We start from the raw sequence: 70,410 nt of genomic DNA, 5'->3' as shown, positions 1-70,410 counted from the left end.
TAAATAAAATAATTTTAAACTGTTTAGACTATTTTTTATTATTGTTGAACCATTATTATCCATCATCCTCTATCAAAAATATCAATGTCATTGCATTACTTATTAGTATCCTTATAAGCTACGTGCCATAATCTAATTTTGACAAACTCCCCTCATCTACATAGTAGATATATTGACACATACGTAGCTATAATCCTTCGTATATTATTCTTATATATTTTAAATTAATATATCAGAACTACTAACTATCCCTCATTCACTTTGATTTTGCAAAAATATATTTACAAATTCGACTCATGTGAAAATATATAAAATTGCTATATATTTATATATTTTTAAATAACATAAGTTATCATTAGAATAGTTAAATATTTTATAGTAAAATAATTAAATCTGATAAAACCTTTTATTAAATATCTGATATATATTCTTCTTAAATGATTAATTAATACAGATATGTTAACATCTTTGAGGTCTATTCGTACCTTACCAAATTCACATGCCTTGGACATTACTTGTGTTGTTCGGATTGGTGTAAAATATAATGGTATGATATAGCAACGAATCATCACATGCTCTGAAATTTGATGGCTGCTTGATATGACTTCGTTCCTTCTAGCATGCCCATAATTGCGCCAATCGCCTACAGTAACTCTTAATACTGTTCCCCGATAATAACTAACCAGATTTGTTAACTACTATATATATGGCACTAACTATAAATTAATTTCTTTATTTATCATCTCACATGATTTTTTTTTTCACTATCCATCATTGACAAATTAACATCCGATTAGTTATCATTTCTATTTGAGTCCAAACTAATAGTCTAAAAATTTCACAAGATCTATTTTTTAAGATTAGTATTTCTTTGGTGAAGTGTGAAAAGTGAAGATCGTAACTATTTTTTTGTAAAGAAGTGTGCATTTTGGCAGAAACTCACCTGCAGTAGACTTCATATGAAGTTATTTTTGGATGGATGACATGTATTACTATTTGGTTTAAAAAAAAAACTGATTTATTTTATATAAATGATTTAATTAAAAAATCAATTGATATAATTATAATGTTAGATTTTTTACCGTATTTTATTTTAAAAATAAATTGACTAATTTAAATTAAAAAATTGTAGTTAATTGTTTACTATATAATTTTTTAACCAAAATTATAATTAAAAATCATTAAAAAAATAAAATTATCTAATATATTGGACTAACTCAAAAAAAATTATGTTAAATTTTAAACAATAACATGATTTTTTTTTTAGAATTACATTTTTTTATATTTTATAATAGAAATAAAAAATCTGATTAACATTGAGCTGGTCCAATATATTAGATAATTTTATTTTTTAATAATTTTTAATTATAATTTTGGTTATAAAAATTATATAATAAATAATTAACTACAATTTCTCAATTTAAATTAGTTAATTTGTTTTTAAAATAAAATACAGTAAAAAATTTAACATTATAGCTGTATCAATTAATTTTTTAATTAAATCATTTGTATAAAATAAACTGATTTTTTTAAACTAAATAATAACCCATGTCATTCATTTAAAAACAACTTCATATAAAATCTACTGCAAATAAGTTTGCACTTATTTTTTCCTCTATTGTAAAAAGAGTAATAGTCCCTCTTCATCCAACCATCTATTGCATTACCTAAGTAACAACCGCTCCATGGCCTTCTGAAGTTAGACGAACTTCCTCAAGATAGTTAATAGCTTGGGTTCTCCTATAAATATCCCCCTAAGTAAATTTTTCATTCTAAGCAATGCTTACCTTACTAAAATACATACTGATTTTGGCATGGGAGTCATTTGCAAGTACAGTATCTCCAATAACTGTCCAAGAAGCACTTCAAGAATTTTGAACCACTTTTGTACTTGGCTCAATCGCTCTTAACAATTTGGGTAATTTGTTTCGAAACATTATCATATTCAACGATAGATGATTCAATTGTCACTACAATAAAAATGTTAAATACTGTCAAATTTTTTGTCTAACGTCATCTATTAGTAGCAGTTTTACTGTTGAATTTATCGACAGTTGAAGCAATAAATTTGTTAGCACAAAGATTTATCGTTAGATTTCTATAAATTTGTTGGTAACAATTGAAGAAAATAAAGAAAAAGGTGTAAAAATTAGGGTGAAATTTACCAACGGATTAATCCGAATTAATGAAATGCTGCGTTTTAATAACCACCAATTCATTACCATCAGATTTATCATCCGGTAAATCTGACGATAATGTTGCCATATATTCAAAATGTGCAGTCTTTTCCCCTCACTTTTTGAAACCTATCCTCTCTCCACCCCTTTCTTTTCTCTTTCTCTTCCCCCTGCAACCACCTCTAGAAGCCCTTCCAACCAACCTTTCCCAGTGCCGGCCATGACCAATCTCTTCCAACGACTGCGCGGGCTCGGCTGAAACCCCTTTTGTCGCGTGAAACATAGCCTCTTCCAACGTTGCCGTCGTTGGTATCTCTGCCGCCACTGCTCCCTTTGTTGACGAAGCTGCCTATCTCCCTCCTCCGGTAGGTTGTCGTCCTCCCTCTCCCTATTCCATCCCCTTTTTTGTTTAAAAAAAATTCTAAACTCCCTTTCTAAAGTAGCCCTGACGTTTGGTCACGACTGTCGACATTGTGTTGTCCGATCTATCACCATGCCAAAAAAGTCCTCTGCACCATCATTGTTTTCAGGTAAGTGAGTAAGAGTAATTACATTTCTACTAATTTATCTCATTTTCATACTTATAATTTACACTCATTAAAATTTTTATTGTATCTTTTTTATTATAAAATTGTGAGATAGGTTAAATTTAGAGTAATTAGTTTTGTAAGTTTAGAATAATTACGTAATTTTTATTTTTAATTAAGACATAAAATGTTAATTCTCATTTATAAACTATATGTTGTAAAATTGTGATATATGATTAATTAGCTTTGTTTAAAGTAATTAAGATTTAACTTGAATTAGGTCAAGTTGGTTAATTGAGTTAGCTTAATAAATTAGGAAAATTAGTCAGATAAGTTTGTTTAAAGTTTAATTTAGAGTTGAAGTTAGAGTAATTTAGACTTGAATTTAGGTAAACTAAGTTAATAGTATTAATTAGGATTTTGGAATTAGATTAATTAATTTTACAAATGTTATTAATTTTTTATTATTAATTTTTACACTTCATTAATTTATTTCTATTTTAGGATTTTTTTTTGTTTGAATGTCGTGTAGTTTTAATTATGAGTTGTTTGTGCTGATATATATGTGGGATGTTCATGCAATACCGAGGTTGATTTTTATTACTAAAGATGTTAAATTGTTTAAGTTTTATGTTGAACTTATTTTTTTTTAGGATAGAATTTTAGGACGGAAGTGAGAGAAGGTTGCCTAGTAAAACCTTCTCAAAACCCTTATTTACTGAAAAATCGCAGAGTAATAAGGAAATACGCACTAGAATGACTAAAATTTAATGTTTGCTTGAATGTGTGTATGTTTTAATTTATGTTTGTAATTGTTTCCTCTATGAAAATTTTTAAACTTTGTTGGTGGAGGTCTCTGAATTAAGAAAAAACTCTGTCCAATTTTTGTTAAAACTGTTTAAAGACATGTTTGTTCTGTGAAAAACTAAAATTAAAATTACATTTGGTAAAGGATTCTAATTATAAACGAAACTCTACCAAAATTTCTAAAAAGGTTAATAAGTTGTGTTGTTGGTTGAATTATAGGTTGTTTATTACAAAATGATTTCAAGTCATCGTTTTGTCCACCTCACCCACCAGCTTTGCAGATCCCAAGAACATCGATTTGTAGGAGTAGGTTCACAGCCTCACTCAGAACCTTCAGGACCGTACCAGAGTCACCAGTTGTATTTGGATGAGAAGAAGTATAATAAGCTCCTCTCACGCATGGCAGAAAAGAATGCTCGTGAATCGCGATGCAGAGACAAAATCCCTAAGGCAGGAGCTCAGGAAGGGCTGGAGAAGATCTAGTAGATGCGACACCAAATGACGGTGTACTATGACCAGATGTGCATTGGTGACAGCGCCACTGTTGGAGGGGACTCCTTGTCCTCTACATAGTACCAGGATAGGCACCGATAACACCACGATCAGGAAGATGATGACGAGGATGATTATCAGGACCTGTAATGATTACGGTTTTGTTTTACTTTATTTGATAGTACTAGTAGTTTATCTCTTTGACTTTTTCTTCTATACACCTATTATTTTAGATTATAGTTGACTATTTTTATTAAAAATACTACTTGATTTTCACTAATTGGGATTTGACTATTAATTCTTGACATATTGATGATGGTATATCAGGTTTTAATAAGTATTCTGTATAGCCATTCAAAAAAAACTAAAATTTAAGTTTACCGTTGAATTTACTGTCGGGTGAATCTTCAGGTATGTTTTAATTTAATTAATATAAAATAATATATTATCGTCAAATTTATCGGAGGATAAATTCGACTTTAATAAGGCGCGAAACTTGAATTCATGGCACCAATGTTATTGTCGGAAAAATTTCCGACGATAACCACCATAATTTCGCCAATCAAAATTTTAAATCCGTTGCTAATTTTGCCGGAAAGTACCATCGGATTAAAAAAAATCCTCCAATAACTTGTTACTGGCGAGAATTTTATTGTCTGAGTCTATCCATCATTAAATCTGGCGATAATAAATTTATCGATAGATTTTTTTGGTACTTCTGCCAATAAAATCGACGGTAGTTAATAAATTTTTTGTAGTGCGTAAACAAAAAAAGTACTATTCACAATTCAATAATTTATTTATATGCTTTTACTTAATAACTAAAATTTGTAGAAGAAATAATTTTTTATGTTTTATAATTACAAAAGCTTCATGATGACCAGACGACGACAGAAGCTTCGAACTGTAAGGGTGACAACCGTTGGTGGTTACTGTCGACATCGATTGTGGTAGGGATGGTGGAGTTCCTTCTGAAATTCTGATCGTTGGAGGAAAACTTAAAACTAGGGTTGGAAGGGAGAGGGCTGAGGGAGGCATTCGTGAGTAAGGGGGACATTGTTAAAGTAAGGGGACTGGGTTAGGTTAGTGTTTTTTTTTCTAACATCAAAACAACACCGTTTTTAGGGCATATCACAAAATCAAGCCTTTAAAAAATCCAACCGAGTTAATTTTTTGCAAGATAATTTTGAAATCAATCGAACCGACTAAATGATCGATTTTCGATTAACCTAGTCAAACCGACTAGTCCGATCCAATTTTCAAACTTTGGTATTATGTTAATAGAAATGTGTAAGTCTCAAATTGCTTTTTTTTTTCTTAAAATATATTTTATTGATATAATAATTGTCTATAAAAGTTGTTGGTTTAACATTTAAAACTAATGGGCCTATGGTAAGTCTTAATATAATATTATACTATCAACAAAAATCGAAAGAGGCTTGTTGTTAAATATAATAATGCATAATGCCTATTTGCCTTTGGTATGTTACTAAAGCTGCGTTTGTTTTCGGGGATGGAACATTAAAACATGTCAAGGTAAAAAGAAATAAGATTACCTCAACGGATGCCGTCAACTCTAAATATTAACAAACCATCTCGAAACAGCAGATAGAAGTCTAACTATTCGGATGTAATTGAGACGGCGCCACATCACATCGGTTGAGCATCGTCATTTGAAAGGGAGAGAAGGGGATGCAAACTCCCAAGTGGGTGAACATTGCCTTGTACATCCAGATCCAATCGGGGACCCAGGGAGAGTGTAGGTTTAGGTGGAATATCCATTCCTGGCTGGCAGGAACAAAAACCTCATAGTTAGGCTCTTCGAAGCCTCCCCCGTAGAGATAGTCGGCTTATCAAAACTCCGTAAGTTCCTCTAAAGACATCTGGTTGGGGGTGTCCTTCACGTTCGAGGTCACCCAAGCATATCGATCGTAGGGCGCTCTCGCAACGGGAACCCTTGCGACGGGACGTTGGGCCATACCTACAGTGGGGGCACCACCCAGAGTCAGTCTATGAGGTCGGGAGACCAGAACTAAAACCAGAAACTACAATTTGCCTATACAGTATCTACAGTCAAGCAAGGGCTGAATCTATAATCAAAATGAAGCCTAAAACCCAGAAACCTGGAATGGCAACCCCTCTAGCATCTACTTAATGTTGTTACGACTCAAACTTGCAAACCCAACGCTTAAACCAAACAAACAGGAACAGAGGAAAGCATGTAAGCAGCATAAGCACGCAACAAAGTTAAGGAGCAGAAAAGAAAGAAAGGACTTACTAGAATGATGATGATCGAAAGAAACTGGGGAGTTCCGCAAAGATGTGGACGGATCAGGGGCGATTGAGAATGAAGAACTTCAGAGAATGTGGAAAGGAAAGGAAGGGTGCGTAACGGCAATTTGAGAGTGAGAAACTGAAATGCTAAGGCAAAGAAAGGAAAAACAAAGCAAAGAGTAACTGCTCTGGAGAAGTGCGAAAGATAGGGGTAAAACAGACTTTTTTCCACGCTTTCAAATCACCCATAAATGGACTTAATGGCAAGCGCGAAGAACGAGGCGACAAACGGCGCATCTCCAAAACGACGAAGCTGGCTCGCGCATAAGAGACACACACCAATTACAAGCGACCGACCCTACGACGAAACAAAAGGATTAGAACGCGCCAACAGCGGCGCTCCCAGCCCAGTTGGCACAATGCCCCAACCCGGGCAGCCGACCGGCCTAACCAAGACGGCTAACCCGAACCGAAAAACCGACTCGGACACCTATTTCCCTAATGGGACCACCGCATGACAGCTGGGGGAAGGAAGTTTCCAGGAAGGTGGGTTTGTCTTTGTGGGACCCACCTCACTAAAAAAGGTATATATGGGGAGGGCCCTACCCCTCCCCCACGGTACGTCACTATCCCTACCATTACTGCCATCTGTGAAAAACTGACTTGGGCGTCGGAGTGTCATTGCAAGTGGCTCCCCCCTCACATCACAATAGCTCGGGAGGTCGTCTACCCTCACATCTCGCTCACTAGACCCAGATCAAAGCCGATTCCCACCATTACACCCAGAGAACTCTTCCGACCCGTCCGGCACACGAAGTACCGAACATGACACAAAATCGTATTTAATAGATGAGATATTAATAAAAATATTGTGTTTAAAAATATTAAATTAATGTATTTTATATCTATCCTGACAGAAAAGATATACAAACATTAATAAAAGACACAACTTATATTTTATTTTTTTCATTATTATTGTTAATTTTTTATAATAATATTTTTTATTATTATATTTTTCTTCTCAAATTTTTGAATTAAAAAAATAAAAATAAATTAAATTTTTATAATTTATTATTTATCATTACCAAATAAAATAAAAAAATACTAAATTTTGTATCTCTTTTTTTTATGTCTTATTTTTAATGTGTTATCGTGTCCTATCTTCAAAAACAAACACAACTTAACTTACTATATTTAGCATGGAATTAAAAATGAAGAGTTTGTTCACGTGATTAGTGACATTATTGTTGAATATGAATGTGTTGATTAGGAAAATGTAAAACCATTTGCTCTCAACTTTCATGTGATGCCATCGCGAAACAAAGGCAGGTTTTGTCTTCAATGGTTGAGGGAATTATATTTTGCCAAAGAAGATTAAAATTTTATTTTGGTACATATTTAACATCTTCTTTTCTTTTTTATTTTCTATTTTTTTTTTCAAAAAAATTAACAAAAGAAGCTAAGATATCAAATATATATCATTATATACCAGCAAAGGTATCAGTGTCAGTTTAATTAAAAAGTTAGGAGATATATATTGTATAGTATTCTGGTTACGCAAACATGCATTATGAGGCGGGAAACGAGTTGCTTTCGTTATAAGCATTTTTTTTAAATAAAAAGAATTATTTTTTTTGGGGATATGAGCATATATCGTCAAATGTATATTAACTTACCATAGAATCCTAATTTGGATATTCCAAATTTATTTGCAGCGATCAATATCAATCTTCCTTGCTTTATAATAACGAAAAAAAAAAAAGAAAACTTAAGGTTAAAGATGATGTTTTCAGTCTCTTTTTGTACATGATGCATTAAGACTGGTCCAATTGTGTAAAAATATGATAAACATGATATTTATTCAATAATTTATTTGTATAGGTAATGTAGGCAAAAATAATCTCAAAAGATATCACAAGCTATATCTTTACTAAAACTATTTAGAAAGGACTAGTTCCACTACGGGTGGAGTTATTCGTTCGGTTTGTTTTGACTGGCAGGATCAGTACAAAAGAGATATGAGTCGGTTTGGGGCTATTAACCAACAAGATACTTTGTATCTTTTATATAACAAAAGTGTTGAGTTTGGTCACCACTTGTTTTTTAGCTGTAGTTTTTTTGGCAGGTACATGACTATCGTATGTTAGTAGACAATGGTCTTATCCGAATACGTTGAAGGAGTATTTCTTAAGTTGGACAGAGATATCACAAAAGAAGGCCGAGTGCAAGAAATAGATGGTGTGCTTTTATGCGATTACCTGGAACTTATGGCCGAAAAGAAACAAGAGAATCTTCCAGAATAATGGAAAAAGAGTTGAGGAGATTATCAATATATTCTTTCTGAACTACAAGAAGTGGTTATGTGTGGATCTCTTTTGTTATTGATGGCAATATCGAAAATAACAAAAGAATATATGCTACCATTTATTGCTGGATTTGTCTTTTTGTCTCGACTATCTTACCGATGTATGTTCTCTGTGTTCCAGTTTATGTATTGAACTTCTCTTTTTAAAAAACATATTATTTTTTTAATTATTATTAATAATAATTTAATTTATACATAATGTAAAAATATCAAGAACAAGAATTGGATTTAGTAAAGGAATTAAAATTAAAAATGATTATATATATATATAAATCAATTACCAAATTAGCTATTTATGTATAAAATTTATCTTTGAACATGTATAACAAACATAAATGGGTATAAAAATATCTGATGTTATGGTATGAATTGAATGAAGAAAACAGGTATGTTTGTAGCAATAGAAGATAGTGCTGCAGAAATTGCGCCACGAAGCAAAGTCCACAGATTAAAGAAAGAAAAAAAAGAAGAAAGAAAACAAAACTAGACGGCGTCTAGAGCGGCCTCCTTTGTTGCTATTGCGCCAAATGTGATTCTCTGTCTTAAAATCAAAAGAGAATACTTTTCAAGTTTATTGTTATTATTTTCAAAAAGATTAATTTATTTGTTTTTAAAAAATTTATAAATAATAAAATACATACACTAAGTTATTAGCCAATAACCAACTATTAATAAAGTTTTAATTTACAATAAATTAATCCTCAAAATTAAAAAATACCGGAAAAACATATTTATCATGCGTCACAAAATTATTAATTGTTCAATAATATATTTATCATGTTATTCTTTCAACCATCATTTTTATATCTTCAAACGTTTAATTTTAATACATTCTCGGCGTTTTTTTACACAAACACATTATTATATCAATTAAAGTAATTATTTGTCGTCAAATAATTATTTAAAAAAACTTAGATAATTGATTAATAGTATAAAAAAATTTTAATTTTGTATTGTGAATAGTATTAAAATTAAATTTTATTTTTAATTTCTATAAATTTTTTGCATTTGATTTTAATTGGTTAAATTACTCTATCAATTTTTATAGTTTCACCAAATTTATAATTAAGTTTCTATAATTTAAAAGTTTTTAACGTTTTAAATTTTGTAATAGATAATTTTTTTACCAAAAAAATAAGAGTTAAGAGAATATTTTTCCTAAAGATACCCACATTTAAGGATTAGTTTCCTAAATTTAAACATCATCTCATTTTTAGAATATTCGGTTAATTTTGATATTTTTTGCAAAGAAAAAAAAGAATTTAATTGTAAAAATAAAAACGGTAAATAAATTCAATTAAAAACTTTTAAATTATAAAAATTTAATTAAATTATAAGAATCGATAAAAGTAATTAATTTACAAAATTTTTGCTCTAATTTTATTTTCTCCCTCTTTTGTTTTGCATCCAATCCTTTTAAACTTTGATTCTTAAAAATATTTTTAAATGTGTTTAACGGGAATTTTTTTCTTTGCAATTATAAGTATAACTACTTTCTAAATCTACTTTGATATACTTAACAGGAATTTAACCAAGTTAAAACATTTATTAATATTGAATAAAAAGAAGAAAAGTCAAAATCAAATAAATTATAGAAAAAATTATTCTAAAGAACTTTAGAAAGATTTAATTATTAAAAGAAATTTATTTTTATAAAAAAATATTAAGAAATATTAATTAATAAAATATTTAAAAAAACTAATTTTTTAATTAAAAAAATAAATATATTTTTAGATTATTTTTATATTTATTTCTCTTTTAAAGACATGTTTTTTCTTTAATTAATTTTTTTTTATTTTTTTCTTTCTTCTTTCTTTTCTAACAATGTTTTTATTTATGATGCATGGATACTGATATTTATATGGGATACATGATACGAGATATGTAAATATACGAATTTAAAATTTTTATAATACATAGAGACATGACATATAAGTAAAATATAAAGTATTTTTTAGATAAATTATAATGATATTTTAGTAATATTAAAATATAAATTACTTTTTTAATTATTTTTAATATTTTTTAATTATATAAAATATTTAAAATTTTTTTGGTTTAATAATTAATAATATATAATATTTTTAAATTTATTTTAAGAATACTTAATAAAGCTGGACAGGCTGACACATAATAGTACTTAGGTGTATCTAAGTTGTTGGGAAAAGATTTTTTTTATTTTTTATTAAAACACAGTTGGACACAAGAGACACACGTATCGAACGAATATAAGTGAATGTTGTTTCGAGGGTTATCTGAAATGGTGATTTGGGCCTGAACGTGAGGTTCAAACTCCTTCTGAGGCAGCGTCCGACTTGTTCTGGTGTCAAGGTGCTGTCGTCTGAATTTCTTGTGAGGAGGTAGGGATGGTACCTGCAAGAGATTTCGATACTTAAGTTAGCAAGAATTTTAAGCAGATTTTTAGTAGATTATGACGTGAATATACCTGAGGTTGTTACTTGTTAGTGTATTTATAGTAGGAGAAAATACTTGTAGTGATTTGTATGCAGCAATTCATTGGCCGGCGACAAATCCTTAAATGGAATGCAACGAATTAGCTTTTGACCTATGAAATTAGAAAATACTTTTAGTGATTTGAAAGTAAAAATGATAGAATAAAAAAAAGATAATAATATAAAAAAATATTTTTAAAAGGAAAATTTTTTAAATTTTGAGAAAACTAATATAAAATGAAATAAAATATTTGTAATAAAAATTTTACATATTAGAAACAAAATTAAGATTTAACCTAAATGTAAAGACCTATATCAATACTTTATTTTTAAATTAAATTTAGAAATATACATAGATTTAAAAAATAGTTAAAATTTAATTCGCATTACAAATAAATTATGAAAATTTTAAAAGAATATTATTTTTTCAGTTGAATATATAAATGTTACGGTGGGTAACCAGAGATTAGTGGGCCGGATGACGTTGGTTGGCCCAAACGCGTGAGGGAGGTGGCTATCGAGTGAACCTGAAACTCGGTGTTCCTCCGTCCGACTTGTGCGTGTGGAAGAATGGGGGGTGGTACCTGCAAAGACACTCCAATGCCTAAGTTAGCAAGAGTGTGAGCAAGTTGAGAATGTATTGGGACTTAGTGATACCTGAGGGATGTCAGGGTATTTATAGTGGTGAACCAATAACCACCGCTGAAGTAGTGCCACCTTTTTAGGTGGATAACCGTTCCCATATCTTAGGGAGGTTAAGATATGGCTCTATGAAGTGGTTAGAGAGTTTCTAGGGGCAGTTACTCATTCGAATGAGTGTTATCTGCCAGCTAACCCTCGTATCCGACTTCTTTGGAGCAGGTCGTGTTCAGTACCGACTTCTGGGGATGAAGGCTGGTACTGGGGGAGGGCCAACCCCTTTGGGTTGGGCTTCTTTGCTTGGATCCTGGGCCCTATTTATTGGGCCAGGGTATGAACAGTGCCCCTACTCGAGCCCAATTTATTTTTAAGATTTGGGTTCGAGTATTCAACTCGGGGTCATAGCCGATTTGTAAGAGGACCGACGTGATGGTTTGAAAACCGACGTGATTTTTCGTGACCTTTTGGTTCTGACAGTTACGTCCAATCAAGCGTCGTGTCTGTTAGGGGTGTGCGTAGGGATTTAATAGCCTTGGTAACGGTGCATCTTCATTAATGATTGCCCCGATTTTACCATTATGCCCCTAACGTTCTTATAAATATTTTCCCTCTCTTTCGTTGTTTCGTTTCTGCGATCTTTCAAATTTTCCTTGTATTCGTTCGTGCTGCGTTCTTGCGTCTTCGAAGGCCTTTGCTTCCAACCCTTATTTCCGGATAAAGGTTAGTTCTTTAATGTGCCTTTGTAGATAAATTTGATTTGTAGACTTTAGTTTCGCATCCTCCTCCCTTTAGAGACCGTGTTGGTGATTTTTCTTTTCCCCTTGTAGGTTTTGTTACCCCCTTTTTTTTATAAAAAGAAATGGCTTCTGTAGATGCTCTCTCTCACTGGGTTGATGTTACGGTCTTAGGGGAGGAGCCCTCAGTCGATTCTGAGTTCATTACCAACCTTCGCACTCATCACAGAATTTGTACTTCTGAGGATGACGAACCAAAATATGAATTGGTAGTCCCGGGTCCTGAAGACCGGGTTTGTTTTGGAAGAGTCGATGAGGCGGCCCCTCATTTTTTCTTTATGTATGAATGCATGATCACCCGTTTGGGTGTTTTTCTTCCTTTTTCAAATTTTGAGATATCTGTTTTGCATCACTGTCGAGTCGCTCCCACCCAGCTTCACCCCAACTCTTGGGATTTTTTGAAAATTTATCAATTTATCAGCCAGGCTTTAGAGTTCCCGACTTCTTTAAAGATTTTTTTCCATCTTTTTCATATGACAAAACCCTTCAGTGGGCTAAACAATAAACAACAGTGGGTGTCGTTCCGAGCCATACAAGGTCGGAGACTTTTTACCCTTTTTGACGAGTCCTTTCATGACTTCAAGAACTACTTTTTCAAAGTGCAAGCTGTAGAGGGTCACCATCCCTTTTTCCTGGATGATCATTCTTCTCCCCGATTTCCTTTATATTGGCTGGAGGCCTCCCCTTGCGAGAAATATGGTCTGGATGACTTAAATGAGGTAGAAGCAGCCATTGTGGGGTTCCTCCGAGAAGCGTGGGGGAGGGCCCCATACTTGGATACTAAAAAATTTCTCCAGGGGTCGCCGACCTTTGTTCAGTCACAATTAGGTAGCTTTTTGCGTTTCTCGCTTATTTCCGACTTGCAATTTCTTTTACCGACTTTGTCTGATTTTAGCTACCAATTCGTTTTTGCAGAGATGGCAAAGAAAAACGCTCAAGAGTCTTACCAGAGGGTTCAGGAAGCCAAGGCAAAGTCTCGAGCCAGGTCTGGCGGTGTTAGGACGGTTGTCTCTCCCTCTCCTCCTCCTCGGAACGTTGGGACTCCCTCTCAACCTATTGTAATTTCTTCCTCTGCTTCCTCTCTGCCACCCCCTCCCGTCCGACCTACTCCCGAACCAGAGCCAAAGAAGCGCAAGGCCTTAGAGTCTGGCGCTTCTGGTGAGGCGGACGCTCTTGCGTTCATCCGAAAGAACATCTATCCTCATGCTTGTATGAGTATGGATGATGTTTCTGTTCGACACTACCTCACTACTGTGGTTGAGGAGAGTCTCAAGACGGCGGGGGTTTGTGGCAAACTCTTGGATATATTTGAGAAGACTCCCATCAGCTCTTTAGGGACGACCTCGAGGGTCGAGGAGCTGGAGGGTAGGCTTCGTATATATCAGGAGCATGAGAAGGAGTTGGAGGGGAAAGTCGTCAAACTGACGGAGGAGAGGGACAGCCTCAGAGAGAAAGGGAAGAAGTTGCAAGCCCAATGCAACATGGAGATGGATTTGAGGAAAGCAGCGCAAGCCAGCTACAACAGTTTGTTTGCTGATCTTGTGTTTGTAAAAAATGACTTGCTGAACGCTCGGAAGGCCTATACCGAGTTGGAGGACTCTATTGCGGATGGTGCTGATGAGGCCTGGAGGATTTTCAAGGAACAGGTCGGAGTTATTGCTCCTGACTTGGACCTTTCTCCTTTGGACCCTGATAAGATTGTTATTGATGGTGCCATCGTGGATCCTCCTGTCCCCATAGTGGAGTCTGAGTCTGATTTAAAGACTCGGGGGCAGAGGATCATAGAGTCCCCTCCTCACTCTAAGGACGCTCCGAGTTCTTCTACCGTTCCTCCGACTTCCTCTTCGACTCCTGCTCCTGGCGTTTCCCCTGACTCTGCTGGTAGTGATCTTCTAAAAAAGTGATTTTTGGCTATCGGGGCCCGGCCTGTGGGCCCCTCTTTTTTAAACTCTTTATATTTATTTGTTGGTGTTTTGAACAATTTTTTGGCCTTTTAAGGCCGTAAACAAAACAGTAATGCCCCCTTTTTTTAATAGGGGTTTAATTTATCGTTAAATAAATACCCTTTTTGGATAAGGGTTTTGAGTTACCGTATGCGCGCATGCTTTTCGTGGTTCCTTTGACTCTTTGATCTTTTCTGGAGAAAATCTTTTCTTTGGGACTTGCCTGCTTTTCTGAATTTCCTTGATTCTCAAGGCAGCCTTTTTCTTAGTTTTTTCTTATCTCTTTTTGTTATTCCTAGTACTCAATTTTGTTTTATTGAGTTTTTCGTGACTTAGGCTACTTTTGCGATTCATTTTAATTTTACTCGGTTTCGCATTCTGACTTATGAGTCGGACTGCTCCCGAGTTTATCATGATCGACTTCTATAGCCTCTTTACGCCGACTTGTACCTCGTCGTTTTATCCTGACGACCATCTAGGTCGGTTCATGGGATTTTCACGTTTTGTCGAGCTTAAATCGGCGCGTTTCGTAGAAAGAAAATAAAAAAAAGGGAATTTAAAAGAGATACTTAAGAAAAAAAAGATCTTTATTAATCGAGGAGGTACCTTGTTGCTACTAAGGGCTTTTGATAATTTATTTCCCTTAGTCCCTACTATGATGCCTCGTTAAAAACCCTTCTTCAGAAAAAACCCTTTGATTCTGGGAAAAAATCATGAAGCTGGGAAAAGAGTACATCAGGGAGTAGAGTTCGCTTTTAACTGTAGTACCTTTTCATATTACAAGCATGCCATGACCTTGGTAATTCGGTGCCGCCTAAGTCGGTCACCTTATAATAGCCTTTTCCTAAGACCTCCTTGACTTTGTATGGTCCTTTCCAATTAGCAGCGAGTTTTCCCTCCCTCGATTTGTTAATTCCGATGTCGTTTCTGATTAAGACTAAGTCGTCAGGGGTGAAACTCCTTCGAATGACTTTTTTGTTGTACCTTGTAGTCATCCTTTGTTTCAACGCTGCTTCTCTTATCTGAGCTTCTTCTCGGACTTCAGGGAGCAAGTCGAGCTCTTCTTTGTGCCCCTGTATATTCCTGATCTCGTCATGGAAGATCACTCTTGGGCTTTGCTCATTGACCTCTATTGGGATCATGGCTTCTACGCCATAGACTAGTCGGAAGGGTGTTTCTCCAGTGGCGGATTGGGGGGTTGTTCTGTAAGCCCATAGTACTTGTTGGAGCTCTTCAGCCCAAGCTCCTTTCGCATCTTGTAACCTTTTCTTCAGCCCTGCCAGAATGACTTTGTTGGCTGCTTCGGCTTGCCCGTTGGCTTGTGGGTGTTCCACCGAGGTGAACTGGTGTTTAATTTTCATACTGGCTACCAGGCTTCTAAAGGTGGAGTTGGTGAACTGGGTTCCGTTATCTGTGGTAATGGAATAAGGTATCCCATACCTTGTGATTATATTTTTGTAGAGGAACCTCCGACTTCTCTGTGCAGTGATGGTGGCCAGTGGTTCTGCTTCTATCCACTTTGTGAAGTAATCTATTCCCACTATTAGGTATTTAACTTGTCCTGGCGCCTGGGGAAAAGGACCTAACAAATCCATTCCCCATTTTGCAAAGGGCCATGGAGAAGTGATACTAATGAGCTCTTCTGAGGGAGCCACGTGGAAATTTGCATGTATTTGGCATGGCTGGCACTTTTTCACAAATTCTGTGGCATCTTTCTGTAAGGTTGGCCAGTAAAATCCAGCTCGGATCACTTTCCTGGCCAATGACCTGGCTCCGAGATGGTTCCCACAGATTCCGCTATGTACCTCCTCCAACACCTCGGTGGTTTTTAAGGTCGGTACACACTTTAACAATGGTGTTGATATCCCCCTTCTGTAGAGAACATTTTTCACCAAAGTATAGTGTTGTGCTTCCCTTCGGATTTTCTGGGCTTCTTTTTCCTCCTTAGGGAGGATGTCGAATTTTAGGTATTCGACTAAGGGGTTCATCCATCCGAGGTTTAATCCGACCACTTCAAAGACTTCTAGTGTGTCTTCCGTTTTTACCACTGAAGGTTCCTGGAGTGTCTCTTGAATCAAGCTTCTGTTATTTCCTCCTGGCTTGGTACTTGCTAGCTTGGATAGGGTGTCTGCTCTGCTGTTTAGATCCCGAGTTATGTGTTTCACCTCGGTTTCTGCAAAGCGCCCCAGGAGCTCCGAGGCTTTCTCCAAGTACCTTTTCATAGTTGGGTCTTTTGCCTGATATTCCCTACTTATTTGGGAGGTCACCACCTGGGAGTCGCTGTATACCATCACTTTCGTGGCACCGACTTCTTCAGCCAGCTTCAATCCTGCGATCAAGGCTTCGTATTCTGCCTGATTATTTGAAGCTGGGAATTCGAACTTGAGGGAAACTTCTATCTGGGTTCCCCTTTCATCTACCAATATTATGCCTGCGCCGCTTCCTGTTTTATTGGAGGACCCATCCACGTAGAGTTCCCAGGTAGTCGGTTTGTCCTCTTGATCCCCTGCATATTCAGCAATGAAGTCGGCGAGGCACTGGGCTTTAATCGCCGTCCGAGTTTCATACTTTAAGTCGAACTCGGAGAGCTCTATTGCCCATTGTACCATTCTTCCTGCAATATCCGTCTTTTGGAGGATTTGCTTCATGGGTTGGTTCGTGCGGACTCTTATTGTGTGAGTCTGAAAGTAAGGCCGTAGCCTTCGAGAGGCTATTACTAAGGAGTAGGCAAACTTTTCTAATTTGTGATACCTTAGCTCAGGGCCCTGTAGAACTTTACTGATGAAGTAGATTGGGTGTTGTCTGACCTCATCTTCTCTTATCAAGGCTGCTGAGACAGCCCTGTCTGCCACGGAGAGGTATAGGATGAGGTCTTTTCCGGCTATAGGTCGGGTCAAGATAGGAGGTTGGCTCAAAAACTTTTTGAACTCCTGGAACGCCTCCTCGCATTCGGGGGTCCACTCAAACTGGTGACCCTTTTTTAGTAGGGAGAACAGTGGAAGGGATCTTAATGCTGATCCTGCCAAAAATCTGGAGAGAGCTGCTAGTCGGCCATTCAGCTGTTGGACTTCTCTCAAACAAGTCGGGCTTTTCATCTCTAGGATAGCTCTACACTTGTCGGGATTGGCTTCGATCCCTCTTTGTGTTAGCATGAATCCTAGAAATTTTTCTGCCTCCACTGCGAAGGCGCACTTTGCAGGATTTAGTCTCATCCCTTGCGACCTTAGGGTGTCAAAGACTTGTGAGAGGTCGGATAGGAGGTCAACTTCCTCCTTGGTTTTTACCAACATATCGTCGACATATGCTTCCATTAAGCTCCCTAAGTGTGGGGCAAACACCTTATTCATTAGCCTCTGATATGTGGCTCCTGCATTTTTCAATCCAAATGGCATGACCACGTAGCAATAGTTGGCTCTGGGCGTGATGAATGATGTTTTTTCCTGGTCTGGTTCATACATCGGGATTTGGTTATATCCTGAGTAAGCGTCCATGAATGACAGGTATTGATACCCCGAGCTAGAGTCCACTAGGGCGTCAATGCTTGGTAGTGGATAAGGGTCCTTGGGACATGCCTTATTTAAGTCGGTGTAGTCGACGCACATTCTCCATTTACCATTTTGTTTTTTGACTAGTACTACATTGGCTAGCCATGTTGGGTATTTGACTTCTCTGATGAAGCCGGCTTCTAGGAGCGCCTGCACTTGCTCTTCTACTACTAGGGCTCGCTCTGGGCCGAGCTTGCGTCTTCTTTGTTGTACAGGTCGGGACCCTGAGTAGACCGAGAGCTTGTGAGACATGAGCTCGGGATCTATCCCAGGCATGTCGGAGGCCTTCCAGGCGAAGAGATCGGAGTTATCTCTTAGGAGCTTAGTCAACCCCTGTCTTAGGGTTTCCCCTAGGTTGGCTCCTATGTGAGTGTTTTTCCCTTCCTCTTCGCCGACCTGAATCTCCTCAGTTTTTCCCCCGGGCTGTGGTCGCAGCTCTTCTTTAACCCTTGCTCCCCCGAGTTCTATTGTGTGGACCTCTTTGCCTTTTTCATTGTAGCACTTCCTTGCCAGCTTCTGATCTCCCCTCACCGTTGCTATCCCCGACGAGGTCGGAAACTTCATGCAGAGGTGGGGCGTCGATACCACCACTCCGAGTCGATTAAGGGTAGCTCTGCCGATTAAAGCATTATAAGCCGACCCCACGTCGATGACTATGAAGTCTATACTCAGAGTCTTTGATTTTTCCCCCTTTCCAAAGGTGGTGTGGAGGGGTAAAAATCCTAGTGGCTTTATTGGCGTGTCACCTAATCCGTACAAGGTGTCGGGGTAGGCTCTTAACTCTTTCTAATCTAAACCTAGTTTGTCGAAAGCGGGCTTAAAGAGGATGTCTGCTGAGCTTCCTTGGTCTACTAGTGTTCTGTGTAGATGGGCGTTTGCCAGGATCATGGTAATTACCACTGGGTCATCGTGCCCGGGGATTATTCCTCGCCCATCTTCCTTTGTGAATGAAATGGTCGGAAGATCGGAGGACCCCTCTTCGACCTGGTAGACTCTCTTGAGATGTCTTTTACGAGAGGATTTTGTGAGTCCCCCTCCCGCAAATCCTCCTGAGATCATATGGATATGTCTCTCCGGAGTTTGTGGTGGTGGGCCTCTTCTATCCGTATCTTCTCGCTTTCTTTTTCCATGACCGTCCGACCTTTCTGTGAGATATCTGTCTAGCCGACCTTCTCTGGCTAGCTTTTCTATCACATTTTTAAGGTCGTAACAGTCGTTTGTGGAGTGTCCATATATCTTATGGTACTCGCAGTAATCACTGTGGCTCCCCCCTTTTTTATTCTTAATGGGTCTGGGGGGAGGCAGCCTTTCAGTATTGCAAATTTCTCTGTATACATCCACTACAGGAACTTTCAATGGAGTATAAGAGTGATATTTTCTTGGCCTATCGAGGCCGAGCTCTTCCTTCTTCTTCGCTTCCTTCTCCCTTTCTTTCGTTGAGGGAGGGTGCCCGATTCTCAAACTCAGGTCTCTTAGCCTAGCGTTTTCTTCCATATTGATGTACTTTTCAGCTCTTTCCTGTACATCATTTAAAGAGGCGGGGTGTCTTTTTGATATGGACTGTGAGAAGGGACCTTCTCTAAGACCATTGACTAGCCCCATGATGACCGCTTCGGTGGGCAGGTCTTGAATCTCCAAACATGCTTTGTTGAATCTTTCCATATAGGCCCGTAAGGGCTCCCCGACCTCCTGTTTTATTCCCAGGAGGCTTGGTGCATGTTTTACTTTGTCCTTCTGGATGGAGAACCTCATCAAGAATTTTCTTGAGAGGTCTTCAAAACTGGTAATTGACCTCGGAGGGAGACTGTCGAACCACTTCATCGCTGCTTTTGACAAGGTTGTCGGGAAAGCTTTGCATCGCGTAGCGTCAGAAGCGTCGGTCAGATACATCCGACTTTTAAAGTTGCTCAGATGATGCTTTGGATCGGTGGTTCCATCGTAGAGGTCCATATCGGGGCTTCTAAAGTTTCTCGGAACTTTTGCCCTCATTATGTCCTCGCTAAACGGATCTTTCTCTCCTAAGGGAGAATCTTCTCTATCGTCGTGGGAATTCCGACCTTTGAGGGAGGATTCTAACTTTAAGAGTTTTCTTTCTAACTCTTTTCGTCGCTCCATCTCCTCTTTTAGGTTCCTTTCAGCCTCCCTTTGTCGTTCCCGCTCCTGTTCTAGCTGCTCGAGGCGGCTATGGATTAGTCCCATAAGCTCACTAGCGAGAGGGGGTCCTTCTTTTTCTGACTCGCGCCCCTCCGAGGAGTTTACCTTCGGATTTTTGATTCCGGAAGTGCCTTCCTTATTTTGATCATTAGCTTCCTGGTGGAGGTTCTGATCTGCTTCATTGTTTCCAGTGTTCAAATTCTCTTGATCAGAATCTGTCTCCACATGACCTTCTTCAGGGGATCTTTCCGCCATCACTGGTTAATCTCTCGGGTCCCCGGCAACGGCGCCAATGTTACGGTGGGTAACCAGAGATTAGTGGGCCGGATGACGTTGGTTGGCCCAAACGCGTGAGGGAGGTGGCTATCGAGTGAACCTGAAACTCGGTGTTCCTCCGTCCGACTTGTGCGTGTGGAAGAATGGGGGGTGGTACCTGCAAAGACACTCCAATGCCTAAGTTAGCAAGAGTGTGAGCAAGTTGAGAATGTATTGGGACTTAGTGATACCTGAGGGATGTCAGGGTATTTATAGTGGTGAACCAATAACCACCGCTGAAGTAGTGCCACCTTTTTAGGTGGATAACCGTTCCCATATCTTAGGGAGGTTAAGATATGGCTCTATGAAGTGGTTAGAGAGTTTCTAGGGGCAGTTACTCATTCGAATGAGTGTTATCTGCCAGCTAACCCTCGTATCCGACTTCTTTGGAGCAGGTCGTGTTCAGTACCGACTTCTGGGGATGAAGGCTGGTACTGGAGGAGGGCCAACCCCTTTGGGTTGGGCTTCTTTGCTTGGATCCTGGGCCCTATTTATTGGGTCAGGGTATGAACAATAAATATTAAAAAATATAAAATAAAAAATAACATTACTGAATAAATCTTAATTAATTAAAAATAGTTGAAATGTTTTCACATTTTTATAAATTAAACATATAAATACAATTGATAGTCACATATTGTAAAAAACTAAATATATAAAAATTTACATGTAATTAATTTTATATAAAATTAATATTTAAAAATGATTAAATAATTTAATAAATTTCACTAAATTGTTATTAAACAGGAGATTACTTGCTGTGAGTCCGAAAAAAGAAGCAGCTAAAGTGATATTGATATGCAATAAAAAGCAATAAATAAAACAAAATTGAGAAGCAAATGAAATAAATAATGGGGGAAGAAGAGAGAGTGGTGCGTCTAAACTCCAAAGAAGCGAAAGGAAAAGGGGAAGAGGCCGAGAATTGAAACGCGTCTACTTCAGTTTTCACTTTCACTTCTTCTTCTTCTTCTTCTTCAACTCATGAAAATGAAAATAACATGATAAAACCGCAACCACATTTCCCATTTTAACCCTCGGTCGCTGAATCCACCGTCGTCTCAGATCCGAAATGAAGGGTCCGACCCGATTATTCACGATCGGACTCATATCATCATGGTATTCCTCCAACATTGGCGTTCTCCTTCTCAACAAGTACCTTCTCTCCAACTATGGCTTCAAGTACCCTATCTTCCTCACCATGTGCCACATGACTGCGTGCTCCTTGCTCAGCTACGTCGCCATCGCATGGCTCAAGATGGTTCCTCTTCAAACCCTACGCTCCCGCGTTCAGTTCTTCAAGATCTCCGCTCTCAGCCTCGTTTTCTGCGTCTCCGTCGTCTTCGGCAACATCTCGTTACGCTACCTTCCGGTGTCGTTTAATCAGGCCGTTGGCGCAACCACGCCCTTCTTCACCGCCGTTTTTGCCTACCTTATGACCTTCAAAAGAGAGGCTTGGCTCACTTACGTTACCCTAGTTCCGGTCGTCACCGGCGTCGTCATTGCCAGCGGGGTAATATTTTTTTACTATTTTTTAATTATTAAAGGATTTTATTTTATGTGATTTCGCTATTTAAGGGTTTAATTTTTTCCTTTTTAATATCAGTGGAATTGCATTTTAGTTGACTTTGCAAAGTTATGAGGGTCACTTTATTGGTTTGATTATGATACAAATTTGTAACACTGGTTTTGCTTTTTCCTGATGATGATGATGATGCAAGTTAAGTTAGCTTTACTGTGATGATATGCTTTTTTTTTTTTTTTTTAATAATTTTTCTACCTCTTTTTTCAGATTTTAACTTTATAGCGTTCTGCTAGTCTTTGTTATGTGCTTTATATGATATGATCTACAATTAATTTTTTAAAATTAAAATACATGGTTGGGGGTTGGTTTTAGAAGCAGGGCTTTTTTGATGCTTGATGACCTGAAGAACCTTTGCAATTACAAGTTAGAATCTTATTTAGTTTATATTTTGAAGAGTTTTCAGTATGCACCGGATTGAACATCTCATGGCTTTTCCTTTTTGAAGGGAAAAAAAAAAGAATCAAAATAGGGTTTTTTTTTCCGTTTTTAAATTTTTTTATGACTTTATATGATTTAATCACAATTCAGCTGTCGGTGAGGGAGACAGGACAGCTTAAGTAGTGGTAGATATTTTATTCCCTTAAATATTCTTCAGCTGTCGGTGAGAGACATATTCACTTATTCAGTAGTGGTAGACCTTTTTTTTTCTCTGTTGTACTTTCTTGAAGTGATTTTGATGAGTAAAAAGATAAAATACTCTTTTTGGTTTCTGATGTTTTGTTTTAAATCTTTCTTTTGGTTACAGGGTGAACCGAGCTTCCATTTATTTGGGTTCATAATATGTGTTGCAGCTACAGCTGCCCGGGCACTGAAATCAGTCTTGCAGGGAATTTTGCTGTCTTCTGAAGGGTATGAATTAACCAACATGCTATTTTGTCTCTGTGCTTTGATATTTTAAATGGGGCTACTCATATAGTCATATTGTTGATGTTGTTATTTAGGGAGAAGCTGAATTCTATGAACCTTCTACTGTATATGGCTCCAATGGCTGTTGTTTTCCTTCTTCCTGCTACATTGATAATGGAAGAAAATGTTGTTGGCATTACTTTGGCTCTTGCCAGAGATGATGTGAAGATCATTTGGTACCTGCTATTTAATTCGGCACTCGCCTATTTCGTTAACTTGACCAATTTCTTGGTCACCAAACACACCAGCGCTCTCACCCTTCAGGCATGCCTCACTCATTCTTACTGCCCTGTGTTATGGAAATATCTGATTTTTTTTGTTTGGACCATCGTTCAAGTAATGATTGATCTAGCATTCGAAAATTATTAAGAAATACTAACTGAAACAAAAAGAGATATTTTCAGTGTTTTGGAATCCAAAACTTTTTCTCTCATTTAGTAGTTAAGGATCTAGTAGGAGCATAAATCATTTCCCTTTCTCTGCTTATTGTCAACGAGAGTTCATAGTGAGCTGAGTTAAGGACACTGAAATTTTTCAAGGAAATTCTGTCCGTAAGGTATAATAACTATTTGACTCAGATTTGCGATCAGTGTTCCTTGTTCCGAGTTAGGATTCAAACGTGGATTAAGTGTATATACATCAGTGGCAAGATGTTAAATTTTTCTTAATTTTTGCTTGAAGTGTTTTTGAGTGTTCCATAACTAATGTGAGAGTTGCTTCTTCATACAGGTTCTTGGGAATGCCAAAGGTGCTGTAGCAGTAGTAGTTTCAATTCTGATATTTAGGAACCCAGTATCAGTAACTGGAATGATGGGTTACTCCCTCACAGTCTTAGGAGTTGTACTTTACAGTGAAGCCAAAAAGCGAAGCAAGTCAGTGTCATCATAGTCATACATGTCATATTCCTGGGAAGAAGTTCATTCTCAACATTTCCTGACATGCTTTTCTGATCAGAATCCAGAGGTTTCTGTCTCACTTATATACAAATTCTTTTGGTCCCACATTTTGAAAGCCTCATTGAACGAACGAGATTCCTATTGTACTAAGCAATTGTGCAGAAATAGCCCACCCCAGTAGAAAGCTCTAATAAGTAAAGTAACCGGTCTCTCTGCTATACCAATGTTGGCATAATCAAGGAAATGTCTTTTTGTCATTTATTCTTTCAGGAAAGAGTTATATAGAATTGAATCTCCTATCATATCTGCTGTTAACACTACTCACATTTGTTTATTGATATGATGATATAATTCATATTCTTGCTCATGGTAAAGTTTCCCTGCGTCCCAAATTAAGATACAAAGCTGTGTATTGTACTTTTATGGAATGGTATAACACCTTTTTAATCCAATATTAGCTATTATTACTGAGAGAGCTTTTTGAACAAACAAATCAAACAAAATACTCTACACCCAAGTCATATGATGGAATAACCATTAAAAAACACACATGGAAACCCTCCAGAGACTGGGATCCTTTTTCATAAGGGAAAGTAATGCAAAGCAGCAAGGTTCATAAATGTGGAGTAGATGTTGGTGCCCATTTTATTGATGCAGACTTATTGAGATGATTATAGCTCCCTTTCCTTAAAAAGCTGCGAGAAATGGTGCTTGCAGTACAAGACAACCTCAAGTGCTGCATCATTGGATGTTGTTATTGGACATCTGCCATGTGAACATTTAAAGCATGATTTATGATAGGCCTTCGAGTGGGATGGACTCAGGAACTCGTAATTTAGGGTAATTGTAAAGATATGTTCTAGTAATCAGTACAAAATGTAGAATCACTGTTTACTTTGGTAATCTATTATCATTTGACTTTTCAATTGGAATAAATGGACAAATATGAAATTTTCAACTGAGTCAAGAAAAACTATATAATTAAGGAGGACAATCCACTAATCTACTGAATTTGGATCGGTGATGAATAAATAACGAAGGAGTCTTTGTCCCTTAGCCCTGAGTGGTAAAAATTCACTTAAGAAATTTGCAACAGGTTATAATTGTAATAATGAAATAATCTAAATCCTACCTTCTCCAATGGATACGCAATTTTAGCACATGTTGCACATTTTTCTTGCGTCCCAGAAAGCATACCAGCTGCCTTACTAGGGGATCTTGTCTAGAATAGAATTAAGATAGCACAAATAGTAAGCAGAAAATACCAAATATCATAATTTAAGTTTCAAAATGCAAATATCTATTTGAAGGTTTTTTTTATTTAACAGCTCAGGTTTGGTCTTATCAGCTACCTTTGAAGCTGTTAAAATTTGGAATTATTACCGCAATTAAAAAGGGATATGAATCACAAATAATTACCTCAATCTTGGAAATAAGAAACATACGTGATTGGAAGTTCTGTTTGAAAGTTCCTGTCTCCTTGAAGAGATGCTCATAATAAGGCTTACAGTAATGAAGCTTTATGGTAAGCAATGGCATCAGCTGATGGTTGATCAACTGGGTACACCGTTGTCACAAGCCTTGCACTTTTGTTGTGCTCCAATGAAAGACATAATGCTTTACTTACATTTTTACTTTTAGTTCTTGATCATGAAAAATAGAAGATACATTTTCTTTGAGAAATTGCATGTGGATCCTTGAGTTTGTGAAGAGAGTCAAAAGACCTAAAGGCAGGACTTAGGATTTAGGATGGAGAGAAATATATATATATATATATATATATATAGTCCAATGTTCCCAAAGCTTGACCAATAGTGCCAAAACTTAGTTGGTTTATTAGTCCAATTTGTCAAGGTTTTCCTTTAAAAAGAAAATATATATTAAATCATTAATAATAATGTTAACAGTTCTATTATAATAAAAAATTATCAAAATAAATTTTGGTCCATCAAATTAAAATTTTTCTTAAAAAATAGTTCAGACTTGAAAAATAAATATTTATAATTCTCTGTAGAGCGTGTGAATTTTATAATCTACATAATAATGTGTGACTTGAAATTTTTTGTAACTATTTTTAATCTAAATAATATAAGACCCAAATGCTCCATATTTTAACTTCTTTATGTGTATAAGATTATATATGTACAGCAAAATATATATGTAATTACACTCCAATAATTAAAACGCTCAATTTTTAAGTTAATACCTCTTTATATATATATATATATATATATATATATACATATATGATCTAATGTATATAATATCTTGGATAGATATATATTTGGATATAACATGAATCACATCAAAATATATTAGGTGTATCATAATGATGATGAGTAATAATGAGCTATAATGTCAAAAAAAAAATGTGTGAACCAATAAAATGTTTGGGAAATATGATGAGATATCTTAGCTGGGTCCATCGTCAATTCGTGTCTGTGTGTCTCATGAGTCATGACCATGGATGGCAAGGGGACCATATGCAAGTGCAACAATTACGTGTGTGTTTGGATTACAGTTTGCAAACGGGAGTTTGTATAAAAGTGATTTTGCAAAATTGATTTTGATGAAAAGTAAGTTTGTGTTAACGTGATTTATGTTTGGAAATCTTTATATCAAAATTGATTATAGTAAAATAAATGTTGTTTGGATTATACTACTCAAAATCACTTTTAGATGAAAAATTACCAAAAGAGACATCAATTTAAATAATTTTTTTTATATACATGCAAAATCAAAACGCTAACAAAAATAATATAAAAAATATTTATCATATAAATAAAATAAATACAATAAAAAATAAAAATATGGAAAAGAGTACTATAAATTTTATAATATTAAACAAAAAGAAAATATTCTATAAATTTTTTTAGTACGGTCAGTACTCTTTAATTTAATATTATTTTGGACTATAATCTATTTCCTTTATTGTATCAACTATTTTTTATTATCTATGACTCTATTGTTACTTATAATTAGTTTTTATTTATTTTGTCTTTTTTTTTATAAGATCATAATTTATATTATAAAATTTTGATAATAAATGTAGTATATAATAATCAATTACAAATTTTTTAAAATCAGAATAAAAAATAAAAAAATTAATACAAAACAAAAATAGAATACATCAAAGAATAAAAAAAAAATTGATACAGATAAGAAATAATAAAAATATCATAAAATCAACAACATATATCATATGAACAAAAAAAATACAATAAAAGGTAAATAAAATTCATATGAATAAAATTAAATAAAAAAATAAAAAAATTTCATACACAACATAAATACAATGCAGTGAAGGTGGATAGAAAAAAAAAAGAATTCATATGAACAAATAATAATAAAAATATCATAAAATTAACAAAATATCTAAAAATTAGAGCATAATAAAAAAATCAACAACATTTGTCATGAATAAAAAAATACAATAAAATAAATAAAAATCACATGAACAAAGTCAAACAAAAATAAAAAAATTTCATAAAAAATATACATATAAAAAATAATATAGTAAATGATAAAAAAAACTCATATAAAAATATAACATGAGAAATTAGAATACTACACAAATAATATAAAAATATTTATCCTATAAATATAAAATACAATAAAAAATATAAAAATTAAAATATGAAAGTTAGTACTAAAAATAATAAAAAAAAATTAAAATATTTACTTTGCTAGTGATTGAAACAAATTTGAACCATTTTGATGAAAAAAAATTGGAATTAAGAACAAGTAGGAAGAACTATAGAGAACTGTGATGGTAATAGTTACTAGTATCCTTTGTATAGAAGAAAATGAAGGATAGGATTGGTAAAAAAGAAATAAAATTTCCACCTAATTTTCTAAGATAATCAGCCACCATGAACGTGAAACGCAGAAGCTACAAATTTTAGCTTCTCCTGAACGTACGTTTAAAGGCAGAATCACTTCTGCGTTCAGAAGAATAAAAGTTGCCAAACACAAAAGTAAAACTTTCAAGAGACTCAAACGTGCTTCTTTCCTCCTCAACGCGTTTGCCAAACACACCCTACGTCACAATCTCTAGAGTAGTTCAGGCCCCTTTAATTTTTTTTTTTTGGGTGTTGTAGAACTTATTAATTAATAATTAACTTTTTGCTAAATGAATTGAGAATTCACTTATCCAATCCAATACCTATACGAGTAAAATTATTCTGATTGTAAATATTTTTGAAGAGAATCCATCTGTATCTTAAAGGCAGTCACATCGGGTAGGGTTCATGAAATGAATGTAAGTGTTAATTTATTTACATATATATAAGGGTTTAAAAAACCCAGACTACTGTTTTTTATGCTTCTATAGGTTTAATAAAAAGGAGTAAGAATAATTCGGATTGATCAATGAAAAAGGACAAATATTGGAACTACTTAAAGGAGAATTTCTTAGATGTCTTAAGAATAAATGAAATTTTTTGTTCTATTATACTTATGTTGTGAGTTGTGACATATAAGCAATGTTGGAAAGAAAAAAAATAGTTAATTCAAAAATATGTACTCGTTAAATTTTGAAAATCAAATTTTAAATAATAAAAATGATGGACGTTAACAAATAAAATGGAATTTAAATCCTCCTATCTAAGCTAAAATGTGCTCCTATTTAAGCTTAGCTTAGAGTATTTGATCGTAATTCAGAAATGTTGCATAGAGAAATTAGTGAAGAAAAAGAAAAAGAAAAGAAAAGAAAAGAAAAGAAAGAGGAGATGGCGCGATTTTACGGTTGTTAGTGGTTGCAAGCGCGCACACAGTGAGTGACCTGCATCTGCATGCATGCAGTCTCACACTCTCTCTGTCTGGCATTCTTTATCCAGTGAGAAGAGAGGGAGAGAGGAACCACCGTAACTAACAATGTTTAACAACCACCATTACTCTCACACCTTCTGCGTCGCCCTCTTCTTCCTCCTTCTCTCTCTCATCCCAAGAAGCACCTCGCTTCGCTTCATCGGCCTCACCTACTCCGCCCCCACCACCACCCCTTCACCACCACCAGAAACAATCTCCGCCGCACTCTCCACTCTCAAAGTCAACTCCCTCCGCCTCGAAGACCCTGACCCAACCGTCATCCGCACCTTCCTCTACACCAACGTCTCCCTCTTCCTCACCGTTCCCAACTACCTCGTCCCAACCATGGCCTCCAACCGCTCCTCCACCCTCCGCTGGCTCTACACCCACGTCGTTCCCTTCTACCCTCGCGCCAGAATCACCACCATCTCCGTCGGCAATGCCTTCCTCGACTCCTACCCTCAGTCCGCCTCCGCCCTCCTCCCCGCCATCACCAACCTCCACCTCTCCCTTCGCGACCTCGGCATCCGCAAGATCACCGTCTCCACCTCCTTCTCCTTCGTCACCGCCATCTCCACCCCCTTCCCTCCTTCCTCCGCTCAGTTCCAAGAGCCTCCCGGAATCAACCTCATCGGACCTCTGCTCCAGTTCTTGCGCGACACCAACTCCTCCTTCTTGATCAACGTCTACCCTTACAACCTCTACAGGCTCAAATCCGAGATCCCCTTAGGGATTGCTCTCTTTCAAGAACACCCGTTCAATTTCAGAGACGATTTGGTTACCGGTGTTCGGTACCGGAATCTTTTCGACATGATGATCGATGCGGTGGTGAGCGCCATGGCGGTGGCGGGCTACGAGAGCATCCCGATCGTTGTGACGGAGACAGGGTGGCCGAGTAGCAGCACCGCCGCGAACGAGGTGGAGGCGAATCTAGGGTACGCGGAGATATACCTGAAGGGTTTGGTGAAGCATTTGAGATCGGGAATTGGGACGCCATTGTTGAAGGATGGTGTGAAGGAAGTTTATGTCTACGAGATGTTTGATAAAAAGGAAGGAACCACTCCTTCTTCGCGCTCTTGGGGTGTTCTCTACCCTAACGGGACCACCAAGTACCGCATCGATTTCTCTTCGTCAAAGTCCAACTACTTGTTGGAGGGTTCTTGGATCAACTTGGCCCTCAGGGTATTGCTCTCTTTCTTGGTTTTGGTTCTTTGGATTTGATAACAATTTCATCATCAGCTTCATGTATAGTCATTCTTCTCTGAATCAATGCTTTTTAGTTACTTTCATGACTGATGAATGTGATGAGTTTAGATAGATACTGATGATGTGGATAGTTATAGATATAGATATTGGATTTTCAGTGTTCTTAGTAGACTAATGAGTGCTATGACTCAGAATTTGATGGTGTCAGAGAGTTTAGATTAGATGATGAGTCAATGAAATTTTGGTATTGATGATGTATTCACCTCAACTCAAGTAAGATACGAATCCACTTTTTGTGCATGTCCCTACCCAGATTGATTTGTCTTATTTTGTAATAATATCTAGATCCAATGATTAGTGAAATGAGTTGATGCAATTAAAAAAAAAGTAGAAAATTTAAGAAAACAGAGCAGGCTCAGAAATAATGCAATACTACACTTTGAATTAATGGCTAATATAATGCCCCCAATCCAATTCTTTTGGGCTTGGAAAAATTGATAACAATATGGCCCTAAATATTGTGTTTTTGTAACAAGTGATAATCGACAACACCACATGATGGATCGTAGGGTGTGTTTTGTTTGAAATAAATGAAAACATGCATGTCCATCCATTGGTAAAGAATGGTTACAAGTGGAACTTTGCTTAATTTCCCATGTGCCCATAGCAAATAATGCCACTGTTGGTCACTTGGTACTACTTATCCAGCATCTTTTTCTCCACCTTCCATTTCCTCTTCACAATCATAATTCCGTTTTTAGTGAAGAAACTTTCTTAGTGTTCAAAAAACCTTCAATTATTCCCTTCTAAAAGCAGAACATGCATGTGCATATTACCACAATCATAATATGCATGGCACATTGAGTAGAAGACACTTTTGTTTAAAAAAAGTAATATACATCCTATTATCCTAGAAGCATATACTTGGAGGGGAAAAAATAAAAACACAAGACTATCACACTAATCTCCATCATCTATGATCTATGGACTATGATGGTTTTCTTTGTTGCTCAAATTTGTCGCATATAGGATCAGGAAGCAAAAAATTACGCACTCCTGTATCTGCAGCAATTAATGCATCCATATGGCTGCTTATGATCCCTTTTATAACGAAACCCTTATTCTTTATCACATTCTTTTTCCTAGAAATCCATTCATTTTCTTTGTTGGAATAATCTTCATCTTCATCTCTGCAAAATGCAGATCACCGTTTTAGTATAAGATCAAGCAGTTGGTATGTTCGAAGTCTACAAAAGTAGATGCCTATGTGAAATTCTAAAATGTAACAACTTAATTCACACCTATCTTTGTTTTTATAAAATATGATAGGAAAGAGCAGTTTTAAGCACTGAAATCAAGTTGCGTTTCTAAAGTTAAAAGCTTATGATCTATCTTAAATTCTAAACAATTGAGATATTTTCTTATTCATAACCAAGATTCATGACAGGAACATTGTGAGTTTATGACAATACCTCATCATCAAGGAAGACCAACAACTTCCGAATCCGGCTTTGCCAAGATTATCAACAGTGACATTTCTATCTGATCCGTTCCCCCTTGATAGCAAAACTATAGGCCATCCAGCAGCTTGAAGCTTCTTGCATAATCCTAGAACAAGACTGCTTTTTAAATTTTGCAACTCTAACATACAATTGACAATGCTGTTATCATGAAACCTACACCAATAAGATCATGTCAAGTTAACTGGTGCAGAAGATCAGCTTGGAGTTAGAACAACAGAAAAGAATACTTCTTTTTCTTTTTTCAGGACCTGAAAAACTATCAGTTATTTCAAAATAAACTTTGATAAACTGCAAAAAGAATAAATTTAGGCAAGATTAGTATGTTACCTCTGATATAGATTGGATGAATTAGGATTCAGAGGAAAAATGCCATCTATGTCCATTAGCACTACACCAACTCCATCATCTGATGGTTTAACTTTGTCAAAGTAGACCTCAATCAGAGACTTGGTCGAGTCTAAGTCGCGAGCGTATCGGCCTCCTTTGACATATTCTATGGCCAGGTCCTTGCAGATGCTAGGAAGATTATGTCCTTCTAAGCTATTGAGCTCGGTGTGCAGAGAATGAACCTTGCAATAGCTGTAATCATCATTCACACTTAGAAGCTCTATAACTCCAGAACCTCTACTCTGACAAGACTGCAGCATCATTGCCAGAGCAACCAGCATAGTAATCATTAGGAGGCCGATAGTGGCGAGCGAGGTAATCAAGATGGTTGCTGCGAAAGAAGTGATGTAGAATCCTGATTCCAGCACATAACTGCTCCTCATCTCTGTTATCATGAAAGAAACAATTTAGATAATTATCAACATTGTGCCAAAATAACCAAAAGGATAATTTAAGGGAGAAAGATAAAGATAGTAATGAAGAAGAGGGATGAAGCTAGCATTACATACCAGAACCACCAGAGAGACTCCTTGCAGAATAGTTCTCCTCCATTTGATGGCCATAAGCAGACATAACTCCAAGCTGCCAGATCTACCCTTGAATCCGATTCGAGTAAGGCCTATTTCGTGTTGCCAGAAATCAAAGCTGCATCCTGCAATTTTGGAAAAATTGGATCATCTTCCATAAATAAGTGAGATTCATATTTCCAGTTCTGGACAAAAATCAGAAACTTCCAAGCAACTACAGTGAACACCCTTCTTTGCCAATGAATGAATCATTTCATCTACGATTGGATGATGACAAACTGGGAAGAAATTATCACTCACCAACCATAACTGTTTAAATCTGAGGTATACCTTATACTAAGGCTAGAACTTCGATTATCGAGTCGAATGTCACATCTTGATCTAAAATCTTAATAGATATACTATTTACTCAATCCAAACTTTCAGCTACCGTTCGATCTAGATGTCTGGAAAGTTCAAATCACAAGGGCTCCAAATCAAGCAACATTGCAGCACACAACAGAAACTGATTCACAAGAAAGATGAAAAGAAAAACCGGTGGAGATTGACCCTAAAAATCATGTTGTTACACACCTTAATTAGCTTCAAAAGTTAGCATATTAGGAGAGTTAACACATCACAAGCAAAGGAATCAACCATCACGTCAACATTAAACAGGAAAATTGTTACAAAAGTAGAGAGAAAATTAGTACCTGAGAATGGCATTATTAATGTGAAGCAAGGTGAATTCTTCAACAAAGACGTATAGTAGTAGTAGCTGTGGCATAAAAATGCCAGAGCTTAGAAATTTTGCCATTGTTTTTGGTTCTGACTTGAGACACCCTTTATGTGTAGGCCAATCCAAAATGTGATTAGTGAGATAATCTATTATTAAGGTGTGGATTTGCATATCTTATCTAGTATAATTTTTTTCTTAAAGTAACTTTTATCATATATAATTTATAATTTTTTATTTTCAAAATTTAAGTCTAAAATCTTTTAGTTAATTAAATCATAAGATAATCACCAAACACTAACAGAAATGATTAATGTAAGAAAAAGGATATATAAATATTTATTAGTTAAGTTTATCTTAAGAATATAAAAAGATTAATAAGAGCAATAATGCATGGCATCACTATCACATGTTACAGTCACGGATAGAGCAGCAGCCACCTCCCACGAGCTCAAATTGAATGATGGTGGGGCAGATCCTCGGTGTAGATATCGAGCCACGTAGCGAAGAATAATAATGCAGACGTGGCCACTTGTTGCAATCTGATTGGTCGGTATTCCAAATGGATTCCTTATTCTCCATTTAAAGACGGCACGGTGATGGAATCTTGTATTTGGATCTTTGACATGTTGAGAAGCGTTGGTTGTCCATATTATCCTCCGACAAGGATTTATCCGATTAGGAAAAGTATATAAACCAAAGAGGTTATTAGCAAAAAATTAAACACAAATTAATTTTTGTTCAAAATTTAAACTTGAAATCACCAAAAAAAAAAAATTACGTATTCCTCATTCCGCAACCAGCTTAAACCTTAAAAGTTTCGTTTCCAACGCATTTAACATTATTTTATACAAAAATATTATGTGTAAAAAATATTAATCACTCAATTGAAATAATCATGTAAAACATTTGAAGCATGTTGAAATTAGCAAACAAACAAGATTCTCTTACCAAGAAATTTCATACATCTTTTTCCCTGGCCCATTTGTAATTCCTAACAACCAGCAATTATTATTGCTTTCATAATGCCACGTTCTTTTGTTTTTCAAGATACAAACTCAATAACATCCTTGATGTATACTTCCCTTTTTTTTTTCTCTTTAATTTTAATTGTAATCAAAGACCTAAAATAGTAGATGAAGACCTACAAAAATTATACATAAAGTGATTAAAAGAAATCTACACATTAACAATTTTACTATAGATATGATACATAATAGAACACAATATTATTATTTAATCTATATAGTCAACCCAGCTAATAAGTTTTTAAAGATTTAAGTACAACAATATCAACAACTAAACCTTATATAATAAGGGTGTTTATGGTACAAAATTTCACAAACTAAACTGGAATTGTGTCAAATTATTATACTATAGTTTGAAAACTGTACCAAACCACTTTTCTACGTAATAAATTGGATTTATTTAAAACCAATTTACAATTTGATGCATCATTTTAAATTTTAAACCATATTAATAAAAATAAAACTAATTTTAATTTTAAAAGCAAGATTAATCTGGTTTCATATTAAAAGTTTTTAACACTATTGATTTTAACCTATTTATATATAAGTAATTAGTTCAAACCAATTTGACAGACGTCCGTTAGTGTCAGCCAGTAATTGGCCAAAGGTTGGTCACGGGTCGGTCCAGGTTGACCGGCGATATTCTCGAGATCGGCGAGTGATCGGCTGGCCTTTTGTTTGTGGAGATTTCAGAAGTTCCCTGTTACTTAACAATGGTAGCTTAATGCCATGCACTCCAACAAGAAATAAGGTGTAAAATAAAACTGGTAAAGAGACTTTTGCTTTCTAAGTAGTTCTACACAACTCGAAGAATATTGACTCCAATAGAAGAAAGGTATAACTTCAAACCTAATTCGTTATTTTTCAGGCCTTTCTGAAGCATGAAAATCTATAATACAATTTGCCTATCACTTCCAAAATCCCTTATTCCCTATAGTTTTTCATAATCAGGGAACATTATGTCCTCTTCTACAACAATGTGCAGCATGTAATTTAAATGTTTTTCAAGCAACTAATAATCACCCTTGGTTGGTGAGGTTCTATGACGAAAATGCCTTGGCAGTTCTGCAGCAAACTGCTCTAATTGCTAGTTTTGAGAATTTTTTTTTTTTTTTTTTGTATTCGATTCATAACAAATCCACTGCGTGTTCCACAGTTCTCGCCAATTCTGCTGCTGCTCCAATGTAAGTATCCGGTGTCAACTTTAACAGATCCGTCTTTGCAGCTTCCGGAATATCTAAGCCTTCAATGAAGTCTCTTATGCTCTCTTTTGTAACCGCTCTCCCTCTGGTAAGCTCTTTTAACTTCTCATAAGGCTCCGGAACACCATATCTTCGCATAACCTAAATGAAGATTCGAAAACAATTACACACAAGTTCTTGAAGAGGACGACAACAAGCAACATCAAGAGAAGTATGCAGCTAAGATATGTAATTCTGAGCTGTCTCATGTTCACCTTTTTCCCCTTTTCATGCAGCTAAAGTGTGTTTGCTGCTAGTAAATTGCAATTACATTACTAATGAGTAAAAAGTTGAAAGAATAATTTGCTTCTTATGATGTAACAAGTAGATAACTATCAAAGTTGTCAAATTTGGGAGTTTAGGTAAACTAGTAGAGCTCATGTAACCTCGACTCGTAAACTACAACTCTTGTTTTAAGAACAACGATAAAAAGGGATATAAAAGACACATTTATAATATTATAATGAAACAAATAAACGACAAAATAGTAAATACAAATTTAAAAAAAAAAAGGGGGTGAATAAAACCATTAATGTCTGATGCTAAAAATTAACATATATTATGTCTAAATATCATATCATTATTTTTAAAAGTCTAACTAAAGGAGTTTTAGTGAAACTACATGTATTGATACTTGAAGAGACCGAAGGTGGGTTAAAATAGTAAACTTAAGAGTCTACCTGAGTTTATCCACATCCGAGTTAATTAGCAAGTTAACTCTGAGTGATCTAAACTCGTAAGAGTTTAAGAGTTAACTTGAGAATTTAACATCATCTATATCCTATGACAAGTAAATAATACATCTCGACAATAAATTCAAGTTATGTACATGTTTTAAGCATTCAATATTTGTTCTTCTTAACAAAAGAAATATAAAACCAAATACTCATGTAAAAATCTAGGTAGCATATACATACAGTTTGTATTGGTTCAGCTAGCACCTCCCAGCATTGTTTCAAGTCTTCACTCAAGCGAGCTTCGTTAACCTATATGGTAAATGATAACATTAAGAGAAAGCTTGATGTGAAAAAAAAAAAAAAAAAAAGAACACAAGGAAAATATTCTTTAAGCATGTACATTCAACTTGCTGATAAATAGTATAGCAAAACAGTTGACATAAACAAAAGGTATCATCTACTATTGGAACATAATCATGCATACTCTAAGAGAGAAGTAAAAATCCATCGTCAAGTTGAATACCTGAAGCTTTCCTATTCCTTTAAGTGTGCTTTTGTAAGCAAGAAGGGAATGACCAATTCCTACACCCATGTTCCGTAAGACAGTTGAATCGGTCAAGTCCCTCTGGTAAAACAGAAGAAAAAAAGAAACATCGTGTAATTAGACTATCATTGCTAATCAGGCCAAAAAGGTCTGTAGGTTATAACCTAGCACAAGAAGTTACAATAATCAGATTCCAGACAACCATATTAGTAAAGTCGGTCTTACCTGCCAACGTGAAATCGGCAATTTCATGCTTAGATGAGACAGACCTCCATTAGCAACACCTAGATTACCTTCACTATTTTCAAAATCAATAGGATTCACTTTGTGAGGCATAGTTGACGACCCAATCTCCCCAGCCTTTGTGATCTGTGCATAAAGTTTAGAACATCAAAAAGATTGTCTACCTAAAAGTATAGCATCACACTGTTATAGCTATTATATCAGGAAATCTACCTGCTTAAAATAGCCCAAGGATATATAGCCCCATAAGTCTCTATCAAAGTCAATTAATATATTGTTGAACTGGATGAGCGAATGAAATAGCTTTGCCATATAGTCATGAGTTTCAATCTGTTAAGAAGTGAAGTAATCTAGTCAGAAGGATACATCAAATCATAATCTCATCAAGAAGTAGGTATAATCGATAACTACCACATAGTGTGAACTCAATTTTGTAAGTATCCGACACACAATAAAATTTAGTTTCACTAACTGCTGATGGCAAAATTTGTATGACAATGTGTATACACATAACAAGATTTATTTTTTATCAGGTTGCAAAAGGGCCTGTTAGGCATGAAAAGAACCAGAAAAAGGTAAAAACTTCAAACATACCTGAGGAACATAAGGATTAAAACTTAATCCTAGAGATTTTACAAACTCTTCTGCAATTTGAGGCCAGTTAACATCAGGGTATGCAACAACATGTGCATTGTAATTTCCAACCGCACCAGCGAATTTCCCCAAAAACTCAACCTGAGATAATTCCTTCCTTTCTCTGCTTAATCTCACAGCAAATATAGCCATTTCCTTTCCCAAAGTTGTTGGTGAAGCTGGCTGGGGTATAGTCCAGAGAAAGCGAATTTCAGTAAAGATTGTTCAACAACGAAAATCTACCAACTAATGCACAAATTAGCTTACCTGTCCATGAGTGCGAGAAAGCATTGGGACTTGAGCATTATCTTTAGCCATGTTACACAAGGATTTAATTATTTTATCCATGACAGGAAACATGACAGATCCCATTGCTTCTTTCAGCATCAACCCATGGGCGAGGTTATTTATATCCTCAGACGTGCAAGCAAAGTGAAAAAATTCAAGCACCTGTGGAAACAGTGAACCATCGGAGCTGTTAGTCAGAAAGAAGCATATAATCACAAGACGAAACACCTTAAGCAAATCTCAACCTTAGACACTTCAGCATTCGATTGGCATTTTTGTTTCAAGAAGTACTCCACTGCCTTAACATCATGATTAGTCACCTTCTCAATATTCTTTATCTCTAAGGCATCACTCACGCTAAAGCCATCAATCACGCCTTGTAAATAAGACTTGGCATCTTCACTGAAACTCGGAACCTCAACAATTTCAGGAATCTGAGACAGCTTCAACAACCATTTTATCTGACACAAAAACGCATCCATCTCATATGTTAACATAAAAAGCATGACCTTGAATCATACCAATCCACTTGTATTCCATTTATTAGAGTATATAGAAGTTTGGTAGTTCAAGTGGTAAATCAATTGTAATCAATCTTTCGCATTCTAGTAAATTTTCATTGCTGGTTTTCTCTAAATTATTTTCAGCTCTTCCTCTGTGACCATGTATTTCAACATGCCAAAGCATTATTAAAAGTTAAATTTAAAAAGAAAAACTTAACAAGTTCGATCATTTCCTATGAAAACCGAAGCATAAGAACATAACAAAGCAACTCTCACATCAAACATGCACACAAAACAAGTTTTTCAAAAACGGGGTTCTCTAAATTTTCCTAAAGAACATTTTTTTTAATAAAAATCAAGCAGAAAGCGTAAATGGGATATGTAAGGTACCTCAACAAGAACCCTATAGTAGATGAGGCCATATTCACTCATAAAAGGAGCCAATTCCTTAACGAACCCCCAATAGCGGCCATCCAATGGGGACAAAGCAGTCAAACCAGAAAGTTGGTCCAAATCAGAGGAACGAGCTCCGAGCATGCCGTTCTTCTCCTTCTGGGTGGTGTGGGTGCTGGGTATGGCTCTGCAAGCGCAGCCTCTGAGAGAAGGAGGAGGAAAGGGGAAGGAAGCAGTAGAAGAAGAAGAATGAGGTGGGAGTGAGGAAGTTGGAGGGGGAGTTGCGACGGGGCAGAAGGTGGAAGAAGAAGCAATGAACTCCATGGAAGGTGTGTGTGTTTGACGCCAAGAATGGAAGAAGAAGCAATGAGCTAGGATTCTCTGCGTTCTTTGCTTTTGTTAAGAAAAATGAAAAATTACAAAAAAAAAAATTTAAAAATAAAATAATAATTTATATAAAGTTTAATTATTTTGTAAAATAATCTATATCTATTCAACATATATGCAGTTTATTTATTCCAAGTTTTAAACTTATTTTTTGTTTTTATCTTTTGTATTAAACTCTTAAAAAATAGAATATTTCAAATAATAAGTGGTTTCAAATAATAGAAAAAATAAAAATTTTATTTGAAACCACTCATTTTCTTTATTTGACCAAACAAATAAAATTATTAATTTAAAATTTAAAATATAAATAAAATATAAATTAATTAAAATCAATCTAAACAGTAACAAAATACGTCAATTTTTATTTTTAAATTATTGATATTTTTATTATTTTTAAAAATTATATTTTTACATTTACAATTACAAATACTCTGTAATTGAGATAGGTATATTTTTTAAGATTTTAAAAATCAGACCGATCAATAAACTGCTCTAATTATTGATTTATTAGTTTATTGGTCCAATCGATTCAACCGTAATTTAACAAAAAAAAATCGTTTTATAATAAAATAACAAATAAAATATGAAGAATTGCATCAATTGCCATTAGTTCAGAAGCATGTTCTATTGCAAAGTTTAATATTTTTTAATGTGCAACGAATAGGGGTGTGAGTTAATAAAAATAGGTTTAATTAGTTACTTGTTATATTATTATTGGAAATTCTTTTCAATTTTCTACACTTTTTCATCGCCCATAGCACTGCATTTTTTTTACTTCAACAAAGTTGCCAATGTAAATCATAAAGGAAGTCTCAATAATTAAAATGAAGTATTTGCATGCTCAAATAGTAATAATTTATTCTGAACAAAAAGGATCATAAACAACTGGTTATGTGAAAGTTCAATGAATAAATAAACAAACAAACTACAATGATGTGCCGTGCCAGAAACAGACCAATGATAAAATAATGAAGGGTTTCTCTCTTCAATTCTATTCTTTGTTCAAGTTTGTGGAGAACTAGAATCAATCAACAAGAAAGTGCTGTTGGGATAGTCTTCCTCCTTAATTCTTATATACTTCAAACAATTTTCTACAAAATAAAAGTTGAGCACAAAACAGAACCTTAAAACAAAAACAAAACAACACTCAGAAATCAATACCTCTTTCAAGCACGACCTTAAAACAAAAACAAAACACTCACAGTATGAGCATTGAGCAAAAAAGTTTGATTTCTGAACAAAACAAACTCAGAGTAACCATTAACAATTTCACAAACGAAGAACAAAAAATGATTTCTGAACATTGAGGAATGAGGAGTGAACACTGAGCAGTGAGCAATAAGGATGGTCAATATGATTTCTGAACAAAAAATTAAAAAAAAAACGAAGACCTACAGCAGTGAGCAGAGCTAAAGCTAATCATTCAGTATTTTAATATGATGTCTGAAAAAAATGAAAAAATAAAAGACGAAGCACAACGAACGGCAGCCATTACCTTCGAGGGTCGAGCACGACGGACGATTCGACGGACGACGGCGACCAAGCTACGAGCACGACGAGGGACGGCGGGCAAAGCGCGGCTGAGCAGCGAGAAGAACAGACGAGGAACAGGGGAATGAAGAGAGAGGCTGGAGCACGACGAACAGACGAAGCTCTTGGGCGCGACGGACGGCGGCAGTGAAAGGAACGGCGGCGGCGATGGAAGACGCTAGGGTTTTTTGGGGGGAAGAGGAAGAGCTTGTTCTTTTTGAGGGAGGAGCGAAGAGGAAGTGGCAAATTGTGAGTGATGAGGGATAGGCAGAAAATCGAGATTTTACGTAAAATCAAAAAATAAATAAAAAACATAAAATGTAAAATCTTAACAAGATTTAAATCATAAAATTATCAGATTTTTAGTACAAATTTTATAAAATCGATAAACTCATTTAAAATCGTAATATCGGAAGATTTTAAGAGTTAAATCGAGATTCTAGCTACTACATGAGACAGACTTTTTTCTTTCTTTTTAATAATGACTTATAGTTCAAATGACATAATCTCTCCATACTCAATTAAAAAGTTACGGGTTCGAGTCTTCTATCTTTGATAAAAAAAAAAAAAAAAAACAAAACAAAACAGCATTGTTTGCTTTCAACCGGCCGGTTTTTGGTCCGGTCCAACCGGTCAAAAATTGGCAAGTTCAACGATATTTTTACTGACAATAACAATTTTTTTACTTAACCGAACCATTAATAGTGCAGGTTCGCAGTTAGACCAGTCCAACCAGTAATCCGGTCCAGTTTTAAGATTATAGTATTTTTTAAAATTTTATTGTAAACAAAATATAAATAATATTAATTTGTTTATATTGTAAATAAAATATGTAAAAAAAAATAATAATAAATATATTATAAGTTTTTTATATTTAAAAATATAATATTTAAATTATTTATTAAAAAAAAGCCCGCGGTCACATGTTCGTGATACTTTAAGGATTTCCTTTTTTTTTAGGTATTTAATACTTTAACAGTTTTTCTTCACTATTTAATCTTCTATTTACTAGTCAAATGAATTGTCAATCGCTTCACATTCACTACCCTTTTTTTTTTTTGGTCAGCTCACATTCATAACTAGAGACGGGAACTATCCATTGCTTGATGTTATTTTACTCTTTTGGGCCGGAATGGGCTGATTCAAATTGATAACCCAAAAGAATGAAAGGATGCTTATACAACAATACAAACATGGTCAAGAAATGTGTTGGGCCTGTTGCAAAGTTAATAGACCAGTAGTGTGTCCCCACGAATTGCAATAGTGGAAGGGCAATTATTACATTCTTTGTTTTATTAGTAAAATAAAACATAATTCTAATATAATATTAATAGGACCTTATCTCAGATGGGGATGTAGCTCAGATGGTAGAGCGCTCGCTTAGCATGCGAGAGGTACGGGGATCGATACCCCGCATCTCCATTTTTTAGTTCTTTTATATTATTCTCTTAAACAAAGTTTTGGTTGCTACTTTGGATATTCTAGTCTTTGTTGTAACCGCCAATACATATATGAATGCATTGGAGTTATCAATACTTGAGAAACGGCATTGGAGACTTGGGAGTTATCAGTCTAGTCATTGTTATATATATATACACTTAATACAAAGCTAACGCTACTACTGATGACTATTGCCGTTGCCAAGCATGATGCATTGACCTTCAGAACATAAAAATGGTATGTATGTTGGAGTGTATGTTTCGATCATGATTTTATAATTAATTCCTTCTTTTAGGTCAAGAAACGATGTTAATTGCTGCAGAAAATAATATCCAATTCTTGTAAGTATTAAAAGGAACTTTTATTATAACCAATATTGATGGCTTAAGTAGTTGACATTTGTTCTCCTTAAATAATATTTCTTTTGATTAAAATAATTAGACTCTGGGAGAATTCGGCCCTATAATAGACCAACTTGGTTAAACTTTAAACATAGATTATTATTTGAGTCCATACAATTCTGCATGCATACTGGTGGTAGTTTATTTCAGAAATAAATAGCGTATCAATATTCAAAAGTGAAAATGACATTTAGCTTTAGATAAAAAAATTGTATATGGCTGGTGACACCTACCTTTCACTTTAATATGTTTTAGGCTTTTATATAGATTTAATTATTTTATCAGTTTTTATAGATTTATTGAATTTTTAATTAATTTTTTTTTCAATTAAAGTTTTATATCATATCAATTTTGTAATTGATTATTAGTTACTATCGTGATAAAAATATTGAAATTGATAGAATTTTTTATTAAACAAAATGAATATATTTAACAGTTTAATTGAATATTCTGTATAATTTAATAGAATATTCTATTAATTCCAACGTTTTTGTTACGGTAGGGGCTTAGTTACAAAATCTGATATGATATAAGAATCCAATTGAAAAGAAAAAAAATATAGTGACCTAATTAAAAGTTCAATGAAATTATAGAGACCGACAGAGTAATTAAACCTTATATATATATATATATATATATATATATATATATATATATATATATATATATATATATATATATATATATATATATATACTTTTGGTATAGGGACCCAATTAAAAGAAAAAAAAGTATAGGAACCTAATTAAAAATTTTACGAAACTATAGGGACCAACAAAGTAATTAAACCAAAAAAAGTATTGAAATGATATAACTTTCTATTTGTAGTTTTGTACCCTCTTAACTATTATGCATTAGCTAAATCATTTTAAAAAATTACTTCCACAGGAGGCCAATAATAATGATGTTGGAAATGGCAAATGGCATGGTTCAATTAGTGCCATAATCTGTGCACCTATTGAACAAGTTTGGAGCTTAGTGTCTCAAACCAAAAGATTATCAGAATGGATGCCAATGGTAGAAAGATGCACTACCTTATCTGGAAATGAAGATGAACCTGGCTATGTTAGGTTAGTCTCTGGCTTCATGTTTCCTCAACAAGATGGAGATAGGTCATGGATCAAGGAAAAATTGGTTTCAATGGATTCTTCAACACATAACTATGTTTATAGAATGGAAGCATGCAATGTAGGGTTAGATGGATCTGTTAATTCACTAAGATTAATTGAATATAGGGATAATTCCACTCTTATTAATTGGTCTTTTGAGATAAACCCTTTAGAAGATGCATCTGAGGATAGCATAGTTGATTATCTTGGATTTGTTTATAAATCTTGCATTAATAGGATTGAGGGTGCTATAGAAGCTGCATCAAGAAGAAGTGTCTAGCAAACACATAAAGTAAATAATAATTTCATTCTTTTTCACCTTTGTTCATCAACATATTTATTGGAATTACAATATGAATTGAATAACAAGAAATATTTAATTTAAAGAAAATAATAAATAGGTTCTTGAACATCTTTTATAAAGATACATAACATTTTTAACTAAAATTTTATATTTATAGCATAAGTTTTTAACCAATAAAAAAAAGACATATAAGTCTTAGACTAAAAAAAAAACTTAGTATTAAAAAGAAAGAGAGAGAATACTTCAAATTCTTTGTAGCACAAGAATCACTTGCACTAGTAATGGCCATTAGTGATGAAATGAAAATATGGTGATGGTTCAATTACTTTGTTGTTGGGGTGAGGTGGGAAAATTTTGATGTTAGATCCTTTGGAGGGTGATATATAATGGTTACTAATCATGTTCTAGTGTGATTATTATTGTGCCTAAACAATATTTATTAATGGTACACCCAAAAGGGCCTTCTATCATTTTCAGTTTGGGTTTAACTAATTGGATATGCACAACTAATTTCTAGGAGATTCGAGTACAATATTTACTTAAGATGGTAAATCAAGTAGGTTCTTTGATCATTACCAAATTAAACATTACAAAAATAAAAGTAGTGAATATTTGCAAAATAAAAACAGAGATAAAAAGAAATATATGCAATTTTAACATGAGATTACTGGCCAGGATGATTATATTGGTTGGATATGAACGCTACCACAAAAACGCTACCATTAGAGGGCTTTTTTATTGAAATAAATAAACAAAAAACATTATTTCTCTAAATACGCACCTCTGAAAATTATTACTTAAATACGCACTACCATTTCTTGGTCACAACCCACGAAATGAATTTAGTCTCTATTTCATATATGCCACCCACGAAATGGAGCCAAAACTGATATAAGAAGTGTTGACCACCATCTCAATCCTGCAACCCGCGTAATGGAGCCAAAGCTGACATGAGCCAAGTGTCCTTTTTCTCCCACCACGCAATTATTTTTTCACTCCCATTCCATTTAGTTTCACCATTTTACCCCCTTGCACATAAATATTTTTATCACCAGACTTCATAATAAAATATTTTTAAAAAATTAATAATTAAATTATTTTTTTTAAAATACCTATTTTTTAATTATTAAATTATGATTTTACTAAAATTTTTGTTAATAATTATTTTTATATTTTACTATTAATTTTCGATATCAATATATATTATTTTAACATTAAATAAAAGTTTTTTTATTATTATTAATATGTATAACAATTAATATATATTGATATTAAAAAATAATCTTATTAAAATTTTTTATTTAATGTTAAAATAATATATATAGATATCAAAAGTTAATAGTAAAATATAAAAAAAATTTTAAAGGGTATTTTAGTAAAATTATAATTTAATAATTAAAACATTATAGAAGGATATTTTAGAAAAAAAATAATATAATTATTAAATTTTTTTAAAAATATAATTTAATAAAAGGATAATTTATTAAGAAGTATTTTAGTAAGCAAAATTTAATGAAGAAAAATAAAACTTTTGTTAATAGATATTTTTTTAAAAAATAATATGTTTTTTCAACTAGGTATCCTTTAAAAATGACACAATATTCAGCCTTTTATTACAATAATTAAAAAAATTAAAATAAACACATCTAAAAATTATGAATAGATTTACTATCCTTTTAAAATTAATACACATTCAAAATACAAACTAAATAAAACTGAAATTTAAAATTTAAATTTTAAATTTCTATTTCAGATTTAAAACTGAAATTTTAAATTTATTGTGTAATTTCTATATTTTGGAAGTGTTTCAAAAATATTTTTTGTATAACTTTATAATTTTAGATGTGTTACAATTATTTTTTAATGTTTAAGTTTAAATTTTAGATTTATGATTTTGGATGTGTTTTAAAAATAATTTCTATATAACTTCATAATTTTAGATTTATGATTTTGGATGTGTTTTAAAAATATTTTTTGTATAATTTAATAATTTTAGATGTGTTACAATTAAAAAAAATTACAATTGAAAATATTTTAGTTTGTATAAATAATTGTATTCGATCATTCATCACTACAAAATCGTAAAACAGATCCTGCATTTTATCAAAGGTACAATAAGTAAGGGATTAATTTTTTTTCTAAATGCACTGACTTTGAATTCTTTTTTTCTGTAGATACAAATTAGAATATTGTAGCAGAACAGACGAAAGAAAAAACGTAAAAAAAGAAAATAATAACTAATTATGAAATAGGTAGGAAGTTAGAGAAATTTTAATTTTTAAAATTTAAATTAATTTTAATTATAAATGTGTATCCTAAAAAATAGGAATATGTTTTAATTAAATAATATTAAAGACTGACCAAACACTAAATTTTGTTCTACAATTAGCATTTTCCTAAAATGATATAATATGCTACGGTAATGGTAGAACTACACCAACTCGAGTATGTCAGGAGCGGGATGCTCCATTTCGCATGCGCCGCCCTTGATGTCGCCATTTCGATGCTCCATTTCGCATGCGCCGCCCTTGATGTCGCCATTTCGCTGCTGCCTCCAATGATGTGCAGTTCTCCATTTCGTGGGTGACAGAATTGAGATGGTGGTCAATGCTTCTCATGTGAGTCTTGGTTTCATTTCGTGGATGGCATTTATGAAATGGAGGCTAAACCCATTTTGTGGCTGGTGATCAAGAGGTGGTGCTGCGTATTTAGATAATAATTTTCAGGGATGCGTATTTAGGGAAATAATGCTTTTTGATTATTTATTTCAATAAAAAAGCCACCATTAGAGTCTCTGTTTTGTCTTGTCTGCCAGATTTGTAGCCTATTCCAGCTGAGATATGCTATAGCCTGTATGTGCAACATTTGTATTGATTTACAACTCAATTAGTCTATAAAAATTATTATTGGTCCTTATAAAATTACACCATATTAGTATTTTTTATGATGTTTCGGATTTAAAAATTATCGTATGTTTTGTTAATTAAAATTAATTATTTTTTAATTTAAAAAATTAAAAACTAATTTTAAAATATTGATTAAATAGAAAATACCGATATCTTTAATTATACCTACTAATGTACAAGTTCACATCATGAAAAAAAAAAAGTGGTATATTCTTTACTTTGCTACTGTATGATCAATGTGGAGATGTAGAAATATGACTATCTTTGAGAGCAAAATAATTCATTGAAAAAAAAAAAGCTTGGAGACAGATTAAAGAGCTGGTTAATGAATAGTATGTTGTGGAGGATATCTAGACGTGGGTAAAGAAAAATTGAGGTGCTATATGTGTAGGATGGTACAAGAAAGTTTAATAAGTGTGGTATACAAATAGACATAGTGCTACAATTCTTGCTGGAAGAAGTGAAAATCAAAGAAGAGGACATCAAGTTGGTGACTAATAATAAGGATATGGTGGAGTGGATAAAAGGTAAAAAAAAAAAAAAAAGTAGGATGGGAGCAAAGGTATTTAAGAAACAAAACAATAAACATGAAACTATGTGTTCAAAATCTGAGTGTGGAGTTTTAATGTGACAAAGACTTTAAATTCAAAGCAGAATGGACAAATATAGCATTAATGGAAACAGAGGCATGGATAAAATGGGTGCATTAACAAGGTCTGAATTGAGCAAAGCAAGAACAACTAAATAGAGAGACATACGAAAGAAATTATTTGTTATTAATATTTTGTTTTGCTAAGATTTTATTTGGATAGTGTTTTCAACAATCTAAAAAAATGTACAAGTTCATATTTCAATTCAACAAAAAAAAAAAAAAAAACAAAACAAAACAGATATAGTCCTTAACCATAATAGTAAACATATCTTTACCTAAGATGTCAAACTCTTTCAATGGTTCAATTCCAACTAAGTGTTGGAAAGTGACGGTCATTTGAAGAACTTAATTAACTTCATTGTACAATACCAAATATGTTGGAATTTCTGAATATAATTTTTCAGTGAAGTGTAAAAGCAGCATCTCTTTGACAAAGATTCGTAAAAGAGAAAATTTAGGGGCCAACACTTCTATTAAATTCTGGCCAGCACTTAATCATAAAAAAGAAATTGAGTAATTTTACACTATTAGATGTAATTTCATACCATTAAAAATATTATTAATGACTAATTGATGACTACAAATCACATAATCTGTTGACCCCTAACACTTCTCTTCATAAAAACCACATTGACAAAGATATACCTTATTAGGTGAGTGGAGAAGTTACATTTGTACTCTTGCTCATAGGATTTTTTTTTCTTTTGTTTTTTTCTTTCCCTCTCTTCTGTGATTAATTTTTTATTTTCACATCTCTTTCATGGCTTAATAATCTAACTAGGAGTACTCATGGTCAGAAGTTGATTGGATCAAATTGAATTTTTAGAACTTGGCCAAATGTATATTTTGGTGGGATTCTCTGTGATTATCCTTCAAATAATTGGTGTTTAATTTATAATATTTTGAAACTTGGAGTAAACATTATATAATTATTATTTTACTAAGTTAATGTCTTATGTGTGATATAAGGATAACACTATTATCATAATGTGCTATATGTTTATATATGAGACATTGGATCCTTAATTTTAAATATTTAGGTATAGAATTTTGTTATGAGGAATATTATTTAAAACTCCAATTTTCCACAACCAACAAAATCCTACTACTGATGAACACATATGGGCCACACTTATATTTTATATCTTGCTTCTTCGCTCTTCTCTCTTAGGTGTTTAGTGTCTATCTTTTATGAGTGTACGTGCAAAATTCTTTTTCCTTTTATTAGTTTGCTACGCATAATGTTGTTTATGCATAATTGTCTAATTTCATGTCGATTAACCCTTACCTTGATTGCAAATTAGGTCAACACTAGTTCTTTAAAATAAAAGGAATAAAAAAAAAAAAAACATCAATGGCATTATTGAGTCCAAGTTTGGGTAGTAGAGTTAAAGTAAACCTAGTTTTCATGTATCATTTAGAGGCGGCTCCTCTTATATCATTTAAAGGGGTTGTGGTCTTGTGGATGCCACCTCCGAAATAAAATAATCTTTTTTTGTAAATATATCCATGTATTTTGTATTCGGTCTTCTCTGGAATTTCTTATTTAGTTAGTTGTATAATTTATTTGAGTGATATTACCGTACAAATTTTTTGGTAACCAAGTTTAATTAAATTGGTGCAAAATCCAGCAAAAAAAAAAAAGCGTACATATGTTATTATTTCTTTTTTTTTTTCTCCGGCTTTCTGTAGCACACTAATTTTTATTGGAGAGCACAAAAATTTATTGATATAGCACACAAATTTTCGAAACATAACACACAAAATTTTGCACATAACACAAACTCATCGATACAGCATACATATTTTTACTCATAGTACACATATTTTTACACATAGCACACAAATCTTTGTACATAGCACAAATTTTTACTGCAAATATATTTTGTTAGCTGAATGAGTCAATGTTCTGAATATGGAATCCTTCAAAAATTTTTATGCTGCACATAAAAAATTCTATGCTATGCAACAAGATTTTTGTGTTGTTCACTATAAAGGTTCGAGGTCAATGTTTTGGGTATGTGATCCTTAACAAATTTTTCTGCTGTATACTAAAATTTGTGTGTTGTGCATTGAAATTTATGTATTGCACATCAAAATTTATGTGTTATAATTTTTTAAACATTTATAAGAGAAGAAGATGATGAAAACGATGAGGATGGTGATAATGATAATAAGAGAGGATGATGAAGAAAAAAAAAATTAAATAATAACAATATCAAGAAGAAGAAGACAGCAGTAATGACAATGAAGATGACGACGGACGGTACGTTGAAGAAGGAAGAATGAATGTAAGAAAAAAAAGAAGCAGCAATAGATTTTTATTTTTAAATAATTTGGTTACTCAAAAGACTTGGACACCTAATATTTTTGAATTTATTTTACTTAATTACATAAAAAGATACCATGAACAAATGGATAATATGTTGGGATATATGTCTATTATATTTTACTTTCAATCCAAAGTTTTTCATTTTCATCTATATGTGTTGTAAGGTAGGTTGTTTTTAAGTAAAACAAAAATTATAAGGTAATTAGTATTTTTACATAAAATTATTTATTAAATTTACTCCTATGAAATTGATAATTTTTAAATATTGTCTACTCTATGATTACCCAAAAAAAATAAAAAATAAAAAGATCTTCGTAAACACAAAACTAATTGTTATGTATTTATGTACATTTATATATATTATTTTACATATTTTTTAAAAAAAATAATCAGCTATTAGAATAATCAAATTTATTATATAACAAAATAATTAAAAAATAAAACTTATTCATGAATATTAAATAATATATTTTCATATTGATTCCTGAAGGATTATTATTTGTGTCATTATGGTGGTGAAAAGGAATAATAGCCAACAAAAAATAGAAATCAAAGAATTTTGAGTGCACTACAAATGGGCAATGAGAAAATTTGATATGTTGCTGTATATGCAGTTAAAAGGAACAAGCTATCCACAAAAGGTCATGAAGTAGTGCATGAACTGAAAACCATATCTCAACAACAAAATTCCATTGCTATTGACATTTATTTGCTGGCCTCTCACTAAATTTGAAATGATCATTGTCAAAACAGCTTTAATCCAGCACTGTAATAATTAACAATATATATGTAAATCTTCTGGAAGAGCTTAATAAGTTTCCAATAATACATACAAAAAAGAGGTGATTTGGAGGTAAGGGGAAAAAAAAAAAAACATGCAAATGGCACTAACTAATGAGAAAAATAATAAAAAATAAAAAAAGTATATATATTTTCAGCTGGGAAGTATTTTTCAATTCATAAGAAGCTTTATGTCAGCTGAAAATTGCACAAATGCATACACATCATGGGGAGGGCTCCATTGTGTAGTATGCAAGAAAGCTTGGTTAATAAAATTATAATACATGTGGCCGGCATTATTTATAGTCTCACCTACTTTTTGTAAAATGACATGGCATCAAAAAACATTGTTCTATTATATATATGCTAAGGTACCTGGTCATATTTTTAATTAATTCATAAATGAGAGACTATAATATAAGTGTCATTAGAAGAATTTGAGCACATAGAAAAGTTAATTGGTGAATGGTGGTAATGATGATGAAGAAAATGGAGCCACGCCTTCTAGCAATAATGTTTATGGCGGCTCTTTTTTTTCCATCGTTTGTTCACTCATTGGTTCGTCATTACAAGTTCAGTGTAAGTTTGTTTTCCCATGCCTTGTAGCCTCATAACAAATGGCATGCATGAGAAGAAAAATTAACTTCAAATGCATGGCTTTTGAAGTTTAGTATCTATACACTTACATCGATAGTATTTTTTTATTGACATCTACTTAACTAAAAGTGATATCTTTTTAAGATAATAATAAATACTAAAGTTTTCCCTACTTGTTTAATTTGCACCCAATTAGTATGAACACATTTTCCATGCTCAATTTTAATTTGTTGCCTCATGATAAGTGACTTGAGATAAAAATTAACTTCAAATATCAAAGGTATTTAAACATTATTGAAGTTTATATATAGTGTCATATAATTTTGTTACATTAAATATCTGATCATGTATTACCATTACCATGTAAATAAAAATATTTTTTGAGATAATAATTATTAAAGTTAACTGATTTTGATTTTCCTTGTATGACAGCACCTAATTGAGCACCCAAAGTGTATACAAATTAAAATCATATTATTATGTTGACATAATATCATAAATTATTCCTAAAAAGTATTATATATACATAAAAAATTAGTCACTAAATCAATGATGTATTTGTATATGTATTTAACTCATTTTCAATATATATTTTATATTCTAATATATATTTTATACGAGTGACTGATTTGCTGATTGATTTTTAGTGTATACGTAATATAGGGTAGGCATGTATATCACTAAGATAGGCATGTATATTACTAAGATTCTCCGTTGAAAAGGTAAAGATAAATGGAGACACATTTGTGACTAGGAATCTTGATGTCTTTAAGGCAAAGAATTTATGTTGGTGATGCCAGGTGGTGTTGAAGAACACAACAAAGCTTTGCTCAACAAAATCATTTGTGACAGTCAATGGACAATTCCCGGGGCCAACTATCCATGCAAGGGAGGATGACACTGTCATTGTAAGGGTCACAAATCATGTTCCCTACAATGTTACACTCCACTGGTGAGAGATTACTACACAAATTGCAAGGAACTCAGAAAACTTGTATAGTGATATGATGAAAATAAAATAATAAGAAAAACAGAGAAAATTTGACTAGATGATTTATTTTTGGACTTACCATATAGGCATGGAATCAAACAGTTTCGAAGTGGTTGGTATGATGGACCAGCATATGTAACACAATGTCCAATTCAGCCAGGGCAGAGCTATATTTACAACTTTACCATCACAGATCAAAGAGGAACACTTTGGTGGCATGCACATATCACTTGGCTAAGGGCTACAGTGCATGGTGCTATTGTCATTTTGCCTAAAAGGGGCATTCCCTATCCATTTCCTAAACCTGACGATGAAAAGATAATTGTTTTAGGTAACTTTTAATGTTTTTCATTTGACTCCAAAACTTGTGTATTATGCTACTTTGTATTGAATTATCTTATCGATACTTTTTATACTATATACTCTTTTGTGGAGTGTAGGTGAATGGTGGAAATCGGATGTCGAAGCAGTGGTTGATGAGGCCACAAAATCCGGTGGACCACCAAACATATCAGATGCACACACCATCAATGGCCATCCAGGACCAGTTGCCGGTTGCATTTTCCAGGGTATATATGAATTAGGATTTAATTTACAAATTTTTTATGAATCATCAATATAATTTTTTTTAAAAAATAATACGTGTATATTAAAAATCAGGTATTATATATTTACGTATAAATATATGTGTAATTTAATTTATTTTTAATGTGTAATTTAATATTTTATACTGATAACCGATTTTGATGTAGAGCTATACATGTAACATGGTTGGGAATTTTTTATATAATCATCCAAGTGTATGTTATGGACTTCTAACATTATTGCTCCAAAGTTATAATAACATTTGAAAATTGAATAATCATCAGTAAAATATTATTACCAACCTTTAATTTGCAGGATATACTCTGCATGTTGAAAGTGGCAAGACCTATCTACTCCGCATAGTGAATGCAGCTTTGAACGATGAACTGTTCTTCAAAATTGCTGGCCATAAATTAACAGTGGTTGAAGCAGATGCGTCCTATGTTAAGCCCTTTGAGATTGACACTATATTCTTGAGTCCAGGCCAAACCACCAATGTCCTTTTAACCGCAAACCAACCTGTTGGAAAGTACTTAATTGCAATAACACCATTCATGGATGCACCAATTGGCTTCGACAACTTGACGGCGACGGCGACGCTTCGCTACAAAGGGACACCACCATACTCCAAAACAATGTTAAGCACTATTCCAGCTGTGAATGCAACTGAAGTAACATTCAGATTCATTGATTCTCTAAGAAGCATTAACACAAACACCTACCCTGCAAGAGTTCCATTAACCATAGACCATGACCTTTTCTTTGCAATAACTGTTGGGGTTAACCCTTGTGATACATGCCTTCAGGGGATAAGGATTGCATCTGCAATTAACAATATTACATTTGTGATGCCAACAACTTCACTCCTTGAAGCAAATTACTATAACATCCCTGGTGTTTTCACTGAGGATTTTCCACCAAGACCACCTATGGTTTTTGATTATACTGGGGTTCAACCAACTAATCTTCAGAGCAACAATGGAACAAAATTGTATAGGGTGAAATTCAATTCAAGTGTTCAGCTTGTGCTACAAGGAACTGCAATGATAGCACCTGAGAACCATCCCTTTCATTTGCATGGCTACAATTTCTTTGTTGTTGGACAAGGGCTAGGGAACTTTGACCCGGAGAAGGATCCCTTGACCTTTAATCTTGTTGACCCTGTTGAGAGGAACACAATTGGGGTACCAAATGCTGGATGGGCTGCAATAAGATTCAGGGCAGATAATCCAGGTACCAACAATTTACTTTCTCTTTTTCTCATTTTTTCCTAATTTTAGTGTACAAATAGTATTTTTGCAGAATTTGGCAATTACATCCGCAACGAGTAAGATAGGGTCGGTTTGGGTGTTAGGCCAATTTTATTTGTCCAATTCACACTTTTAATATATAATGTGTATGTTGATAAAATAAATATACATATAACAAACAATCAGATAATTAAACTAAAATTCTAATCTTTTATAGAAATATTTAGTGCAATCAAACTAATAACTTAATTTGTTATTAGTACATAAATAAAGATATGATAAAATATAAAAAAATTAAATATCGTGTCTTAGTGAAAATAAATTTGTTTTATGAATCAAGTTGGATAAAATCAGATTGAGAGATTTAGAGTGGGTTCAAGTTAAATTGAGTTTAAACCTTATTCTATCGAATGCATTGCCACATCTAATTGTTTGGCTCATTTCTAAACCATTTTTTAGAAAAAGGTCAATTATCCCACAATTTAATAAATGAAAAAAATTGAAACCGTTACATTGTTATGCTTAGTTTATAGTTGTGCAACTGAGATGAAATAGTTTAATTTATTATGCATTTTCAAGTGACACTTAACAGTGTACAAATTAAACACTCAAAAATATAATCAACATGGTAGCTAGGTCTATTTAGATTGTTTTGGCTAATTAATTGTTGTTGGATACAATATTGTGTGAATTTTGAAGGGGTTTGGTTCCTTCATTGCCACTTGGAAGTACACACAACCTGGGGACTTAAGATGGCATTCGTGGTAGACAATGGAGAAGGACCCAACGAGTCACTGCTTCCACCTCCTCCTGATCTTCCAAAATGCTAAAGCTTCATATACAAAGAGACAATCATATGCTGATATCATGGCCTTAAAGGATAGATATCATCAAGCTTGTTTTATTTGTGGCAGTTGGTGAACTTCTATTTTATTTTTAGCACAAATCAATAAAAAAATATATTGCTTTTAGATAGCAAAATTCATACGTTTCTTTTTTTTTTTTTCTTTTTTTAGTCAAGTTTAGGATATATACAATGTAATTTTCGAGTGCATAAAAAAACTGTATGTACTTGTTAAGAATTAAAATTGGTATTGATAATATAATAGTCTTCTTCGATATATCCTTGCCCTACATGTGTATACCCATATGAAAATATCTAATCTAATGAATAACCATTTGAAATCAAAGTAGGGTATAAGTTAATGTATTGACCTATTAGCTTGGTTGGTGATGGGAGTTTCTTCAGTTTATAGAAAAGTTTTAGAGCAGAAAAAAAAAATAAGAAAGAATGCGCGCCAGGTAGGGGTCGAACCTACGACCTTCTGCTTAGGAAACAGACGCTCTATCCACTGAGCTACAGGCGCCAGCTATTAATCTTATGCTTATTTATTTATTTGTTTTATTAATAGGTTTCAACCTAAGATCCCATACATACTATATGAATCTCTTATCAATGAACACCCAACTAAATGAAGTTTGAAAAAGATTTAAATGGAAGGTGTATAAGACTTCGTTATACATGTTGATGGGAGGACTGGGACTCGTCGGCCTTGATGACGACACGATTAGACCTTTGAATATCATGAATGGTACCTACAAAAATACTCTGACGTTCAAATCAAAATGAATCTAACAGATATAAATAAGAATTATGAATGTATAATGTCCCTTTATATAGCTTGTATTGTTATTTTATCTTTTTTTATTAGCTAAGATAAGAGAATTATTTAAATTTGAATATTAGTTACCGATCTTTGATTTTTTGGCCTAATTTGGAACATACGGAGTACCAGGCCTAATTTTTTGGCCTAGGAATCAGGCTATCGTTTGGCCAGTTTTGGAAACCCGAGTGCCAGGCCGAAACAGAAGGATAATTTAATCTCCAATCAGAAACATGTATATGAATTAAATACCAAAAAAAAAAAAGAAACATGTATATGAATTCAGCAACTATACAAATTAAACCTAAATTATAGTAATATAAACATAAAAAGTTAATTGTGGGAATTAAGTACTAAGGCAGTATTATTTATATACAACTAGAATTCATTAAATAATCAACAGTAGTTCTTCTAGAAAAGTTGGAAGTGGGAGAAAAAGAAAGAGAATGGAGAAATGGAGGTATATGATAGAGATATTTTGACTTTTCTTCAAGACTTATTGATTGTTTGATGAGTATTCTAGATATAGTACGTATTTCCTTCACTCTTGCATTGTTAACATAACATGAATTGATCAAGGATAGAAACTTGATCCATTATAAATACATCATTAAATTATATAGGATATAAGTATAAATATTGTATATATACAAATGATTATGCAACATGCATGCATGGGTTTATACTGAACTACTCCAACATGAAGTTGACTGGCAACTACCTTTTCTTATTACTTGTATATAGTCTTATCAGCTTTAATTTAGTCTCGGAAGGTTAAAGAATTAGGTTAGTCTTAGTAGTCTTACATACACGTTGAAAACGTCTCAGTCAAATAATAACAAGTTAACAACAACCAATTAATTTATATATAAAGTCAAAATCAATTTAATAGATATATGTTATGTTATATACTTATATCTCATCTCTCATATTCATTAAACAAAAAAAATTTAAAAAAATGAGGCTACGGTCTCTAGAAGGAGACTCCGTTGTAGCATTCATTATACCTTCTAACAAGAATGATAGGTAGTCAAAAGTTTTTGGTTAATATATAATTAATACTTTCAAAAATAAGTATATTTAATATAAATATCTGCTGCTATTTGCCGGATATGGTGTAGTGGAAAAAGATTATTTAAGAAACAAGTAGACTACATGTTAATTAGAACAATTTCGCTACGTTACCAACTAAATTTCTGCCAATTTTTATTATATCAAATCAATATTTAATGCATTATTAAACTAGTTATTAATTGTCAATTAAAAATATATTTAATAATAATAATAATAATAATAATAATAATAATAATAATAATAATAATAATAATAATATATGATAATGATATGATAATGGCACTGGTCTAATCATGATAAGAATATTTGATTCTAATCATAAAATGATCAAATCTTATGATATTAATAACGCACATTGATTTTAAATATTTTTAGTTATTTTAATTATATTAATTTTAAAATATTGATATAATTCTAATTCTTATTCATTATCCAATAATAATAATAATAATAATAATAATAATAATAATAACTTGAAAAACCTGTATATAAACTATTTCAATTATCCGTGTATTATTGTTAAAATTCTATATGTTCCTAAATATAAGTCTTGAAAAAATACGACATGGCACGTGTTATTAGTGTAGAGTTGTTTAGGTTTGTTTAGAAAGATATAATAGAATTTATATTTCTAAATTTCAATACATATATTTCTATTTCAATCTGTGTATACAGTGGTGGATCTAGGGGGGCCTAAGGTGGCCATGGTCACAACTAGAAAATAGATAAATACAGACAGATTTACAGACAGATTTAGTCTTTATTACAAACGGATTTTTGGTTACCGACGAAATTACCGACGGATTATCCCTCTGTAAAAGTCTCGTCAGAAATTATTTACCGACGAATTTTTTTTCCGTCGGAAAATTACCGACGGATTTTTACTAGTTACCGACGGATTTTCCCTCTGTAAATTCTCCCTCCATTTCCTGAAGGCGACAAACTTACAGACGGATTTTTCGTCTGTAATTACAGACGAATTTTCAGACAGATTTTTCGTCTGTAATTACAGGCGAATTTTCAGACGAATTTTCCATCTGTAATTACAGATAGATTTTCAGACGGATTTTTCGTCTGTAATTACAAACGGATTTTCTGACAGATTTTCCGTCTGTAATTTAAACTTTGGAAAATCATGATTATAGACAGAAAATTTGTCTGTAAATCCGTCTGTAAGGTAAAATAATTTTTTTTTATTTTTTCTAATTACAAAATTAACTTGTTTTCATACAAAATAAATATAAATTTAATACAAATTTTTATCTAATTTATATTCGAATATTTATAATATTTCAAAAAATAAACAAATTCATCGTATTAAAAATAAACAATATTTACAATAAATTATTCAATATAAATTGAAGATACAGCTGAAATGATTTCATTTGTTCTAGGGTCAGCACTTTTTAAAGAAACGCCACAAGGATCTTCTTTAACCAGAAGGGCAAGAACATTTAGTGAGCTCCATGTTTTTGTCACATTGCTGCTTGAATCTCCCAAAGTAACAGCAAAGACAGCATCAAATCCTCCTGCTCCTGGAACTCCAGCCAACAACACTCCTTCCAAGTTTAGTGTAGCATCTAAAAGTTTTGTTTGTGATTTTGGTTCAATCTGCATGAATTGCAAGGAAAGAGTAGTGATATTCTACCAGCAGATATAATTTATAATCAACATCATCCAACCAGAAGAAGCCTAATAATAAGTGCCAAATCAATGAAAGGAACTTACAGGAACACCTGCAGCCTCACCCATGTGACAATCTTCTCCATGTGTCCATGGATTTCTGAGGGTCAAACTTTTGCCATTTTTTTACAGCACCAACCATTGATGGCGTAGATGAACCACCAGTTCCTGGTTCTCCTAGTAACTAAAAAAACAATATATAGTCAGAATATTAACCAATAGACTTCATATTCTTCTGATAAGAAAGTCATTCAACCTGAAGTAAAAGGAAAATGTGGGGGTATAAGAGATTTAAATTGCTTACCAGAGTCATCAAAGGTGGTATAGAGAACTCAGTCCTCTCATGGTCCCAGTTTCCATTCAGAATGTCACTGATAACTTCTGGTGCAGGCAATGCTTGTGCTGCAACCTGCAATGTCAGCAAAACAACATAATTAAAGCATTTTTTGCCTAAAACACAAGACACATTAAAAGGGTAAGTGCTGAATACTTGTACGGAAGAAATCACTTCCGGTGAAAACATTTCTTCCGGTGAAAACCGCACATAACGTTGACTGCCATACACAGCTGAACTAACATCAAACCCACTGCCAACTTTTCCTTGGGCAATACAATGAGCAGTTTGAGCTATTTTATGCAACAAATCAATATCTGTGTAATCCTTCCTATCCTGTTGATCTTTAGAAGAGGAAAGCTTTATGACACCAAGGTAGTGTTTGTTTGTAGAGACACGACAGAACAGGACACTAAAACAAAGACAATAGGACAGAAATATTAAAAATTATGTTTTGTGTATCGTGTTTGGATACGATGGATATGACACTAATGTAATGTCCAGTATTATGTTTGGATACACATGGACAAGACTAAAATATTATATGAAATGACCAAAATAGCCATGTGATTCCAAATTTTTTAATATAAACTAATTTAATAAAGAATGAGAGTACATAGGAGTACAGACAGTAGGAACTTGAAAAAAATATTTGAAGCAGTCAAAAATTTTAATAAAAAATTATATAATAGTATTTATATTAAAATAAAATTTATAAATATAATTATTTTTTTTAAATTTATTATTAATATGTAAGAATACATATGATTAATATTAAGAAAAAAAATAAATCTGAGTTTGATTAATAAAAATTTTCATTTAGATTAATAAGCCAAATTAATTTTAAATACAAAATCACTTTTACAAAAAAATCCATTTTTACATGGAAAAAAAATTAATTTTTGCACATAAAAATTTATTTTTATTTAGAAAACTAATTTTTTTTATCTAAAATTTTATTTTTCTTTTCAAAAAATTAATTTTTCTTTAAATTATATAAAATCAATTACAATTTATAAATTATTTTTTAACATTTTAAAATATCAATTTTATCTTTATAATATTTATCTTTTAAAAGTCTCAAAACTAATTATTTTTGTTATTATTTTTATTACAAATCAAATAATATAATATAAGGTTAAAATGATGTTGAAGTAAGAATGATAAGAAAAAAGAAACTAGCCAGTCCAATAAAAATTTCTATAAAAAAGAGAAAGTACCTAAAGAAAAAAAATAGAAAGAAGGAAAACATAGAAATAGAAAAAGAGCATGGAGAAAAAAAAAAAAGTACTTTCTGAGAACAACGCAAAATAAGAAAAATAAGAAGGAGTAACAGTGGAATAATAAAAAATAGCACCATGGACAAAAAAGAAAAAAATTCATAAAAACAGTCCGTGTCCCTCTTCCAAATCCCGTGTCCATCATTGTCCTTCGTAAAAGAGTGGACACAAAAGTATAAAAAACTGTCCCGGAGACAATATGTTCAGTGTCCATGTCTTTGCTTCCAAACGCTTTTTAAAGATGTGCTGTCCATGTCTCTGTGTCCTGTCTCCGAAACAAACGCTACCCAAGGTAATGAAGTAAAGCACCAACTACAGCAGTTGTCATAGCAGCAGATGAGCCCAAACCAGTCTTAGCTACTTCAGGCTTGCAATCTCCACCATTACCATCATCAGTATTGAATGTTATGGATGCAAAAGGCGGAATACTCGCCAATGACTCCGGTGTCAAAGGGAGTCCACGTCTCTCAATCTACACAAGTTTTGCAACATCAAAACTTCACTCATGCTCATTCTGTTCTGTACACTAAGCTAGCACACATCATTCAACCCTTAAATCAAGTGTTAAACACATCTAATGGTAGAAATCATTGCACACATAATATATATATATATATATATATATATATATATATATATATATATATATATATTATATTAAAAAACAGCAAATGACTATAAAGCATGGCTAGCAGCCTAGCAACAGTGCAACACAATCCATACTACATAGAGCCAAATACTACGAACATTTATTTTCTTCTTTTACATTGTTTCTTAGCTTCTTCCATTTGTTTATATCAGTGGGAGTATATAGTGTGAATTATTATTGGTTAAGGATTAGCTAATCTGCATCCTGAGGTTTAAATGGCAATTAGTTTGTTGCATTTTAGTCCTTAGGCTGCAGATTATCACTTCCTTTTTAATCAATGCGGATGAGTTAAACCAGTTACACATATCATGATAAATTAACCTTATGCTAGTTGTTATGTACTTCAACAACCACTACATATTCTCAAAGGTAACTGAGATAAATGGAACAACCATAAATAATCTTGGAGAAGCATCATAGTCATTGTTTTTATATGCTCCTTTAATAAATAATCTTGTATTTTTCCTAGAAATAGAAGAATATAAAACACTCATATAAATCAAATGTGTAATGCAGGATCCAAATTAAAGTCCTTGCAAACCAAAGAATTCCATGCTGGTCCATATGCTTCATCAGGTTTCTATGATTCAAAGCATTTTATTTTAGTCTTTGGTTAACACACAAAGCCATGCAGTATTAATTATGCATATAAAATAATTAAACTATATATATAGCATAACTAAAAGACGACTAAGCAAGCAGCAAGATTGATTCTGTTTTCTATGGTTGGTGAGTCATATTTGAAAGAACACTCATCGGATGGGATCGCTAATTTTGATGACAAACTCCTAATTTGTTTATCATAAAACTTTATAGCTAGATCAGATCTTGAACTACAGATACCAAATTTAATACCTCATGAAAAAATTTAGCTTATTTTTGCTTTTTTATTGTTTTTGGAAAAGGAAGTAATAATTGAAAATGGATGTTATGAACTGTTTGATGAAATAAGCAATGGAAATAGAATCAGGCATCAAGAGCTTGGTGAGCCGAATTCATAACATGGTTCTGCATATAACCTCTTGCATGTCTGTTTATTCAATTCCTTTGCAGTAGTGTCACAACAATTTAAATACAAGTCACTAAGCAGAACACGATTTCACTTTGATATCAGTAAACCCTCTTGAAAGGTTATCTTAAAGTCTTCAGATTTCAAATGAAAAATCCATTTCCTTGCATTAATTGTGACCCGCCATTCATAACAAGAAGCTTCACCAATGCCTTAACAAATAATTTAACTTAACAACAAAAAAGGTCCTCATATCAGAGCTATCTAACCATGTGACCTTAGAAAAGATGCACTCCAAAGTACTTTCTAACCATCCACGGCTTAATAGAAAAGAATATTCTCTAATTTATCTTTGGTTTCCCAAACTATACACAGCTTTATATATTCATTTATCAATTAACTATTCACAGTTTGGTTTAGAACACAATTGAAATACCTGGAAAGATGGTAAACTGAGTTGTATGTCCTTTCCCAGATATGTTTTCAGCTCCTCTCGCCGATTGCTTGTCGGTGGCAATTTGATCAACATAGTTAGGAATCTCCAGTGAAAAGGGTTTCATTTGGCCACAAGATTCCCCATATTGAGATCCAAAGAGACTCCACCAGGGCCCTGAAGAATTGTGAGCAATCCCTTCATGTTCCTTATTAGGATAAACACTTTGCTTCGCCATATACACCACTCGAATCGATCCAAAAGATGATTTCTAGGATCACACAAACAATAAGAATCTCAGGATCAGAAACAACAAACCAACAGAAAGTTTTGAAATAACAATTTTCCCCCAAAATAAAAAAGACAAAAGGGGATAGATAAACTGCATTAAAAGCATATTCTAATTTTCTATCGTGTTTATCTAGTCTTACTCTTGAGCATTGGTTTATCTAATTTTCTAAACTGATACTTTCTTCTCACCTCAGGACAACTGCAGTTGTAGATCTAAATTAAAAAGAGAGGTTAGTGGCAGACATATATATCAGCAAAAGGAAAACTAATCTGAAACTAATACAAGTCAAACAACCAAATAAACAGAAACACCGTCATTAAGAAGTAACCATAAGCTTTCAAGTTATAGAACAAACACACAAATTGAACAGTACAAAGTACCCTTTCCATGTAAGGAGAATCTGCACATCACTGAATATGAAGATAAGTAATTTATAGAAAAACTAAAGGGATAAAAAAAACACATTCTTGTAATGTGATGTATCGTAGAACAAAGGGATAAAAATGAAGGTAAAAGACATCACAGTCATTGTATCAAACATGTGGTGATCATTACCCAAGTGGTGCCAATACAGAAGGCCCTCTCCTTCTGCACTTCCAAACACTCCTGCCAAATAAATAAATAAACAGGGAGTTTAAAAATGAATTAGAATTAGTATTCATAATTTCATCTGAATCAGAAGTGAAAGCGTGAAGCAGCTGAGGTGTTCACCTTGTCGAGATCCTCACGAGAACGAGAGGTTCTCGTAGTTCTTGTACTGCTTCAATCGAGTCTCGCGGTACTTCTGTAGCTGTGGTAAAGCTTCACCCATGGAATCCGTTGTATATCCTTCCCATGGAGCTTCAGCATAGCCACACGCAGGAGGAGACAGAGACCGGCGACGTAGGAGGAAAAACAGAGCGTTACGGGTTTCAGCCATGGAGGAAGGAGCGACGTTTGAAGGCTTACGAGAGAGTGAGCACGACGGAGGCTTTGAGACGGAGGGAGCGTCGATGGAGGGAGCGGCGAAGAAGGGGTTGGAAGCGCGACGAAGTTCTGGAATTAGGGTTGGAGGCGCGACGAAGCTCTGGGGTTAGGGTTGGATGCGGCGGCGGAGGGAGCCCGTGCGACGCATGGTACGACGGAGAGAGATCTGTGACGCCAGCGGCAGCGACAGCGGCGGAAGAAGCTGGTGTGATGGAGAGAAGAAGCAACTCGGTGACGGAGAGAGGAAGAAGCTCATTTGACATGGGTAGAGTGTAAATGGATCGAGTGGATAGAGATAAGATTTCAGTTATCTCAATATTTACCGACGGAAAATTTAAATTACAATCGGTAATAATTTAACAAAACGCACCGTTTTGTCTATTTAATTATAGACGGATTTTCCGTCTGTAACCATTTTTCACGGAAAAAAATTAATTTTTTCGATGGAATTATCGACGGATTTTTTTTTCTGTCTATAATTTATGCTAATCCATTTTTTTTATTTTCCGATAAAAAACCCTCTGAAATTTTTTTTATATTTCTGTGGGATAAAATCCGTCGGAAATATCCGTCTGTAATAACTAGTTTTCTAGTAGTAATCCCCCCAAAATTTAAAAAAAATAGTAAATAGTAATAATTAATAATATTAAATTTATTTTTATATATAATATTGAAAAAAATATAAGTTACAAAATTTTATAAATTAAAATAATTAAAAACTGCACTATGTATTAGATATTTGAATTATTGTTGCTCTTGTTAACAAATAGCTCATTCTAATAATTAATAAAAATGGTTTTATTATACTAGCCCAAACTCATACTATTAATTAAAGTAACACTAGTACATTTTTCAAATATTTGTTTCAAACCATCAGAGGCAGCGCCACTTTTCTCTCTCTTTTAGTGGTTTCTAAATTTTTGGTCTTCTACTCTTCTCATTCTAATTTTCTTTCCATACCAAAACAAGACATATGAAGAAAAATCATTGAAGAGAAGTGAACAGCAAAATATTAACCATTGAATGCACAACAAAGATTCAAAAAGGTATATTTCAATTTTTTTAAGTTAATAACAATGTCAAGTATTATTTATATTATTTATTTAAAATAATTAATTTATTTTTTTATAATGGACAGTGTTCAAAGATTGAAGTGAGGGCAAAACTCAATAGAATTATTTTTGGGTGAGACTTGGAATAAAAAAATAATCAGGTAATTCAATAACTTTATTTTTGGTTATTATATATTTGTGTTTCTAAAATTATTTGTTATTGCTCAATAGGTTTACTATTTTTTTAAAAGAAAATAATATATATGCAATTATTTTTGTTTTTTTTGTTAGATAGTTCAAGTTAAAAATGTCAAAGATGAAAACAATTCACTCATTTTTCAAGAGAAAAGAGAGAATATATGATAAACAAAATTCAGCTTCAGATTCTTTGAATAATGTTCAAAATATTATTGAACAACCTGTGACACAACTTGTTGAGCAAGATATTCAACCCCCTGCTTCCAAAATAACAAGAACTGAAATAGATCAAGTTAATATTGATACATTGATGCATGATCCCGGAAAGCGTCCGCAAATTTGAAATTATCCTATCAATCAACAAGATGAAATCCGTAGAGCATACATAAAGTTTGGACCATATCAATTTATTATGGATGAGTACCCTCTTTCTGGTCTAGAAAGTCATCCTCGTCGTTTCAAAGCTCATTGGTTTAAGAGTTTTTCTTGGCTAGAATATTCGCCAGAAGTGGATGCTGCATTTTGTCTTCCATGCTATTTATTTTCTAGAAAATCAAGTCCATTCACATCAGGAGGATTTCGCAATTGGAAAAAAGTGAATAATGGAAAGGATTGTGCATCTTTATCTCATGTGAGTAAATCTCTTAATTCTCCTCATAATATTGCTGTTAAGTCTTGTAAAGATTTGCTTAATCAATTATGTCACATTGACAAAGTATTGGCTAAGCAAAACTCACAAGTTTTAAGCAATAGATTGCGTCTTAAAGCCTCTATTGATACTGTCAGATGGTTAACGTTTCAAGCTTGTGCTTTTAGGGGACATGACGAGAGTCATGAGTTTCAGAATCGAGGAAATTTTCTTGAAATGTTAAAATTATTAGCTTCTTACAATAAAGAAGTGGATGCAGTTGTTTTGGATAATGCTCCTCAAAATGCAATATACACATCACCTTCTATTCAAAAGGAAATTCTACATGTTTTTGCTAGAAAGGTGCAAAATGAAATTCGCAATGAGATTGGTAATGCAAAATTTTGTTTGATTGTTGATGAAGCTAGAGATGAATCTAGAAGAGAACAAATGGCACTTGTTGTTAGATTTGTTGATAAGCATGAATTTGTCAAAGAAAGGCTAATAGATGTTGTTCATGTCAAAGATACTACTTCTGCTACTCTAAAACAAGAGATTTATTCTGCATTATCTCATCACAATCTCAACATTCAAAATGTTCGAGGTCAAGGGTATGACGGAGCTAGTAATATGCGTGGAGAGTGGAAAGGGTTACAAGCTTTAATTATTCAAGAATGTCCTTATGCATATTATATTCATTGCTTTGCTCATCAATTACAGCTAGCTCTTGTTGCCGCGGCTAAAGAAGTTGTTGATGTTCATGCTTTTTTCCAAAGTTTGAGTAATATTATCAATGTTGTGTGCTCTTGCAAATGCAATGATGAATTACGATCTGCTTATGCAACTGAAATTTCTCATTTAGTTGCAACTAATCAAATTGAAACAGGAAGGGGAGCAAATCGAATTGGCACATTAAAAAGATCAGGAGATACTAGGTGGAGCTCTCACTTCAACTCAATTTGTATCCTTTTACGTATGTTTGGAGCAACAACTTCAGTTCTGGAAGATTTGGCTACTAATGGATCTACATATTCTCAACGTGGTGATGCTACTTATGCTCTTAAATCTTTATTATCATTTGATTTTGTTTTCATTTTACATATGATGAAAGAAATCATGGGAATCACTGATAAACTTTGTCAAGTATTGCAACAAAAATCTCAAGACATTTTGAATGCTATGCATCTGGTTTCTAGTACAAAGTCATTGATTCAACAGTTAAGAGATAGTAGTTGGGGAGCACTTTTGGAGAAAGTTGGTTCTTTCTGCAATGATCATGCTATTCAGATACTTGATATGGGTGCTTCTTTTAGTGACATAATTCGGTCTCGTCGTAAAAAGGATGTTGTCACTGTTGAACACCACTATCGTGTTGACATTTTTACTAGCGTGATAGATTTTTAATTGAAAGAGCTAAATAGTAGATTTAGTGAGCAAGCAACCGAGCTCCTCATATTGAGTACATCTTTAGATCCTAAAGATGCTTTCAAGTTATTCAGTGTTTGCAACATATGCAATCTTGCAAAGAATTTCTATCTTTAGATTTTTCTGAGCAAGAAAAGATTCAATTGGATTATGAGTTACAACATTATGAACTTGATGTGGTTAAAGCTCCAGATTTTCAGAATTTGTCTACTCTTGCTGAATTGTGTCAAAAATTGACAGAGACAGGAAAATCAAATATATATCCTTTAATAGATAGATTAATTCGTCTTGTTTTGACTCTCCCTGTGACAACAGCAACAACTGAACGGGCCTTTTCAGCTATGAAGATTATTAAGACAAGGTTTCGAAACAAGATGAAAGATGAATTTTTAGCAGATTGTATGATTGTATATATTGAAAAGGAAATTGCTTCAAAATTTACTTCAGAGATGATAATTGATGATTTTAGTTCCATGAAACATCGTCGAGCAAGTTTAAAAATGTCAAAATCTTAAAGTATGTAGTTGAACATTAACTTTTATATAATATAATTACTTTTTTGATATATATGCTACAAATCATATTTTGTTAATTTTTTGTTATATTTTATATTTAATTGGCCCCTCTTATGAAATTTCTGGTTCCGCCACTGTGTGTATATCAAGTATAATATTCTTATTCATTGTCCGAGATTTCTCTAATCATGATAGAAGATAATAATTCTAATCATGATATAACAAAATTATATAATTTTAACAAAATTAATATATGTGTAATTATTATATATAATAAAAAATTACTTTAATAACAAGTAATTTACATATTTATTTTTGTTTTACTAAAATCTATATAATAAATTACCTTAATAATAAGTAATTACCTTAATAACAAAATGATATAGTAATCACTTCAATATTTACTTTTTAGACAGCTCAATTTTCATTAAACGTAATAGAAACCATAAAAACCAACAATAAATTCTTACTTGAGTTTTTCGTTATTCTTATATATAGGCTTTATTTTTTTAATAATACATTATATATATATTTATATCTATTTTTTATACAGTAATAATATTATATATTTATATATCTTTTTTTTAATTCTTTCTTAAAAATATTGACATATAATTAATATAAATAACATATATATTGAATAAATATCTCTATTGAATTAATTATAACGATTAATACAAGATAATAACATAAGAATAACTTAATTATAGCAAGAATTTGCATTAAAATTATTGACTAATAATTTGAATATGATTGATATAGTTAAATTGATAATTGATAATACTGAGAGTATATATATAGCAATTATATCAATTATAATAATAATTCACGTGACTTTATATGCAATAATTTGAATTATAATTGTCACCTAGTTATACTTGAATATTATTTAATTTTAGATATTTTATAGGTAAAAGTTATTCTCACGTAAATTATCATCATTATTCAATAATAATAATAATAATAATAATAATAATAATAATACTAATAATAATAATAATTAATATAGTTGATATAATTGATATAGTTCTAATTCTCATTCATATGTAATAATTTTATCAGTACATATTTATAATTTTAATCAGTATATAATAATAATAATAATAATAATAATAATAATAATAATAATAATAATAATAATATGGACATAAAATTAATTAGTTAACAAATTTAATTTTTATTATCGAGTTTTGTTTTCACTCAAATTTTTAATCATTAGTGATTTTATTTTTTATCTTTACAGTATATTTTGAATATAAAAAAAATAATATTGATCGTTATCTATTTTATTTATTTATAGTCATAATTAAATTTGATATAATTATAGTAAGTCTCTATAATTATAACAATTTAAACCTGCTTCATATATAGCATTAATATTATACATATTTATATATCTCCTCTTTTATTTCTTTCAAAAAATTTGGCATATAATTAATGTGAATAACATATATATATATATAGGTGTCTCTATTTATATAATTTTTTTTCTAATTGTAGCAAATATTTTCATTAAAAATCTATATATATATATATATATATATATATATATATATATATATATATAAGTCGTAATAGTCAATTTTTGAAAATTCGTACCTCATTCATATTTTTTTTTTCTCTTTATTATTTTTAATACCTAATGGCTACAAGCTATGATTCTATCAACAGTATTATTACCTATAATAGATTATGTAATGAAAAGGTTTGAAAAATAAAGGCAAGGATTATAAGGTTATGGAAAGTCTCATCCAAATTTGACAAGAGTAAGATAGCTTACCTAAAAATGGTTCTCATGGATGATAAGGTAGGTTGATTATCCTCTATGATTTCTTCAAGTGATTTAATAGAGTTATAAGTGCTAATGGTCTTCATTTTTAATTTGTTTTACAGTGTGATAAAATTCATTGTTCAAACAAAAATTATTTGACAAAGATATTTGAGAATGATTTAATCAAGGGGAAGGTTTGTGTCTTCTCAAAATTTTCTGATTGAGGAATCAAACAGAATTTATCTTCCGACTGCACATGTGTGTAGAATAACTTTTAAGAAGGAGTCACGTATACGATCGATGATCGTAACATTCCTGACAATCATTTCAATTTTCTCGATCACATGCTGATATATTGAGACAAACAAATGAAAAGGCTAACTTATTTGGTACGTAGTTAATTTGTATTATTATTATTATTATTGTGTTGTTCATTTATTTGTCTTTAATTTCATGCTTTTAATTCGTTTTTTTAATTAGATGTTATTAGACTCTTGACTGGAAAAGGAGAACTTATATCATGGTCAAAAATAGGAAAAAGTGGCCATTATATTGTGGTTGATCTCCATGATTTGCAATATGTGAAGATTTAAAATTTTACAATTATAATTTGTTTTGTAACAATAGATTATTATCTATTCATATGCAAAATCTTTTTTTATTATATATTATTACTTATTTCTGTTAATTTCTGCTTTTATTAAGAAATGAGAAAAAATTAAATGCACACTGTAGAATTAATTTGCAACTCAACTACTCAATTATCTATGTGATCACCAAGCAACCAAATACATATTAATTATCCAATTTGCAAAATTTAACAAGGGCATTAGTAAGCATATTGATTTAACCCTTTATTTGACATATTTATTTATATTATATTTATAATCATGTTATAATTATTTTTAAAACTATCTTTTTAAAAAATACTATTAATATTAACATATGATATATTAAATAGATATTTTAAAAGTAACAGTAGCTTATGAAAAATAAAAATTAACGTAAATAAATATTGCAAAACATATATCTATACAACTCCTTTTGTTTTTTTTTCTAATACAGACACAGTTCAACTAAACTCTATTTACCCCAAAATTATGTGATAGAGTGCAAAACTTTAACCGATAATAAAGCTGGAAATATTGTTCTTATCTCAATACTAAATCTAATTCCAAATAATGAAACATTATCCATCAGATTTTAAAGAAGACAATTTTTAATTATCATGTCATTTGCAATGACAATAAATAAGTCCCATAGAAAAACTCTATCGAAAGTTGGAATTTACCTTCCAAGACCAGTTTTTACCCATGGTCAATTGTATGTTACGTTACTAAGGGTAACCAGTAAAGATGGTCTACAAGTGCTGCTGTTGCAAGATCATGTGCACTTGGAAGATAACTGCACGATGAATGTGGTATATAGAAAAGTTTTTGAGAGCTTATAATAAAAAGGTAATAACAAAATGTCTTACTTAAATTTATTTATTTATTAAAATTTATTACTATCAATTAAAAAAATTTAACAATTCTAGGAGCTAATGGATATGCATTCTTATTGTACATTAATAGCTTGAGAATATTA

At 32.9% G+C, this 70,410-nt stretch overlaps 7 protein-coding genes, 2 long non-coding RNA genes, 2 other non-coding genes and 1 pseudogene across 16 annotated transcripts; 5 read left to right on the top strand and 7 right to left on the bottom strand.

Annotated features, from left to right (window-relative positions):
* Positions 1-21,231: 21,231 nt before the first annotated feature.
* Positions 21,232-24,243, top strand: LOC112767470 (probable sugar phosphate/phosphate translocator At3g11320). Its single transcript, XM_025813337.3, has 4 exons — positions 21,232-21,995; positions 22,813-22,916; positions 23,009-23,237; positions 23,703-24,243. The coding sequence occupies exons 1-4, from the start codon at positions 21,555-21,557 to the stop codon at positions 23,859-23,861; spliced, it is 933 nt and encodes a 310-aa protein (XP_025669122.1). The 5' UTR covers positions 21,232-21,554; the 3' UTR covers positions 23,862-24,243.
* Positions 24,244-24,431: 188 nt separating this feature from the next.
* LOC112767472 (LIM domain-containing protein WLIM2b-like) lies at positions 24,432-25,603 on the bottom strand. The gene is made up of 3 exons (XM_072222434.1): positions 25,289-25,603; positions 25,002-25,091; positions 24,432-24,634 (listed from the first exon to the last, which is right to left on the bottom strand). Exons 1-3 carry the CDS (start codon positions 25,406-25,408, stop codon positions 24,611-24,613), a joined length of 234 nt encoding a protein of 77 aa, XP_072078535.1. The 5' UTR covers positions 25,409-25,603; the 3' UTR covers positions 24,432-24,610.
* Positions 25,604-28,482: 2,879 nt separating this feature from the next.
* On the top strand, positions 28,483-30,190 carry LOC112764970 (glucan endo-1,3-beta-glucosidase 7-like). The gene has a single exon (XM_025810825.3). The coding sequence runs from the start codon at positions 28,745-28,747 to the stop codon at positions 29,897-29,899; it is 1,155 nt and encodes a 384-aa protein (XP_025666610.1). The 5' UTR covers positions 28,483-28,744; the 3' UTR covers positions 29,900-30,190.
* Positions 30,191-30,654: 464 nt separating this feature from the next.
* Positions 30,655-33,384, bottom strand: LOC112764971 (uncharacterized protein At2g39920). 2 transcript variants are annotated; one of them, XM_025810827.3, is made up of 6 exons: positions 33,014-33,207; positions 32,652-32,871; positions 32,304-32,446; positions 31,735-32,179; positions 31,357-31,560; positions 30,655-31,074 (listed from the first exon to the last, which is right to left on the bottom strand). In XM_025810827.3, the coding sequence occupies exons 3-6, from the start codon at positions 32,365-32,367 to the stop codon at positions 30,873-30,875; spliced, it is 915 nt and encodes a 304-aa protein (XP_025666612.1). In that variant the 5' UTR covers positions 32,368-32,446; positions 32,652-32,871; positions 33,014-33,207; the 3' UTR covers positions 30,655-30,872. The 2 variants fall into 2 exon arrangements, with proteins under 2 accessions (XP_025666612.1, XP_025666611.1); XM_025810826.3 differs by lacking the exon at positions 32,652-32,871 and having other exon boundaries at positions 33,014-33,384.
* Positions 33,385-34,902: 1,518 nt separating this feature from the next.
* LOC112764469 (uncharacterized) lies at positions 34,903-40,780 on the bottom strand. 5 transcript variants are annotated; one of them, XM_072222432.1, is made up of 11 exons: positions 40,469-40,780; positions 39,929-40,064; positions 38,584-38,979; positions 37,936-38,151; positions 37,670-37,852; positions 37,364-37,585; positions 36,983-37,099; positions 36,752-36,895; positions 36,506-36,607; positions 36,223-36,291; positions 34,903-35,407 (listed from the first exon to the last, which is right to left on the bottom strand). In XM_072222432.1, the coding sequence occupies exons 3-11, from the start codon at positions 38,908-38,910 to the stop codon at positions 35,192-35,194; spliced, it is 1,596 nt and encodes a 531-aa protein (XP_072078533.1). In that variant the 5' UTR covers positions 38,911-38,979; positions 39,929-40,064; positions 40,469-40,780; the 3' UTR covers positions 34,903-35,191. The 5 variants fall into 5 exon arrangements, with proteins under 5 accessions (XP_072078533.1, XP_072078534.1, XP_025665880.1 ...); XM_072222433.1 differs by having other exon boundaries at positions 38,584-38,974; positions 40,469-40,733; XM_025810095.2 differs by lacking the exon at positions 39,929-40,064.
* A 1,072-nt stretch (positions 40,781-41,852) lies between these two features.
* Positions 41,853-41,925, top strand: TRNAA-AGC (transfer RNA alanine (anticodon AGC)). The gene has a single exon. It is a non-coding gene; the product is annotated as a tRNA-Ala (tRNA).
* Positions 41,926-50,811: 8,886 nt separating this feature from the next.
* LOC112766267 (laccase-4) lies at positions 50,812-54,970 on the top strand. The gene is made up of 6 exons (XM_025812175.3): positions 50,812-51,006; positions 51,825-51,976; positions 52,102-52,346; positions 52,456-52,584; positions 52,916-53,833; positions 54,550-54,970. The coding sequence occupies exons 1-6, from the start codon at positions 50,893-50,895 to the stop codon at positions 54,678-54,680; spliced, it is 1,689 nt and encodes a 562-aa protein (XP_025667960.1). The 5' UTR covers positions 50,812-50,892; the 3' UTR covers positions 54,681-54,970.
* On the bottom strand, positions 51,702-53,039 carry LOC140180882 (uncharacterized). Its single transcript, XR_011874973.1, has 3 exons — positions 52,903-53,039; positions 52,095-52,319; positions 51,702-51,987 (listed from the first exon to the last, which is right to left on the bottom strand). It is a non-coding gene; the product is annotated as an uncharacterized lncRNA (long non-coding RNA).
* A 174-nt stretch (positions 54,971-55,144) lies between the features above and the next one.
* TRNAR-CCU (transfer RNA arginine (anticodon CCU)) lies at positions 55,145-55,217 on the bottom strand. The gene has a single exon. It is a non-coding gene; the product is annotated as a tRNA-Arg (tRNA).
* Positions 55,218-57,878: 2,661 nt separating this feature from the next.
* On the bottom strand, positions 57,879-60,476 carry LOC112762810 (phosphomevalonate kinase, peroxisomal-like; annotated as a pseudogene).
* Positions 60,477-60,822: 346 nt separating this feature from the next.
* On the bottom strand, positions 60,823-63,525 carry LOC140173060 (uncharacterized). Its single transcript, XR_011874972.1, has 3 exons — positions 62,980-63,525; positions 62,824-62,874; positions 60,823-62,247 (listed from the first exon to the last, which is right to left on the bottom strand). It is a non-coding gene; the product is annotated as an uncharacterized lncRNA (long non-coding RNA).
* Positions 63,526-64,896: 1,371 nt separating this feature from the next.
* LOC112762809 (uncharacterized) lies at positions 64,897-66,516 on the top strand. Its single transcript, XM_025808645.1, has one exon. The coding sequence runs from the start codon at positions 64,897-64,899 to the stop codon at positions 66,514-66,516; it is 1,620 nt and encodes a 539-aa protein (XP_025664430.1).
* Positions 66,517-70,410: the final 3,894 nt, after the last annotated feature.

This window comes from Arachis hypogaea, chromosome 17, assembly GCF_003086295.3.
Source record: "Arachis hypogaea cultivar Tifrunner chromosome 17, arahy.Tifrunner.gnm2.J5K5, whole genome shotgun sequence".
Classification (NCBI taxonomy): domain Eukaryota; kingdom Viridiplantae; phylum Streptophyta; class Magnoliopsida; order Fabales; family Fabaceae; genus Arachis; species Arachis hypogaea.
This window is presented reverse-complemented; position numbering and strand designations above follow the sequence as displayed.

What these genes read in the sequence shown, in the direction of transcription:
- LOC112767470 (XM_025813337.3), top strand. Translation starts at nt 21,555, where the DNA reads ATGAAGGGTCCGACCCGATTATTCACGATCGGACTCATATCATCATGG. An exon ending in GCGTCGTCATTGCCAGCGGG is followed by an intron (nt 21,996 to 22,812) that starts GTAATATTTTTT and finishes TTTTGGTTACAG; the next exon opens with GGTGAACCGAGCTTCCATTT. An exon ending in CCAGCGCTCTCACCCTTCAG is followed by an intron (nt 23,238 to 23,702) that starts GCATGCCTCACT and finishes TTCTTCATACAG; the next exon opens with GTTCTTGGGAATGCCAAAGG.
- LOC112767472 (XM_072222434.1), bottom strand. Translation starts at nt 25,408, where the DNA reads ATGCCATTGCTTACCATAAAGCTTCATTACTGTAAGCCTTATTATGAG. An exon ending in TTCTTATTTCCAAGATTGAG is followed by an intron (nt 25,092 to 25,288) that starts GTAATTATTTGT and finishes ATTCTATTCTAG; the next exon opens with ACAAGATCCCCTAGTAAGGC. An exon ending in TTGCGTATCCATTGGAGAAG is followed by an intron (nt 24,635 to 25,001) that starts GTAGGATTTAGA and finishes TTCACATGGCAG; the next exon opens with ATGTCCAATAACAACATCCA.
- LOC112764970 (XM_025810825.3), top strand. Translation starts at nt 28,745, where the DNA reads ATGTTTAACAACCACCATTACTCTCACACCTTCTGCGTCGCCCTCTTC.
- LOC112764971 (XM_025810826.3), bottom strand. Translation starts at nt 32,367, where the DNA reads ATGTCTGCTTATGGCCATCAAATGGAGGAGAACTATTCTGCAAGGAGT. An exon ending in TCATCCAATCTATATCAGAG is followed by an intron (nt 31,561 to 31,734) that starts GTAACATACTAA and finishes TTATTGGTGTAG; the next exon opens with GTTTCATGATAACAGCATTG. An exon ending in TGGTCTTCCTTGATGATGAG is followed by an intron (nt 31,075 to 31,356) that starts GTATTGTCATAA and finishes TGCATTTTGCAG; the next exon opens with AGATGAAGATGAAGATTATT.
- LOC112764469 (XM_072222432.1), bottom strand. Translation starts at nt 38,910, where the DNA reads ATGGAGTTCATTGCTTCTTCTTCCACCTTCTGCCCCGTCGCAACTCCC. An exon ending in TTTCTCGCACTCATGGACAG is followed by an intron (nt 37,586 to 37,669) that starts GTAAGCTAATTT and finishes ACTATACCCCAG; the next exon opens with CCAGCTTCACCAACAACTTT. An exon ending in TTAATCCTTATGTTCCTCAG is followed by an intron (nt 37,100 to 37,363) that starts GTATGTTTGAAG and finishes ACTTCTTAACAG; the next exon opens with ATTGAAACTCATGACTATAT.
- LOC112766267 (XM_025812175.3), top strand. Translation starts at nt 50,893, where the DNA reads ATGGTGGTAATGATGATGAAGAAAATGGAGCCACGCCTTCTAGCAATA. An exon ending in TGAAAAGATAATTGTTTTAG is followed by an intron (nt 52,347 to 52,455) that starts GTAACTTTTAAT and finishes TGTGGAGTGTAG; the next exon opens with GTGAATGGTGGAAATCGGAT. An exon ending in TGCCGGTTGCATTTTCCAGG is followed by an intron (nt 52,585 to 52,915) that starts GTATATATGAAT and finishes TTTAATTTGCAG; the next exon opens with GATATACTCTGCATGTTGAA.
- LOC112762809 (XM_025808645.1), top strand. Translation starts at nt 64,897, where the DNA reads ATGGATGAGTACCCTCTTTCTGGTCTAGAAAGTCATCCTCGTCGTTTC.